Raw genomic sequence first — 72089 nt, 5'->3', positions numbered from 1 at the left:
TATTCGAATGAAAGGTTTATTATGATCAATTAATTTATACTTTTTACTAGATATTCGGATTCCAATTGCACGTCATATTATTAAATCTGTTTTCAATAAGACTCATTTAGTTTTGTCTTTCAATTACCACGTGATTAATTATATACATGGTCATTGTTAATGGCTTTCCACTAGTCAATAGGATTGATTATGATTAACGAACCTGAAACCTTAAGAATATTATTTTTTCTCACAATTGTTTATCAAACCAAATCAAAATTATTTGTTATTTTTAGTCATTAATTAAAACTTTAGTGAACAAAAAATTGACCACAAATTTCTCATGAAGACGACTTAAATTTCATATACTACGTATTTTTACACATATTTTTGACCGACCAAACGACATCGGTCACGTAATAATTTTATAAGTAGAATAATTATTATATAAACATAGTACAAAAGTTGTGATAATTACAACAGTGAATGCCTTTTTTTTTCTTTAATTTTATTCGCGTGCTTGGTATGATTTTTTGATTTGTATTTGATCCACTTTATAATCATATAAGATGTTAGGATGATCTAAACTCGTCCCAAATTTGATTCATTATCATCCCTACCTCTTGTTATACAATACTCTTGTGATTGCTCTCTTGAATGCACTAGGCTATATTAATGTCTATGTCTCTGTTACTCTAGATGAATGATCCTAAATACTTGAACATGGCTATGTATTGGACCACTTACCCAATTTATTATTTATGTGGGTGTCCTCATAATAAAGGTACTTAGTATTAAAGTAACTTATAACATTTTTGCTCTAAGGTTGCTCCCACTCATCTAACTTCTCATTCAGACCATGTTTACTCTCCGCTAATAATACAATCTTCTACGAAAAACATGGACTACCAAGATTCTAAAAATGCACGGATTGATCTATCTTGATGAGCTAACAATAGTTATAGTGCGGAATGCTATAATCAATTCAAAGTCCCAGACTATGTTTTGGTAGTTCGGAATCCCCAATTGCCAACATCTTGAAGTCTGCAACCAAAATTGCAAACTTCAACGAACCTAACAAAAGTTTCTTCCACGTCTCATTTTGTCATTCAAAAGCCTTGAAGTCTTCAATTCGAGTTTTCAAAATACCTACTTTCACTTGGATTACACTCATCCACCTAAGAGTAGTGTTGATTCTTCAAAATCCATACCTCTAAAAATATCAACACTCTCTCTCATCCAATTCATTCACTCTTTCCTCCACTCATCCTCTTTTCTTAGAAACTAAACTCTTAAAATGATTACTACTAGAGATGGTACTAAACTTTCGCCTTGCATTGATCACCCTACAACACAACTAAAAACAAACACACACACACATATTAATTATGAAAGGGAACATTTTTCTTTTTGACACAACCATTCACGATCTTTTGTGGTTATTTAAACAATACTTATAATTTAGTCTCATGTACACATGCATAATTTATTTATTTATAGTCTTAAAGTAGATTGCCCCCCCCCCCCCCACACATTTTTGAACGACAACAAACTTTTCATACGATCCCGGCCACATACACACATGTATTTAACATTCATATAGATGACATAATCGAAAAATTCTGCCATTCTCTTTTCTTCATTGTTTATTCATCAGTCAAGTCCATATACCTTATCGTTCTATAGTTTATTCCATATTCTATATGTTATGTCATGTATGATTAAACTTGGATTAACTAACAATATGGGTGTTGGAGGGTAGTCTTGGTTCACCCTCCTTCCTTTGTTTTGACAATTTGTATACTACAATTGGTGCATAATTATTAAATAATTAAAGATTGAGTGTGGTGTTTAGTTTTCCTCTTTAAAGATGTTAAAAGAATGAAGAATATCGTGCCATGAATTTACGTAATCAGTATTTAATAGAAAACAAAACTCGATACAATGGACGACTTTCCTCTTTTACAAAATTGACAGTACCGCTTTAATCTTAACCTTTTAAAGTAGTTTGATTAAATGCTTAGGTTGTTTCCCATCATCCTTAATAAAAAAAATTGCATAGTTGCATGTAATTTTTTTGTTATAGACTCATTTGAACTTATCACATGCTCGATGCTGAGTCACCGAATTAAGATGCATCTAGTAGTTTTCCAACATCTGACTTTGAAAATTCAACTAAAAATCATAACAATCATCAAATTAACTTTGGAATAATTTGACACAGCCAACGGCCAGACACACTATAAATTCACATTCACAATTCCAAAATCTAAATCAAACAAAACACCATGAAAACATACAGAATTCTCATAGCTTTCGGACTACTTTTTGCCTGCTTCCTCAACTCGGCTGCCCAGAACAGCTTTCTTCGCACATGTTACCCATGAAACTGGACGTAAGAACATTCTTCTTGTCTTTGTTAATTACGTTCATTATATATGAATTATAGATATAGAGGGGAAGGTTAACGTACAAATTAAATTTACGTGCTAATTGTGCGAATTAAGTAGTGTAATTATATATATGAGTAGCAGTAGTGGATCTTAAACATCTAGTACTATGGATGGGCCAAAATTCACGAGAGCCAAAAAGTTTTTTCCCCTACAGCCCTACTTCTATGTGTCGGGTCAACAATCCGGTTCGGGTTAGGTCAAACAATAAAACCTATATATTCAATCATTCAACTAAAATACTAATTCAGTAATTTAAATTTAACTTCAATCATTCAAATTACCATTCTTACACAAAATAAATCAATATTATAAAAAAAACAAGAAGAAAGGAGAAGGATGAGTACCTGAAAAAGAATCACAACTCAGCATGGGGACTTGTAAGTTCTTTGAACTCATCAATTACGGAGGTTGAATCAAAACTTTCAGCAAGTTCTTTTTCGATGTAAATCACCAAGTTATTCGCGTGATAATCATCGGGCATCTTATTGCGAAGACGAATCTTGAATATTTTCACTTTGTGATGAAACATTGTGACGTTTATTCTCCTCCTCTAGATTTTAATCAACCTTTCTTTTGAAAAAAAGAGTCAATCCTTTTCGACTTTACCATGATTTAACCTAACACATATCACCACAACAAAATTTAACAAATTAACCTAACATAGTAACATTTTATGAGTTATGACATATCAACACAGATTCACAGTCAACGTATCTCTCAAATTAACCGATGAATCCAAACCCCAACCTACAAAATTGAAATAACAAACACAAAAAAAAAAATAATGGTAAAATGCAATCGTGAACCTAGTCTGTTAAATTCTCCAATTGTGAATCGTCCCTGCAAATTGTCGAGTGCCTCCTCAACGCCGAACCTCAATTGCTAATCGAATTCAGGACTCTAAAAGAGCGCCCAATCTGTTTGTTAGATTAAGATCAAATGTTAGTGTTTAGTTGGGCTTGGCTAGTAGGTTGCTCAACAAAATAATTAGTTTTTAAGTTGTAACTGGGCTTTATTTTTAAACCTTTCGTGGTTGACTCGAACTCAAATAATGTGGATGGGAACTTAATAAATATAATTTTTTTGGGATATTTTCGGTAAAGTACACTACTAAACGAAAACGATGATGGGTCGCGGCCCGGTTTGGCCCAAAGAAAGGGCCACCCTGATGAGTAGTGTAATTTTGTAAGTAACTACATTATCTATGTTTTTATTACAATACATTATAAATACACTATCTTGTAATATAATTACATTCTATAATTCACACAATTAGAAAATACTTATTCCTTTGGCGTTAAAGGACGATTGCGGTTAGCAACAAACGTAAGAACTTGAAGGAACATCCAATAAATGTGAATGCTTTAACTTTTGTTGCTAACCACAATCGTCCATTAGGAACTTGAAGGAACTTTTAAAAATAACGTAATTTTAATAAAATTTTGTATGTTGATGTTAATTGAGTGTAGTTTTATCACTTTTTAGATCAATGTTAACGGTTACAATTATGAAAATTAGTTTTTACACATATCTATGTTTTTTTTACACATACGTAAATTTGTTATTATATAATTTTACACATGTATAAACTTGTGATTTATATATGTAATCAATTTTTTTTAAATATTATAAAACTAGTGTCAAATAATGTTAATATATATAAAAATTTCAAAAAATGTTTGGTTGGTATGAGTTCATAATAGTTCTTAACTATTTTTGAGTTGTGAAAAATGTTACCAACCCTATATATATATATATATATATATATATATATATATATAAATTTTTATATACGATATGTATGAATGAATGAATTTTAATCATCCTAAGTATATTGGCCAACAACTTTTTTTATTCATAATCCATTTAATATATTTGGTCTAAACTAAAAAAATAATAATCAAATAAACAAAAACAAATATATGACCGATTCGAAGCTCGCTCCTTAATTTTAATGCTACAATTTTGTTATGTTTATTGTTATAATGTTAATCGTCACTTAAAAATAATTAGCTTCTATATTTTGTAACTCGTTAGAGCATATGCCTCTTATTTATATTGGGCTTTCGGCTCGGCCAAAGTATTTAAATCCTCGGGGGGCCGGCCCTTATTAATTATTATCATCACCCAATAAGTGATAGTTTGGTTTAATAAAATTGCCAAACGTAAATTGGATAGAAGAGAGTTAATTATAAGTGATACACAACCCGTTAATTGAAAATAAGGAGGTGATCTATAATTCATCTGTTAACTTTTGTTTTTATATGTGAACAGATTTTTGTTACATCAATGAAATAAATGGTGCTATATATAATTACTATGACAATACATATACTCAATATCCATGCAACCCTAACAAACGTTACTATGGGAGAGGTCCACTCCAACTGACATGGAACTACAACTATGGGGCAGCCGGTAACAGTATTGGGTTTGATGGGCTCAACAATCCTGAAATTGTGGGTTCGAATTCTGGCATCTCTTTTCAGACCGCCTTTTGGTTTTGGATGAACAATGTCCACTCGGTCATACTTTCTGGTCAAGGGTTTGGAGCTACCATTCGAGCTATCAATGGAATAGAGTGTAATGGTGGCAGTCCGGACAAAGTAAGTGCTCGTGTCCAGTACTACACTCAATATTGCAGCTAATTTGGAGTTACACCGGGCGATAACCTTTATTGTTAGGCTACATCAAATATGTGATTCCGTCGTCATGTTCTTATAATTAAATCAACTATATTTTTATATTTTACGTGTAACATGTGGATCACTAAGATCTGTATGTGTACCTCTATGTGTTATCTGTTATGTATGACAACACCATTGTTTATAGAAATAAATGAAAATCATATGTAATTTCTTACTTTAAAAGTTTTATAATGATTTGTTTCTATATTTGACCAAGGTGATACTTCTTTTTAAGTTTTTAATTTAGGGGCTGTTGAGTGTTAATTAATGATTTTGTTAATTAATGATTTTATTAAGTGTGTTAGGTTTACCATAAAGTCATATATGAATCGGTCAACAAACCTCTCATCCATTAAGTTTTAAAATGATGATGAATGAAAATTTTACCCTTTAATTCCTTTACATGTGTTCATAACCCTCAGTCTCGAACTCGCTAACCTGCACCGTCTTTGAAACTGACGTGCATGAGGTTTTAAGTTTCTAGAATATTAGACAGCCTACGGATGTGTCCATTGATTCTGCTTTACTCTTCTTCTCCTCATTTTTATCTCCCCTCTTTCGTATATGATTTTCTCTTCTATGTTAATCTTTTCTCTTGAATAAATAGTCATTTGCCTCCCCGCTGTTTGGTCATTTTTGCTGATTCCATCCAATTTTATTTGTTTTTGCCGTTTCCGTCCATAGGGTTTCAAAATCGACCATTTTCCCAAAATAGCAAGATTTTGTAAACCATTAGGAAGGAAACAACAAAAAAAAGGACGAAAATGACAAAAGTGGCAAACCACATAGAGGGAAATGACAGGTAACTCTTTTTTCTTCTTCTAATGGTCACCATCTATTTACATGTTGACCCATACAGATCAAACAATCATATCAAACAAACGAACACGAGATTTTGGGTTGACAACCCTCGACTCTTTTCATATAATCAATCGAACTTAATGTCACACCTTCAATTTCCACCTGCAAGCTTTTACCGCGAGGCGTGTGACAAGCCAAGATCTTAGTCATTAGTTACACCAAACAACATCTAAGTTTATTTATTAACCATAAATTGCCCAAAATGGGAAAACATTTTTCAGAGTTAGCCATTTAAGTTGCGGAAGCATGACATGTGGGAATAAGTTCCCTAAACCAAAAGAAAGTGCTCAAGCGCAAAACAAGCGCATCCAAAAGTTAAAATACTTGAAAACCAAATATGTTATATTTAATGTTTATGCGAGACATGCATGAGACCTCCTATCCATGCACCAAGAGTTAGTGACCTGCGAAAGACATGCTAAAAGGGTCAACCCAAAGGTTGGTGAGTTCACATGTTTGTATCTAAAAACAAGTTTCTCAAACCCAATAGTACTACTTAATACATACAGTCGAGTTTAACGGTTTAATGTGTGTGAGGACTTTCAGATTAGATGCTCATTATGTATACATGCGATAATAACAATCCACAAGATCCAAAAAGTTTTGAGCATGCTTTATCCCCCAAAAGGAGTAAGTAAAATAGAGGGACCATGAAACGCACCTCGAAAGCGTTCTAAAAGAAAGTCAACTGCTAAAGCGAAAATCTCGTGCAAGTACCCTAAAGTATTACAAGTATGTGAGTAATGTGTAGTGGTTCATAGAACCCCTAATATCCAAACAACACCATTGTTTAATAATGTTTGACCAAGGTTAGACTTTTGTTGACTTTGACCAAGTTGACCCGATGACACGTTGGTAGAGGTGCACAAATCGGGTATTAGAAAAAACCGGGTTCGGGTATGGAATCGGGTTCATGTATGATTCGGTATTGAAAAATCAGGTATTAGCAATAATCGGGTCTGGTGTTGGCTTGAAAAATCATACCCTCTGTACCGGGTTCGGGTCGGGTATTGAACTGGGTCTTCAATACCCGGGTATTTGAATACCCTATTTTCCGGGTATTAAAAAAAATACCCATTTTCTACAACTTTCTTCTGTCAACGGGCCTGCTACATTTTTTTTATCATAAGTCCATTTTTTGCATGCATACATACTTCAAAGTTCATTCAAACATATATAAACAACTAAACAATGATACAAAAAACATATATTGTATGTGTTTTCAGTTGTTCTCTAAACAAGTATTTATATCATATATGTGCTTCAAAAAATATCCGTTGAAGAACGACTATAGATCTGTGGGCAGCCACACAAAAACATGTGCACAAACACTAATATCCGGGTATGCAAAAAACCCGGGTTTCGGGTATAACTAGAATTGGGTTTCGGGTATAGCTTAAACCGAGTTTCGGATATTATCGGGTTTTGATCGGGTACGGGTTCGGGTTTCAACATTGAAAGTCATACCCTATCCGTACCCTACAGGTAGGGTCGGGTTCAGGTTCGGGTATTTAAAACCCAGGTTTTAAAAAAATCGGTTTCGAGTTTTTTTTCGGGCCCGATTCCGGGTTCGGGTTATTTGTGCACCTCTACCCGTTGGTGACTTGTTACCAAATATATTACTTTAAAAGATGTATATGTCATTTTAATTAATTAGTTAAAGGATTATGCACGACATGTATACGAAGTCATATTACTTGTGCTAGTCATAGAACAAACGAGTGTTCACCTCTACCAAGTATCCCAAATCAGACCAATCTTGTAGACAACTAGTCTCTAAATGCCAAAACATTTACAAAACATCTAAGAAGTCAAATAGTGCACCATTGATCATAAATGTTATCATCAATAATGTTTAATCATTCTAAATTTTGCAAGGTAGATTTTGACTCTACAAAACCTATTTTTCTACCACATCAAATAGCCATTTAAATTATGAAATTTTGACCACAACAAACTAATGGTGCTGATCACACAAGCAAACAAGTTTTGGCTCTAATATTAAGCAAGTAATTAAACACATTTTAAACAATTAATAAAGACAAATCACCCCCGGGTTTCAAGTAAGAAAATATACAGTAATCACATGTTCACTTAGCAGATTAATTGGCAAAGATCAAATCAGAATGACTAACTAGGAAAACCTTAGGCTTCAATAATCGCTAACACACGACACTGGTAATCAAACGATCTGTAAGGCCCCGTTACCGGTGCCCTACTTTGGAAGTTGAATTTACTAATAAACACAGTTCTAAATATCAGAGTTAATTAAAACATTCGCGGAATATTAAAACTTTCATAAAACATTACATATTAATTTTATAATTCGTGTTAAATAAACATCTTGTCTTTCAAATCAAAACATTTAAACATAAAACATCTTGAGTCTTCAGATGCTAGACTCTTATTCTTCTGCCATGTGTCGCCGCTCAAGCCAGTTGTCTCATCCTACTCACATGCGTGCATACTAAAAGTCAGCTACGCTGAGTGAGTTCTAATTAATCAAGTAACATAGAATACATTCATGTTTACACTTACGCATCCATAGATACATAATACATAACCTGCTTACCTTTCTTTCATACTTACATTACCAAATACTTTCTTTCTTTTTACTCCTTTTCATTCATACTTTTACATTAGACCCTACTTTACATATTTCAACGTTTTAAAGAGCATTACGCCCTACTGCCTCGAGTATTATTAGGGCCCGGTTCCCTTTCTGCCTCAAGTATTATTAGGGCCTGGTTCCCTCTCTTCCTCGAGTATTATTAGGGCCCGGTTCCCTTTCTGCCTCGAGTATTGTTAGGGCCCGGTTCCCTTTCTTCTATACAACCATACCATACCTGTCTATACATTCATAATCATAACTTTTATACATACATACATATATAACAATCATATCTTTAACTACACTTGGGGGTACGTGCAATAGTCGATGGTTGTTCACACACCGTCAAGCATTTATTTATGCATAATCATACAAGGCATACACTTACAACTTAAGGTAAGGGTATTAACTAACCACATTGAGTATGCACACAGCCCCGAAAACATAACAAGGAATGGGGCTAGAAACTCACCTGGATCCTGTTTCACTCTCCGTTTATCGTTATCTCTTTCTTTAATTGAGCTCTGCTGGCTGTATAATAATTACACGTATCAATACTTGTCCTATTAATATTGCTCATATCTAAGCTAAAATGGCTAAGTCTAGTCTAATCTAATGATCTTGTTTTAGATTACATTTTACTTAGAATATTTTACCTTAACCCCAATGCATTTGTATTCTAATGATCACATTGTAAGCTAATGATCACATTGTAAGCTAATGATCATATTGTAATCTAATGACCACATTGTAAGCTAATGATCATTGTAATCTAATAAATCATTGTAATCTAATGAATCATTGTAAGTTAATGGATAGTTGTAAGCTAATGAATCATTGTAATCTAATGAGTCATTGTAAGCTAATGAATCATTGTAATCTAATGAAACATTGTAAGCTAATGAACCATAGTAATCTAATGAATCATTGTAAGCTAATGAAGCACTGTAATCTAATGAGTCATTACAAGCTAATGAATCATTGTAATCTAATGGATCATTGTAAGCTAATGAACCATTGTAATCTAGTGAATCATTGTAAACTAATAAGTCATCATAATCTAATGACTCATTGTAAGCTGATGAAGAATTGTAATCTAATGAGTCATTGTAAGCTAATGAATCATTATAATCTAATGAGTCATTGTAATCTAATGACTCATTGTAATCTAATGAATCATTGTAAGCTAATGAACCATTGTAATCTAATGAATGATTGTAAGCTAGTGAATCATTGTAATCTAATGATTCGTCGAAATCAAATGAATCACTGTAAGCTAAAGAATAATTATAAGCTAATGGATCATTGTAAGCTAATGAACCATTGTAATCTAATGAATCATTGTAAGCTAATGAAGCATTGTAATCTAATAAGTTGTTATAATCTAATGAATTATTGTAAGCTAATGAATCATTATAATCTAATGAACCATTGTAAGCTAATGGATCATTGTAAGCTAATGAACCATTGTAAGCTAATGAATCAGTGTAATCTAATGAATCATTGTAAGTTAATGAATCATTGTAAGCTAATGAAGAATTGCAATCTAATGAGTCATTGTAAGCTAATGAATCATTGTAATCTAATGAATCATTGTAAGCTAATGATTCGTTGTAAGCTAATGAATCGTTGTAATCTAATGAATCATTGTAAGCTAATGAACCATTGTAATCTAATGAATCCTTGTAAGATAATGAATCACTATAATCTAATGATTCATTGTAATCTAATGAATCTTTATATGCTAATGAATCATTGTAATCTAATGAGTCATTGTAATCTAATGAGTCATTGTATGCTAATGACTCATTGTAATATAATGAATCACTGTAAGCTAATGAACCATTGTAATCTAATGAATCACTGTAAGCTAATGAATCATTGTAATAAATTAACAATAACTTGTTTCTTGGTCAACCCAGTTCATCGGAAACATTCCCCTTTTGACCCGTTATGCAGCCCAACCACTCATTTTTCTATTTGCATCTTTTTGTTTTTTTTTTTTCCAAACACGAAAACAAATGTGACTTTTGGCTTGAACAGATAACAAAGAAGACGAAGATGAAGACGGACCGCTTGCTTTAGTGAGAATGACACAGACCGCACTGCAAGAGCATGGTAAAGATAGTAAAACCATGGTCAAAAAGGGAAGTGCAAAATCGGGTGTGGAGTTTTTTGCATCACGGGGTTTTCAAGGTCTTGACATCAACGCTAATAGTAATGCACCCGAGCCATTCATACTTGGAAGATCCGGTAAGGCTTCCGGTTACAACCATGAAACAAATGAGCGTTAGATCCTAATTAGTTGAGATTCTTCCAAGTTCAATATTTTTTTTATTTTTGTGGTCATTTATATTAAGTCAAACAAAAAAACTCTATATGTTGTAATTTAATTTTCCTTGGTAGTAAAAACCATATAAGATAGTGAAATTTTTTTGAGGGGACTAGAAATAATTTAATATTGTGATTGATTTGGAAATCCTTTTTGCATTCAGTGCTTTTCAATTTAGTTTTCTCTATTTGTTATATAGTTTTAGTTTTATATATTATTTGTTAGTAGTATTTGATATTTATAATCGATAAATGTTTTCTTTCTTTTGTAATTTTAGCCCCTTTATTGCAAGACAAAATAGCCCAACAAAAAGAAATTATATACTATCTCCGTCCCATTACAAGTGTCTATATTTCCTTTTTTGTTTATCCCATTACAAATGTCCACTTTTAAAATTTATTAACCAATTTCTAAATTTACCCTTAAACACACAACTAACATTAATAAACAATAATGATGGACCCACTTTCCAAGGGCATTATTTTCATTTAGTAAGAAAAAAAAAATAATCATGCAATCCATCTTAAACTTTGTGTTTTTCAAACCATGACACTTAGAGCAGTGGAAATGGGTCTCACGGTGCACCCGTGAAACACCATTTGGCGCCGTGAGAGCGCGAAACACCCCCCCTCCTTCCTCCTTGAAGGGGGCGCCAACCCCTCTCCGCCACTTCTTTCACGGCCAAAGTTGATGTTGATGTTGGTGAAGAGATGCATGTGGGCCCCATTCAACGGTAATATTTTTAAAAAATAGCCATTGGCTATTAAATAAGAAAAAAAAACTTTATCCATTTCCTTTTTTTATCTATAAATGTCTTCTCATTTTATAGAAACAAACATACAAAACTACTCTTTTCCTCTCTATAATCAATAAAAATTCCCTATTATTTTTTTAAAAATGTCATCACCATCTTATTCCTCTTCGTCTTCGAGCGAAGAAAAAAACGCTTCTATGTTTCGTGCTTTCGCAACGGGGTGTAATGAGTGGTGGCAACAACAAGAAGATTCGGGTTCGTCAATACGACACGAAACCCGACGTGAACATTTAAACCGTGACCGAGCGGCTGCGCACGAAGCACTACGAAACGACTATTTTAACACCCCGTGTGTTTACACGGCCTTAGAGTTTAAAACCCGTTTTCGAATGAGTCGTGAGTTGTTTTTAAGAATACTACACGACATCGAACGAGAAGTTCCTTGGTTTACCCAACGGGTTGATGCTAGAGGTCGAGTCGGTTTCTCCACCTTGCAAAAGTGTACCGCCGCGATTCGTTATATGGCGTATGGAACCGCTAGCGATATGTTCGGCGAATATTTGAAGATGTCGGGTCGACACATCAGGTCATGTGTCTACAAATTCTCTAAAGCTATTGTTTTGTTGTATCGTAGTAGATATTTACGTAAGCCTACGGCTAGTGAGGTTGAACAGTTACAGGCGAAGCATGCCGAAAAACACGGTTTTGTCGGCATGCTTGGTAACATCGACTGCACGCATTGGGATTGGAAAAATTGTCCTACTGCGTGGCATGGTCAGTTTGCACGAGGTGATCATCCATATCCTAGTATTATTCTAGAAGCGGTGGCGTCCCAAGACTTATGGTTTTGACATGCATTTTTTGGTGTTGCCGGCTCAAACAACGACATAAATGTACTTGATTAATCTCTCGTATTTGACGATTGGATCAACGAGACGGGCCCGGACTCCTCTTTTGAGCTTAGAGGGACGCTTTACAAGCGTGGGTATTACCTTGCCGATGGAATATATCCGGATTACTTGACAATTGTCAAGTCGCTTTCGCAACCCATCGGCGTTAAACGACAAACGTACAAAAATGCTCATGACGCGGCAAGAAAGGATATTGAACGAGCATTCGGGGTGTTGAAGTCTAAGTGGCACATTGTGGATCGTCCATCCAAGTGTTTTTCTCAAGTGAAAATGAGGAATATCATGTACGCTTGTGTTATTCTTCATAATATGATTTTAGAGGACAACGGGTTAGCGATTTGTCAACATAACCCAAATGAGGATGCGCCTATGTACGAAGAAATCAACGAAGACAAAAAACGAAGAAACCGTCAAGAAATTCGAAGCCGAGAGATTCATGACGCATTAACGGCGGACTTGATCGAATATATTCACGTTCGTTCAAGCAATTGGTAGTTTATTTATGTAACTTTTATTGATGCTTTTATTTTAAAATTATTGTAAGTTTTCTTGTAATGTTTTATTTATGTTTATTAGTCTTTTGAATGTATTGTAATTTTTATTAATCAATTAATTTTTATTAGTTAATATAAAAAACAAAAGATTAAAAAAATAATAATAAAATAATTGAGGTTTACATACTCTATTTCACACAGGGTATTTCCAGTAAAAAATGTGGATGTGAAATGAGTATATGAAAGCTGATGTGGCGCAGATGTAACAGAGAAAAAAAGTTTCACTAGCTTATTTCACCACACCTATTTCCATTGCTCTTATGATGAGAAGGAAGTAGTATTTAGCATTTACTTCTATTGCTTGGTACCATTATTTAATATATTTTTTCACTTTTATATTTATGATATAAATTTAAATTTGTTATTTATTCCTCACACAAGCATCCAAGATATTGTATATATTGTGGGCCACACATCTTTCCTTTTATATTAAACACAACCTTTACATAGTACTTCAACATTGTATTTAAAAGGTAAATCTAAGAAACAAGAGATTACAAGATCCAATTGTGCTTGAAATTACTGTTAAACCAAGAAACGAGAGATTGCAAGATCCAATAGTGCGTAAATTAACAGTTGACTGTTAAACCAAGAAACAAGAAATTACAAGATCTAATTGTGCGTAAATTAACAATTGACTGTTAAACCAAGAAACAAGAAATTACAAGATCTAATTGTGCATAAATTTGTTAAACCAAGAAACGAGAGATTATGAGATCCACTTGTGATTAAATTGTTAGGATACTACCATCGCCCGAGACACTTGGAAATTAGAATGGTCTGTTTTCTATTAATGACATTCTTATTATTATAATTATTATTATTATTATTATTATTATTATTATTATTATTATTATTATTATTATCGTACTCAGTATATCACATCAATAGCAAAACTATGGTAGAGTCTGAGGAGGTTAAGATGTAGACAAATTTATCTCTACTCTTTAGGAATAGAGAGGTTGTTTCTGGTAAGACCCATGGCTCGATAGTAGTTTTGCATTAAGTCTTGGACATAAGGCACATAATACTTAACCATCGGGACACCGCCGATTGGTGCATATACCCTGTTTTTCGGCTATCAACGCCACCACATGATGCCCGATTAACCTTCCGCCACTTTTAACGTTATTTTCACGAGATTAGTAAAATAACGTCAAAATTATTGCAATTTCACTTTTGCCCACTCGAGGTTTCATACATATATACATTATATCCGCGCACCGCAAGCACGGCGATATTATTATTATTATTATTAAAGTTTTGTTTCTTAAATTTTGTGTGCAGATAGCAGCATACATGTCTGCTTTATATTAGCATAATATGTTATTGTATTGCACCTGTGTTAAGTTACGGTATGTACTTGATTATGTGCAGCTAAAAGTCGACCACACATGCGAGATTTAAGCACATGTGATTAGTCTTAACCGAACCATCGGTTGATTGTTCAGTTAACTCTTTTATTCATTTTTAGTTTGGTTGATCAGTTATATGTTTGTGCCTACCACCGTGTATGCACATACATACGTTTAGACAAAAGGGCTATCAATACTATATTTTTAAAAAACTAAAACTAAAATATCTTATTTTTTGAATGACGGTATTTTATATTTGTATTGCACTTTTGATGGCGGTAATATATCTATGTTAACATGTGTAGCGTGTACGCAACAGTGTAGTTTATTATTTTAACTTTTTATTATATTTAGGGGTATTGGTTTTTAATACTTCCAAGTTTTGCCAATTGGTTAATAACACTCTCAAGTTTCATTTTGTCACCCATCACTCCCAACTTTAACCCTATTTGTTTTTATCACTCCCTCGCTAACGAATGACTAACGTCATTAGTGGAAACGATGATGTGGACGTTTATGTGGCTGAGTGGGCATGCTTATGTGTTACATGTGGGTCCCACAAGGCCATCTCATCTCCTTCTTCATCATATTAGCCCTAGTCACCTCCATCACCACCCACCAACCTCTACCTCCACCACCACTCGTCCTCCAACTCCTCCACCAACGACCTCCACCACGCAACCACGCACCAAATTACATTCAACTCCTCCGCCATTGATGCTCCTGGTGGTTAAGCAACCGGAGGTTCTAGGAATACTCCTTTAGTCACGGACGTGGTAGATTTGAGCCGATTTACATACCACATCTTAGATCCATATAAGAACCACCATTATCGTCATTAATCTAACCCGATTTACATACCTTCGCCTCTGAGATCGGAAAAACGGGTTGTTGCCAGCCACCATTGTACGGCCGTAGCCTCTACCCCGTCGGTGACTGCAAGAGCATTCCTAAAACCTCCATATGCTGGTTGCTTAACCAACAGGTTCATCAATGGTGGAGAAGTTGAATGTAATTTGGTGAGTGGTGAAGGATGGGTGGTGGTAAAGGTAGAGGTTGGTGGTTGGTGATAGAGATGGCTAGGGCTAATATGATGAAGGAGATGAGATGACCTTGTGGACCCACATGTAACACATAAGCATGTAACTCAGTTAAATAACGTCAACGTCATCATTTCCACTAACGACGTTAGTCGTTCGTTAGCAAGGGAGTGATAAAAACAAATAGGGTCAAAGTTGGGAGTGATGAGTGACAAAGTGAAAGTTGGGAGTGTTATTAACCAATTGATGAAACTTGAGAGTATTAAAAACCAATACCCCTTATATTTATTGCCACAATAAAACATATATTTCATTAAAAAAATAGTGCTTAAGGTACAAAGATACTTGGGCAACCAGTTGTACCGCTAGCCCTCTTTTATATAGCAAAACTGTGTCCCAACAACTAGTTTTATATTTAAATTGATATATTAATGATTCTCAACTTAAGTATGATGCTATAAGTCCCAACAATTAATCTTTAAAATCATTAATCTTATCCTGAACAAATAAAAAGTAATTCTTTTACATAGACAATAATTGGGTGCCTTGCAATCAAGGATATATTGTTTTCAATTATTTTCTTTGGTGGTCCTCTTAATGTGGGTTTCAACTCAAGTATGACACAATAACACCCATGAATTAATCTTTTAAAATCATGAAAAAGATAATTGTTTTCAATGTATACAACAATGCTGTATTTAACTTAATTTAGATTTAAAGCCTCAAAAAGGTATTAACTATTAAGATTGGTTTTAACTAAAATTTGAAACATGGAATGAAATTCGGTTAAAGTTCTAAAAAAATACGGAGTTATAAATAAAAATAGTTAAACAGTAAAACTAAATTGTTATGTTAAACCAAAAACCTAAGCATATTGGAACCGAAACCAATGTTTCTCATATTGGATAAATCTATATGTAATCTATTTCAGAAAGTAACCATAAACTAATAACCTGATGAGTTCCCTGATGAGTTCCCTGATAGTATATATATAGTGTTTGCTCCTACAAATATAAAGTGATGGTTTCAAAACAAGTAATAATTTGTAATATATGATTGAGGGGTAGCCCGCACTACCTTTTAGCTTTCTTTATGAAATACATTTTTAGTGTAAAAAAATGTTTTTTATTTTTTATTTTATGTATCAGCTACCCGTCACTTCTAGATCCGCTACTGCCGTAGAGCTCCTTAAACCGTCGTAAAAGGGAGACGATCGAGGAGAACGTGATGATGAGAGACGTTGACAGCGTTGACAGATCCATCTAAGTTAATTGGGGGTGGCGGCCATTATGACAAAGTCTAATGTGTTAGATGGAATTTTATGTTTATTGATTTATTCAACTTTTTGTAGATAGGAAGGAAAAGTCTTTCAGCATGATTACCAAAATAGGGGGCTAGACTATATTTGACATATACAATGCTACCTTAAAAAGTAAACGCTTGATTTACATTTATTGAAATATATAAATAATAAGTTATATTTTCTTTATAGAATTTTAAAAATTCTGAAACGATGTATGCATGTATAAAACTTCTCATGATTGCCCCGAGAACAATTACCATCTAAAACAGTCAAACTATTCATTATCGACAAATAATAATACCCTACGTAATAAGAAGTAGGTAAAAATATTGTAACTAGATGAGATTGACCTTTAATACGCCACAAATCATTTCTTCTATTGTCGTACATACATACTTACATCAAACATACACACATACATGACCGACTCAACTATTTTGAAGGCAAAGCGAGGAAAATAATCCAAACTCCAACTCCGGTAGTTATTAAATTGCAGGTTATTTTCTATTTATCTCTTGGCCTTTTGTAGTTTATCCTTTAAGTTTGTTAGAACTACAACTTTCCATTTAACAAAAACAAAGCCAAAAGTCCTGCTAACAAGAAGCTAGTAAAATCAGCAGCATAAAAAAAAACTTGTACAAAACAGACATTTCCCGCATGTTCCAACATATATCCAAACCTTTTAACCTATTCCTTTCATTCATACAAAAACTTAAAACTTTAATATCGCCAAGAGATATAGGCTTGACATTAGAGAAGATTAAAGTATGTTTGGTTGAAAGGAATGGAATGAAGGAGGAATGGAATGTGAGAAGAAATGGAATGAACAAAGGAATGAAATGGAGTATCACCAATCATTTGTCTTGTTTGGTTAACATATGAGAATGAAATGCATAATTACTTTATGTTATTTGATATCCGAAAATTTTTTTAGGAATGAAATAGAAATAATAAAAATATTCCTATCCCAAAATATATATATTTTCACAAAAAAAAAAAAAACTTAAATGGTGACGGTGGTGGTAGCTCTAGAGATGAAAATGGTGGTGGTGGCGGTGGCGGTCAGGCGACGGGGGTGGTGGTTGTGGTGGCATTAATAGTGATGGCGGTGGTAGGGTGGTGATGACGGTGGTGGTGGCCAGGCAGTGATAGTGGTGGTGGCGGTTATGGTCTGGTGGCGACGGTGACAATGGTTGCCGTGGTTATGGCGACGATGGTGGCGGTGGTAGCTTTGGTGGTAAGGTGGTGGTGGTGGAGGTGGTGATGGCGACGGTGGCGGTCAGGTGGTGGTGGCGGCGACGGTGGTGGTGGTGGTGGTCAGATGATGGTGGCGGTGGCGGTGGCGGTTAGATGATGGTGTTGTTGAGAAAGTAGGTTGAAGGAGGAATGGGATGAAAAAAAAGGGGGGTGAGAAGGAATGGTTTTGATGGAATGAGATTCCATCTGTAATGGACGATTCCAGTCTATTGTGCAACCAAACACCTCTTATTTCATTCCCACGTAATGAATCATTTCATTCCGTCTGTCATTACTGCATAACATACGCTACCTAAGTTGTTTAGAGCCTTCTAAATACACAAGCACGCATCCATTGTAATGGACTGAACATTCTTTGTCTTATACCTTTGTCAGGAACGTGTTTATGAATGTGAAAAATGTCATGAATTGAAAAGACAAAGATGGAAGAGATGTCACACCACGAACTAATGTTTTGCCAAACTAAGAAAGCTATGTAGCATGAAGGAAACACATGATCCGCACTCCACATATTCTCCTGAATTCATGTAACCACAAAACCTAAAGTTAACAATTACATCGAATAACCTAAACAATGTCATCAAAATTAGTATCTGATGACTAAACAAGTCTCGCCAAATCAAGTCTCACAAATAGACTAAATAGTTAATAGAAAGCGACTGATTAAAAAGTTTATTATAAAATCAATTCATGCAACAATCTAACAAATTTTAAATATTATCTTTAGGCTCCTTTTATAGTTTAGCTTTTTTTATAACTACAAAACCTAAAGTAAACAATTAAAATCAAATAACCTAAACAATGACATCAAAAATATTAGCATCTAATGACTAAACAAGTCTCACAAATAGACTACATAGTTAGTTGAAAGCGACTGAAAAATTTATTACAAAATCTATTCATGCAACAATCCAATATATATAAATCATCTAAAATGCTTAAAATCTTTACCAATAGTAAAACAAAAATTATTGTAATATATTTGTGATATTAGTCTATTATAACCAACATTAAATAACAAAAATATTTCAATCACCGAGTGTGTTTAATAGCATATAATGGCATTATACAATTAAATCATAAGGGTGCATTAAATTCATACTCAAAGTTTTGACAATACGGCCATAACTAGGTTAGGTTAATGATTTTAAAGAGCAACCAGGTAATAAAACCCTCCGCGCTGCGGAAGCGTGTCGGTATTAGTTAAGTTCGTTATAGTTATGACATCAATACAAAAAAAACTAAATATATATATGCCCAAAAACCGACACACTTACAACTAAAGATTAAAACAACATGAATTTGGGCGGTATCGGTTAGGTTTGTTATGCTACAGGCACTAAACCTAAAAAAAAAGTTAGTATGTGACCGGAATAGTAGCGGCATACGTATAACTTATGATAGTAAAAAAATAAAATATATAAATTCAGTTAATTATTACAACTTCAGTTCATCTAATTTCTTGTATAAGTTTTGGCATAAACTTTTAGCGTATAAAGTGTTGAATATCACGTGTCAATATTGTTCGTTAAACTTGACTTTTTAAATGTCAACTATAACAAAACATCGCCTTTTTCAAACTTTAATATTCAAAGACGAAAGACATTTGACAAAGTCAACGTCGACATATTTCAAACCATACGACATACGCCGCTTATACATATCCACACGTTTTAGTGTTCACAACACTATAAATGCACACCCACAATCCAACTAACTAAACCAAACAAACCACCATGAAAACAATCCAAATCCTCATCATCGCCGGAGTACTTTTCTCAGGAATCCTCAACTCCGCCGCCCAAAACTGCGGTTGCAGTCCGGACTTGTGTTGTAGCCGGTTCGGTTTTTGTGGCAGTGACGAGGCTTATTGTGGAGTCGGCTGCCAAGAAGGGCCGTGTTTCGCGGCTCCTCCCACGAATAATGCTGATGTTAGTAGCATCGTGACCGACGCATTCTTTAACGGGATTGTGGATCAATCAGAAGCCAGTTGTGAAGGGAGAGGGTTTTATTCGCGGGCCGCCTTCCTTGAAGCCCTCGGAAACTATCCTCAGTTTGGTAGGGTTGGTTCCGAAGATGATTCAAGGAGGGAGATTGCAGCTTTCTTTGCTCATGTTACACATGAAACTGGACGTAAGAACATTCATTCCTCTATATTAATTATTATGTTACATGTTACATAAGTTATTGTGTATAGCTAACATTTGAACAATATTACTACTTTTGAAATCATTTTTAACTTTGTATACTTATAAACAGATGTAGAGATCTCTTTAAACGTTTGTATATAATTATTTCATCTAACTAATGAAAGATCTATAACATACAAAAAAATATGTTATTACTAGAGTTTGTTACAATTTTTGGTAATTAACCATTTACAACATTAAAGTCGCTAACAAAAATAATAAATAGATTGTGTTATGTGTTCTATTATGAATTAACTATTTGTTTTGCATGTGACAGATTTTTGCTATATTAATGAAATAAACGGTGCCTCAAGGGATTACTGCGACGAAAATAATACTCAATATCCATGTAACCCTAGCAAGGGTTACTTTGGGAGAGGTCCGATCCAATTGTCATGGAATTACAACTACGGTCCAGCCGGAAGGAGCATCGGGTTTGATGGGCTCAACAATCCCGAAACTGTGGCCACAGATCCTGTGATCTCTTTTAGGACCGCATTGTGGTTTTGGATGAACAACGTCCACTCGATCATCGGTCAAGGGTTTGGAGCTACTATTCGAGCTATTAATGGAATGGAATGTGATGGTGGCAATCCAGCTACTGTAAGTGCTCGTGTCCAGTACTACACTCAATACTGTAACCAGCTCGGAGTTGCAACGGGTGATAACCTTCGGTGTTAGGCTATTTGTAATGTGGGATTCTATCCGTGTATAAACGGTGAAAAAAAATAAAATTCATATTTGTGTATCACACTGACTATCTTTGTTGTCATTTTATTGAAGTTTAATGGAATAAGATTTATATACATGCAAATACAGAGGCTACAAGAATTGAAACATCAAAAATACCAAAATCACGTGTTCACAGAGAATGAAGAAGGAAAACAAAGATAGACGGGGTAATTATGTTTCAGTAGTTTTTATTTGAACGGCCAACTAAGTAACGTTGGGTATTTCGTACGCGGCCCTCATTTGCCAAAGGTAGCCCAAGCCGGCCACTATTCCGGACGGACGAAGCCCCTAGCGGTCCACCCTATTGAGGGATTCACCGGATAAAACCCGACCCCCACGCCCGCCTAATGGCACGACAGCGAGGAGCCGGTAAAACCAGGTGAGATCAGGACTCGAACCCTGGCAAGCCAGAGTCATCCCTCATATCTCCCATATAAATTGGTGATAGTGAGGTTTGAACCCCCTACTTCTCACTAGTAAAGTGAGTGTTGTACCATTGAGTCACATCCAATTTATTATGTTTCAATAGTTACTCTGGTTATATATGATAAATACTCTAATTACACGAGATAATTGCTTTATAAATAAAACAAGACCATAAGGGCGTAAGGGTACACACGTTTTGTTTTGTTGTGTTTGAAGTTAGGCAAAGTAACAAAAATAAACGGATGATAAATTAAGGCATGGGATCCTCCCACACCACCATGGATCCTCATACACCATTTTTTGTCCTATACGGCTCGTATAGGGCTATACGGTCGTATAGGACCTTAATCGTGTCAGATTGTGTCTGAGGTTGTCGGCCATCGTTTATAGTGCCTCGTATAGGCCTATATGGGTCGTATAGGCCTATACGACCGTATAGGTACTTTTTTTTTAAAAAAAATTTGATGACCGTATAGGCCTATACGACCGTATAGGTACTTTTTTTTTATATGGGTCGTATAGGCCTATACGACCGTATAGGTACTTTTTTTTAAAAAAGAATTTGATGACCGTATAGGCCTATACGACCGTATAGGTACTTTTTTTTTAAAAAAAAATTGATGACCACATATACAATATATGTGATTTATACGAGTCGTATTTGGCTCGTTTATCTTAACGGGCTTAAATGTCGTTTTGATTAAAAGCCTTTACATTAAACCAAAAACATTTTTTTACTCCATTTTATTTAAGATGAATGGAGATATCATATGTAACTTTTAATTGTTTTCCTTTCTCTAAATTTTACATTTCACTAATTTATCTAAGGGTTGAAGAAAACACTTTGTTACTACCTGGATCAAATAAATTAAAACATAAGAATGCTAAATAATTTAAGATAAATAGAGATATCATTTGTAACTTTTAAATATGTGTGATAGAGTAATAATAGTGTCACCCAAAATACACATATAACTTCTAAACACATGGTCCACATAGATAAAAGTAACCAGTTCACCCAAAATACATCTAGTTTTAAACGTGGTCCACATACATAAAGTTCATAATAGTGCACATCAACACATAATGAAGATAACATAGCACTATACGACTTATATAGGCCCGTATAGTCGTTTTTCGGCAGCGATTAAGGCTGTATTAATGTTTCTGCAAATGTTTTCTATACGGTCGTATAGCCTATACGATCGTATATCTTTTATTTCTATATGGTCGTATAGCCCTATACGGCCGTATAGCTTTTATGGTTTTGTCAGAGGGCTATACGAGCCATTTAATGCCTATACGGCCGTATAGACCTATACGGTCGTATAGGCTGCAAAAAGCTGTTTTTTTGTCCCCTTGTCAGGCATGCGTATCCTATACGACCGTATAGGCCTATACGAGCCGTATAGGCATGTGGGGTGGTGTGGGAGGATCACATCCCTAAATTAATTTGGTCAGAAGAAACGTATGTCAAGCCAATGTGGGCCCAAGCTCACGTTTGGGCTGCCCACAACAATTCAACATTGATCGGAAGCAACAACACAGCCCACTGGAGATTGGGAAAAGGGGTTAGCTCGCTCGCTTAACAATAAAGATTGAAGATTTTATGATGATCATGAGTGGCTAAACCCCCATGATTTTATTCGAATGAAAGGTTTATTATGATCAATTAATTTATACTTTTTACTAGATATTCGGATTCCAATTGCACGTCATATTATTAAATCTGTTTTCAATAAGACTCATTTAGTTTTGTCTTTCAATTACCACGTGATTAATTATATACATGGTCATTGTTAATGGCTTTCCACTAGTCAATAGGATTGATTATGATTAACGAACCTGAAACCTGAAGAATATTATTTTTTCTCACAATTGTTTATCAAACCAAATCAAAATTATTTGTTATTTTTAGTCATTAATTAAAACTTTAGTGAACAAAAAATTGACCACAAATTTCTCATGAAGACGACTTAAATTTCATATACTACGTATTTTTACACATATTTTTGACCGACCAAACGACATCGGTCACGTAATAATTTTATAAGTAGAATAATTATTATATAAACATAGTACAAAAGTTGTGATAATTACAACAGTGAATGCCTTTTTTTTTTCTTTAATTTTATTCGCGTGCTTGGTATGATTTTTTGATTTGTATTTGATCCACTTTATAATCATATAAGATGTTAGGATGATCTAAACTCGTCCCAAATTTGATTCATTATCATCCCTACCTCTTGTTATACAATACTCTTGTGATTGCTCTCTTGAATGCAGTAGGCTATATTAATGTCTATGTCTATGTTACACTAGATGAATGATCCTAAATACTTGAACATGGCTATGTATTGGACCACTTACCCAATTTATTATTTATGTGGGTGTCCTCATAATAAAGGTACTTAGTATTAAAGTAACTTATAACATTTTTGCTCTAAGGTTGCTCCCACTCATCTAACTTCTCATTCAGACCATGTTTACTCTCCGCTAATAATACAATCTTCTACGAAAAACATGGACTACCAAGATTCTAAAAATGCACGGATTGATCTATCTTGATGAGCTAACAATAGTTATAGTGCGGAATGCTATAATCAATTCAAAGTCCCAGACTATGTTTTGGTAGTCCGGAATCCCCAATTGCCAACATCTTGAAGTCTGCAACCAAAATTGCAAACTTCAACGAACCTAACAAAAGTTTCTTCCACGTCTCATTTTGTCATTCAAAAGCCTTGAAGTCTTCAATTCGAGTTTTCAAAATACCTACTTTCACTTGGATTACACTCATCCACCTAAGAGTAGTGTTGATTCTTCAAAATCCATACCTCTAAAAATATCAACACTCTCTCTCATCCAATTCATTCACTCACTCTTTCCTCCACCCATCCTCTTTTCTTAGAAACTAAACTCTTAAAATGATTACTACTAGAGATGGTACTAAACTTTCGCCTTGCATTGATCACCCTACAACACAACTAAAAACAAACACACACACACATATTAATTATGAAAGGGAACATTTTTCTTTTTGACACAACCATTCACGATCTTTTGTGGTTATTTAAACAATACTTATAATTTTGTCTCATGTACACATGCATAATTTATTTATTTATAGTCTTAAAGTAGATTGCCCCCCCCCCCCCCACACACATTTTTGAACGACAACAAACTTTTCATACGATCCCGGCCACATACACACATGTATTTAACATTCATATAGATGGAATAATCGAAAAATTCTGCCATTCTCTTTTCTTCATTGTTTATTCATCAGTCAAGTCCATATACCTTATCGTTCTATAGTTTATTCCATATTCTATATGTTATGTCATGTATGATTAAACTTGGATTAACTAACAATATGGGTGTTGGAGGGTAGTCTTGGTTCACCCTCCTTCCTTTGTTTTGACAATTTGTATACTACAATTGGTGCATAATTATTAAATAATTAAAGATTGAGTGTGGTGTTTAGTTTTCCTCTTTAAAGATGTTAAAAGAATGAAGAATATCGTGCCATGAATTTACGTAATCAGTATTTAATAGAAAACAAAACTCGATACAATGGACGACTTTCCTCTTTTACAAAATTGACAGTACCGCTTTAATCTTAACCTTTTAAAGTAGTTTGATTAAATGCTTAGGTTGTTTCCCATCATCCTTAATAAAAAAAATTGCATAGTTGCATGTAATTTTTTTGTTATAGACTCATTTGAACTTATCACATGCTCGATGCTGAGTCACCGAATTAAGATGCATCTAGTAGTTTTCCAACATCTGACTTTGAAAATTCAACTAAAAATCATAACAATCATCAAATTAACTTTGGAATAATTTGACACAGCCAACGGCCAGACACACTATAAATTCACATTCACAATTCCAAAATCTAAATCAAACAAAACACCATGAAAACATACAGAATTCTCATAGCTTTCGGACTACTTTTTGCCTGCTTCCTCAACTCGGCTGCCCAGAACAGCTTTCTTCGCACATGTTACCCATGAAACTGGACGTAAGAACATTCTTCTTGTCTTTGTTAATTACGTTCATTATATATGAATTATAGATATAGAGGGGAAGGTTAACGTACAAATTAAATTTACGTGCTAATTGTGCGAATTAAGAAGTGTAATTATATATATGAGTAGCAGTAGTGGATCTTAAACATCTAGTACTATGGATGGGCCAAAATTCACGAGAGCCAAAAAGTTTTTTCCCCTACAGCCCTACTTCTATGTGTCGGGTCAACAATCCGGTTCGGGTTGGGTCAAACAATAAAACCTATATATTCAATCATTCAACTAAAATACTAATTCAGTAATTTAAATTTAACTTCAATCATTCAAATTACCATTCTTACACAAAATAAATCAATATTATAAAAAAAACAAGAAGAAAGGAGAAGGATGAGTACCTGAAAAAGAATCACAACTCAGCATGGGGACTTGTAAGTTCTTTGAACTCATCAATTACGGAGGTTGAATCAAAACTTTCAGCAAGTTCTTTTTCGATGTAAATCACCAAGTTATTCGCGTGATAATCATCGGGCATCTTATTGCGAAGACGAATCTTGAATATTTTCACTTTGTGATGAAACATTGTGACGTTTATTCTCCTCCTCTAGATTTTAATCAACCTTTCTTTTGAAAAAAAGAGTCAATCCTTTTCGACTTTACCATGATTTAACCTAACACATATCACCATAACAAAATTTAACAAATTAACCTAACATAGTAACATTTTATGAGTTATGACATATCAACACAGATTCATAGTCAACGTATCTCTCAAATTAACCGATGAATCCAAACCCCAACCTACAAAATTGAAATAACAAACACAAAAAAAAAAAAATGGTAAAATGCAATCGTGAACCTAGTCTGTTAAATTCTCCAATTGTGAATCGTCCCTGCAAATTGTCGAGTGCCTCCTCAACGCCGAACCTCAATTGCTAATCGAATTCAGGACTCTAAAAGAGCGCCCAATCTGTTTGTTAGATTAAGATCAAATGTTAGTGTTTAGTTGGGCTTGGCTAGTAGGTTGCTCAACAAAATAATTAGTTTTTAAGTTGTAACTGGGCTTTATTTTTAACCCTTTCGTGGTTGACTCGAACTCAAATAATGTGGATGGGAACTTAATAAATATAATTTTTTTGGGATATTTTCGGTAAAGTACACTACTAAACGAAAACGATGATGGGTCGCGGCCCGGTTTGGCCCAAAGAAAGGGCCACCCTGATGAGTAGTGTAATTTTGTAAGTAACTACATTATCTATGTTTTTATTACAATACATTATAAATAAACTATCTTGTAATATAATTACATTCTATAATTCACACAATTAGAAAATACATATTCCTTTGGCGTTAAAGGACGATTGCGGTTAGCAACAAACGTAAGAACTTGAAGGAACATCCAATAAATGTGAATGCTTTAACTTTTGTTGCTAACCACAATCGTCCATTAGGAACTTGAAGGAACTTTTAAAAATAACGTAATTTTAATAAAATTTTGTATGTTGATGTTAATTGAGTGTAGTTTTATCACTTTTTAGATCAATGTTAACGGTTACAATTATGAAAATTAGTTTTTACACATATCTATGTTTTTTTTACACATACGTAAATTTGTTATTATATAATTTTACACATGTATAAACTTGTGATTTATATATGTAATCAATTTTTTTTAAATATTATAAAACTAGTGTCAAATAATGTTAATATATATAAAAATTTCAAAAAATGTTTGGTTGGTATGAGTTCATAATAGTTCTTAACTATTTTTGAGTTGTGAAAAATGTTACCAACCCTATATATATATATATATATATATATAAATTTTTATATACGATATGTATGAATGAATGAATTTTAATCATCCTAAGTATATTGGCCAACAACTTTTTTTATTCATAATCCATTTAATATATTTGGTCTAAACTAAAAAAATAATAATCAAATAAACAAAAACAAATATATGACCGATTCGAAGCTCGCTCCTTAATTTTAATGCTACAATTTTGTTATGTTTATTGTTATAATGTTAATCGTCACTTAAAAATAATTAGCTTCTATATTTTGTAACTCGTTAGAGCATATGCCTCTTATTTATATTGGGCTTTCGGCTCGGCCAAAGTATTTAAATCCTCGGGGGGCCGGCCCTTATTAATTATTATCATCACCCAATAAGTGATAGTTTGGTTTAATAAAATTGCCAAACGTAAATTGGATAGAAGAGAGTTAATTATAAGTGATACACAACCCGTTAATTGAAAATAAGGAGGTGATCTATAATTCATCTGTTAACTTTTGTTTTTATATGTGAACAGATTTTTGTTACATCAATGAAATAAATGGTGCTATATATAATTACTATGACAATACATATACTCAATATCCATGCAACCCTAACAAACGTTACTATGGGAGAGGTCCACTCCAACTGACATGGAACTACAACTATGGGGCAGCCGGTAACAGTATTGGGTTTGATGGGCTCAACAATCCTGAAATTGTGGGTTCGAATTCTGGCATCTCTTTTCAGACCGCCTTATGGTTTTGGATGAACAATGTCCACTCGGTCATACTTTCTGGTCAAGGGTTTGGAGCTACCATTCGAGCTATCAATGGAATAGAGTGTAATGGTGGCAGTCCGGACAAAGTAAGTGCTCGTGTCCAGTACTACACTCAATATTGCAGCCAATTTGGAGTTACACCGGGCGATAACCTTTATTGTTAGGCTACATCAAATATGTGATTCCGTCGTCATGTTCTTATAATTAAATCAACTATATTTTTATATTTTACGTGTAACATGTGGATCACTAAGATCTGTATGTGTACCTCTATGTGTTATCTGTTATGTATGACAACACCATTGTTTATAGAAATAAATGAAAATCATATGTAATTTCTTACTTTAAAAGTTTTATAATGATTTGTTTCTATATTTGACCAAGGTGATACTTCTTTTTAAGTTTTTAATTTAGGGGCTGTTGAGTGTTAATTAATGATTTTGTTAATTAATGATTTTATTAAGTGTGTTAGGTTTACCATAAAGTCATATATGAATCGGTCAACAAACCTCTCATCCATTAAGTTTTAAAATGATGATGAATGAAAATTTTACCCTTTAATTCCTTTACATGTGTTCATAACCCTCAGTCTCGAACTCGCTAACCTGCACCGTCTTTGAAACTGACGTGCATGAGGTTTTAAGTTTCTAGAATATTAGACAGCCTACGGATGTGTCCATTGATTCTGCTTTACTCTTCTTCTCCTCATTTTTATCTCCCCTCTTTCGTATATGATTTTCTCTTCTATGTTAATCTTTTCTCTTGAATAAATAGTCATTTGCCTCCCCGCTGTTTGGTCATTTTTGCTGATTCCATCCAATTTTATTTGTTTTTGCCGTTTCCGTCCATAGGGTTTCAAAATCGACCATTTTCCCAAAATAGCAAGATTTTGTAAACCATTAGGAAGGAAACAACAAAAAAAAGGACGAAAATGACAAAAGTGGCAAACCACATAGAGGGAAATGACAGGTAACTCTTTTTTCTTCTTCTAATGGTCACCATCTATTTACATGTTGACCCATACAGATCAAACAATCATATCAAACAAACGAACACGAGATTTTGGGTTGACAACCCTCGACTCTTTTCATATAATCAATCGAACTTAATGTCACACCTTCAATTTCCACCTGCAAGCTTTTACCGCGAGGCGTGTGACAAGCCAAGATCTTAGTCATTAGTTACACCAAACAACATCTAAGTTTATTTATTAACCATAAATTGCCCAAAATGGGAAAACATTTTTCAGAGTTAGCCATTTAAGTTGCGGAAGCATGACATGTGGGAATAAGTTCCCTAAACCAAAAGAAAGTGCTCAAGCGCAAAACAAGCGCATCCAAAAGTTAAAATACTTGAAAAGCAAATATGTTATATTTAATGTTTATGCGAGACATGCATGAGACCTCCTATCCATGCACCAAGAGTTAGTGACCTGCGAAAGACATGCTAAAAGGGTCAACCCAAAGGTTGGTGAGTTCACATGTTTGTATCTAAAAACAAGTTTCTCAAACCCAATAGTACTACTTAATACATACAGTCGAGTTTAACGGTTTAATGTGTGTGAGGACTTTCAGATTAGATGCTCATTATGTGTACATGCGATAATAACAATCCACAAGATCCAAAAAGTTTTGAGCATGCTTTATCCCCCAAAAGGAGTAAGTAAAATAGAGGGACCATGAAACGCACCTCGAAAGCGTTCTAAAAGAAAGTCAACTGCTAAAGCGAAAATCTCGTGCAAGTACCCTAAAGTATTACAAGTATGTGAGTAATGTGTAGTGGTTCATAGAACCCCTAATATCCAAACAACACCATTGTTTAATAATGTTTGACCAAGGTTAGACTTTTGTTGACTTTGACCAAGTTGACCCGATGACACGTTGGTAGAGGTGCACAAATCGGGTATTAGAAAAAACCGGGTTCGGGTATGGAATCGGGTTCATGTATGATTCGGTATTGAAAAATCAGGTATTAGCAATAATCGGGTCTGGTGTTGGCTTGAAAAATCATACCCTCTGTACCGGGTTCGGGTCGGGTATTGAACTGGGTCTTCAATACCCGGGTATTTGAATACCCTATTTTCCGGGTATTAAAAAAAATACCCATTTTCTACAACTTTCTTCTGTCAACGGGCCTGCTACATTTTTTTTTATCATAAGTCCATTTTTTGCATGCATACATACTTCAAAGTTCATTCAAACATATATAAACAACTAAACAATGATACAAAAAACATATATTGTATGTGTTTTCAGTTGTTCTCTAAACAAGTATTTATATCATATATGTGCTTCAAAAAATATCCGTTGAAGAACGACTATAGATCTGTGGGCAGCCACACAAAAACATGTGCACAAACACTAATATCCGGGTATGCAAAAAACCCGGGTTTCGGGTATAACTAGAATTGGGTTTCGGGTATAGCTTAAACCGAGTTTCGGATATTATCGGGTACGGGTTCGGGTTTCAACATTGAAAGTCATACCCTATCCGTACCCTACAGGTAGGGTCGGGTTCAGGTTCGGGTATTTAAAACCCAGGTTTTAAAAAAATCGGTTTCGAGTTTTTTTTCGGGCCCGATTCCGGGTTCGGGTTATTTGTGCACCTCTACCCGTTGGTGACTTGTTACCAAATATATTACTTTAAAAGATGTATATGTCATTTTAATTAATTAGTTAAAGGATTATGCACGACATGTATACGAAGTCATATTACTTGTGCTAGTCATAGAACAAACGAGTGTTCACCTCTACCAAGTATCCCAAATCAGACCAATCTTGTAGACAACTAGTCTCTAAATGCCAAAACATTTACAAAACATCTAAGAAGTCAAATAGTGCACCATTGATCATAAATGTTATCATCAATAATGTTTAATCATTCTAAATTTTGCAAGGTAGATTTTGACTCTACAAAACCTATTTTTCTACCACATCAAATAGCCATTTAAATTATGAAATTTTGACCACAACAAACTAATTGTGCTGATCACACAAGCAAACAAGTTTTGGCTCTAATATTAAGCAAGTAATTAAACACATTTTAAACAATTAATAAAGACAAATCACCCCCGGGTTTCAAGTAAGAAAATATACAGTAATCACATGTTCACTTAGCAGATTAATTGGCAAAGATCAAATCAGAATGACTAACTAGGAAAACCTTAGGCTTCAATAATCGCTAACACACGACACTGGTAATCAAACGATCTGTAAGGCCCCGTTACCGGTGCCCTACTTTGGAAGTTGAATTTACTAATAAACACAGTTCTAAATATCAGAGTTAATTAAAACATTCGCGGAATATTAAAACTTTCATAAAACATTACATATAAATTTTATAATTCGTGTTAAATAAACATCTTGTCTTTCAAATCAAAACATTTAAACATAAAACATCTTGAGTCTTCAGATGCTAGACTCTTATTCTTCTGCCATGTGTCGCCGCTCAAGCCAGTTGTCTCATCCTACTCACATGCGTGCATACTAAAAGTCAGCTACGCTGAGTGAGTTCTAATTAATCAAGTAACATAGAATACATTCATGTTTACACTTACGCATCCATAGATACATAATACATAACCTGCTTACCTTTCTTTCATACTTACATTACCAAATACTTTCTTTCTTTTTACTCCTTTTCATTCATACTTTTACATTAGACCCTACTTTACATATTTCAACGTTTTAAAGAGCATTACGCCCTACTGCCTCGAGTATTATTAGGGCCCGGTTCCCTTTCTGCCTCAAGTATTATTAGGGCCTGGTTCCCTCTCTTCCTCGAGTATTATTAGGGCCCGGTTCCCTTTCTGCCTCGAGTATTGTTAGGGCCCGGTTCCCTTTCTTCTATACAACCATACCATACCTGTCTATACATTCATAATCATAACTTTTATACATACATACATACATATATAACAATCATATCTTTAACTACACTTGGGGGTACGTGCAATAGTCGATGGTTGTTCACACACCGTCAAGCATTTATTTATGCATAATCATACAAGGCATACACTTACAACTTAAGGTAAGGGTATTAACTAACCACATTGAGTATGCACACAGCCCCGAAAACATAACAAGGAATGGGGCTAGAAACTCACCTGGATCCTGTTTCACTCTCCGTTTATCGTTATCTCTTTCTTTAATTGAGCTCTGCTGGCTGTATAATAATTACACGTATCAATACTTGTCCTATTAATATTGCTCATATCTAAGCTAAAATGGCTAAGTCTAGTCTAATCTAATGATCTTGTTTTAGATTACATTTTACTTAGAATATTTTACCTTAACCCCAATGCATTTGTATTCTAATGATCACATTGTAAGCTAATGATCACATTGTAAGCTAATGATCATATTGTAATCTAATGACCACATTGTAAGCTAATGATCATTGTAATCTAATAAATCATTGTAATCTAATGAATCATTGTAAGTTAATGGATAGTTGTAAGCTAATGAATCATTGTAATCTAATGAGTCATTGTAAGCTAATGAATCATTGTAATCTAATGAAACATTGTAAGCTAATGAACCATAGTAATCTAATGAATCATTGTAAGCTAAAGAAGCACTGTAATCTAATGAGTCATTACAAGCTAATGAATCATTGTAATCTAATGGATCATTGTAAGCTAATGAACCATTGTAATCTAGTGAATCATTGTAAACTAATAAGTCATCATAATCTAATGACTCATTGTAAGCTGATGAAGAATTGTAATCTAATGAGTCATTGTAAGCTAATGAATCATTATAATCTAATGAGTCATTGTAATCTAATGACTCATTGTAATCTAATGAATCATTGTAAGCTAATGAACCATTGTAATCTAATGAATGATTGTAAGCTAGTGAATCATTGTAATCTAATGATTCGTCGAAATCAAATGAATCACTGTAAGCTAAAGAATAATTATAAGCTAATGGATCATTGTAAGCTAATGAACCATTGTAATCTAATGAATCATTGTAAGCTAATGAAGCATTGTAATCTAATAAGTTGTTATAATCTAATGAATTATTGTAAGCTAATGAATCATTATAATCTAATGAACCATTGTAAGCTAATGGATCATTGTAAGCTAATGAACCATTGTAAGCTAATGAATCAGTGTAATCTAATGAATCATTGTAAGTTAATGAATCATTGTAAGCTAATGAAGAATTGCAATCTAATGAGTCATTGTAAGCTAATGAATCATTGTAATCTAATGAATCATTGTAAGCTAATGATTCGTTGTAAGCTAATGAATCGTTGTAATCTAATGAATCATTGTAAGCTAATGAACCATTGTAATCTAATGAATCCTTGTAAGATAATGAATCACTATAATCTAATGATTCATTGTAATCTAATGAATCTTTATATGCTAATGAATCATTGTAATCTAATGAGTCATTGTAATCTAATGAGTCATTGTATGCTAATGAACCATTGTAATCTAATGAGTCATTGTAAGCTAATGACTCATTGTAATATAATGAATCACTGTAAGCTAATGAACCATTGTAATCTAATGAATCACTGTAAGCTAATGAATCATTGTAATAAATTAACAATAACTTGTTTCTTGGTCAACCCAGTTCATCGGAAACATTCCCCTTTTGACCCGTTATGCAGCCCAACCACTCATTTTTCTATTTGCATCTTTTTGTTTTTTTTTTCCAAACACGAAAACAAATGTGACTTTTGGCTTGAACAGATAACAAAGAAGACGAAGATGAAGACGGACCGCTTGCTTTAGTGAGAATGACACAGACCGCACTGCAAGAGCATGGTAAAGATAGTAAAACCATGGTCAAAAAGGGAAGTGCAAAATCGGGTGTGGAATTTTTTGCATCACGGGGTTTTCAAGGTCTTGACATCAACGCTAATAGTAATGCACCCGAGCCATTCATACTTGGAAGATCCGGTAAGGCTTCCGGTTACAACCATGAAACAAATGAGCGTTAGATCCTAATTAGTTGAGATTCTTCCAAGTTCAATATTTTTTTTATTTTTGTGGTCATTTATATTAAGTCAAACAAAAAAACTCTATATGTTGTAATTTAATTTTCCTTGGTAGTAAAAACCATATAAGATAGTGAAATTTTTTTGAGGGGACTAGAAATAATTTAATATTGTGATTGATTTGGAAATCCTTTTTGCATTCAGTGCTTTTCAATTTAGTTTTCTCTATTTGTTATATAGTTTTAGTTTTATATATTATTTGTTAGTAGTATTTGATATTTATAATCGATAAATGTTTTCTTTCTTTTGTAATTTTAGCCCCTTTATTGCAAGACAAAATAGCCCAACAAAAAGAAATTATATACTATCTCCGTCCCATTACAAGTGTCTATATTTCCTTTTTTGTTTATCCCATTACAAATGTCCACTTTTAAAATTTATTAACCAATTTCTAAATTTACCCTTAAACACACAAGTAACATTAATAAACAATAATGATGGACCCACTTTCCAAGGGCATTATTGTCATTTAGTAAGAAAAAAATAATAATCATGCAATCCATCTTAAACTTTGTGTTTTTCAAACCATGACACTTAGAGCAGTGGAAATGGGTCTCACGGTGCACCCGTGAAACACCATTTGGCGCCGTGAGAGCGCGAAACACCCCCCCCCCTCCTTCCTCCTTGAAGGGGGCGCCAACCCCTCTCCGCCACTTCTTTCACGGCCAAAGTTGATGTTGATGTTGGTGAAGAGATGCATGTGGGCCCCATTCAACGGTAATATTTTTAAAAAATAGCCATTGGCTATTAAATAAGAAAAAAAAACTTTATCCATTTCCTTTTTTTATCTATAAATGTCTTCTCATTTTATAGAAACAAACATACAAAACTACTCTTTTCCTCTCTATAATCAATAAAAATTCCCTATTATTTTTTTAAAAATGTCATCACCATCTTATTCCTCTTCGTCTTCGAGCGAAGAAAAAAACGCTTCTATGTTTCGTGTTTTCGCAACGGGGTGTAATGAGTGGTGGCAACAACAAGAAGATTCGGGTTCGTCAATACGACACGAAACCCGACGTGAACATTTAAACCGTGACAGAGCGGCTGCGCACGAAGCACTACGAAACGACTATTTTAACACCCCGTGTGTTTACACGGCCTTAGAGTTTAAAACCCGTTTTCGAATGAGTCGTGAGTTGTTTTTAAGAATACTACACGACATCGAACGAGAAGTTCCTTGGTTTACCCAACGGGTTGATGCTAGAGGTCGAGTCGGTTTCTCCACCTTGCAAAAGTGTACCGCCGCGATTCGTTATATGGCGTATGGAACCGCTAGCGATATGTTCGGCGAATATTTGAAGATGTCGGGTCGACACATCAGGTCATGTGTCTACAAATTCTCTAAAGCTATTGTTTTGTTGTATCGTAGTAGATATTTACGTAAGCCTATGGCTAGTGAGGTTGAACAGTTACAGGCGAAGCATGCCGAAAAACACGGTTTTGTCGGCATGCTTGGTAACATCGACTGCACGCATTGGGATTGGAAAAATTGTCCTACTGCGTGGCATGGTCAGTTTGCACGAGGTGATCATCCATATCCTAGTATTATTCTAGAAGCGGTGGCGTCCCAAGACTTATGGTTTTGACATGCATTTTTTGGTGTTGCCGGCTCAAACAACGACATAAATGTACTTGATTAATCTCTCGTATTTGACGATTGGATCAACGAGACGGGCCCGGACTCCTCTTTTGAGCTTAGAGGGACGCTTTACAAGCGTGGGTATTACCTTGCCGATGGAATATATCCGGATTACTTGACAATTGTCAAGTCGCTTTCGCAACCCATCGGCGTTAAACGACAAACGTACAAAAATGCTCATGACGCGGCAAGAAAGGATATTGAACGAGCATTCGGGGTGTTGAAGTCTAAGTGGCACATTGTGGATCGTCCATCCAAGTGTTTTTATCAAGTGAAAATGAGGAATATCATGTACGCTTGTGTTATTCTTCATAATATGATTTTAGAGGACAACGGGTTAGCGATTTGTCAACATAACCCAAATGAGGATGCGCCTATGTACGAAGAAATCAACGAAGACAAAAAACGAAGAAACCGTCAAGAAATTCGAAGCCGAGAGATTCATGACGCATTAACGGCGGACTTGATCGAATATATTCACGTTCGTTCAAGCAATCGGTAGTTTATTTATGTAACTTTTATTGATGCTTTTATTTTAAAATTATTGTAAGTTTTCTTGTAATGTTTTATTTATGTTTATTAGTCTTTTGAATGTATTGTAATTTTTATTAATCAATTAATTTTTATTAGTTAATATAAAAAACAAAAGATTAAAAAAATAATAATAAAATAATTGAGGTTTACATACTCTATTTCACACAGGGTATTTCCAGTAAAAAATGTGGATGTGAAATGAGTATATGAAAGCTGATGTGGCGCAGATGTAACAGAGAAAAAAAGTTTCACTAGCTTATTTCACCCCACCTATTTCCATTGCTCTTATGATGAGAAGGAAGTAGTATTTAGCATTTACTTCTATTGCTTGGTACCATTATTTAATATATTTTTTCACTTTTATATTTATGATATAAATTTAAATTTGTTATTTATTCCTCACACAAGCATCCAAGATATTGTATATATTGTGGGCCACACATCTTTCCTTTTATATTAAACACAACCTTTACATAGTACTTCAACATTGTATTTAAAAGGTAAATCTAAGAAACAAGAGATTACAAGATCCAATTGTGCTTGAAATTACTGTTAAACCAAGAAACGAGAGATTGCAAGATCCAATAGTGCGTAAATTAACAGTTGACTGTTAAACCAAGAAACAAGAAATTACAAGATCTAATTGTGCGTAAATTAACAATTGACTGTTAAACCAAGAAACAAGAAATTACAAGATCTAATTGTGCATAAATTTGTTAAACCAAGAAACGAGAGATTATGAGATCCACTTGTGATTAAATTGTTAGGATACTACCATCGCCCGAGACACTTGGAAATTAGAATGGTCTGTTTTCTATTAATGACATTCTTATTATTATTATTATTATTATTATTATTATTATTATTATTATTATTATTATTTTTATCGTACTCAGTATATCACATCAATAGCAAAACTATGGTAGAATCTGAGGAGGTTAAGATGTAGACAAATTTATCTCTACTCTTTAGGAATAGAGAGGTTGTTTCTGGTAAGACCCATGGCTCGATAGTAGTTTTGCATTAAGTCTTGGACATAAGGCACATAATACTTAACCATTGGGACACCGCCGATTGGTGCATATACCCTGTTTTTCGGCTATCAACGCCACCACATGATGCCCGATTAACCTTCCGCCACTTTTAACGTTATTTTAATGAGATTAGTAAAATAACGTCAAAATTATTGCAATTTCACTTTTGCCCACTCGAGGTTTCATACATATATACATTATATCCGCGCACCGCAAGCACGGCGATATTATTATTATTATTATTAAAGTTTTGTTTCTTAAATTTTGTGTGCAGATAGCAGCATACATGTCTGCTTTATATTAGCATAATATGTTATTGTATTGCACCTGTGTTAAGTTACGGTATGTACTTGATTATGTGCAGCTAAAAGTCGACCACACATGCGAGATTTAAGCACATGTGATTAGTCTTAACCGAACCATCGGTTGATTGTTCAGTTAACTCTTTTATTCATTTTTAGTTTGGTTGATCAGTTATATGTTTGTGCCTACCACCGTGTATGCACATACATACGTTTAGACAAAAGGGCTATCAATACTATATTTTTAAAAAACTAAAACTAAAATATCTTATTTTTTGAATGACGGTATTTTATATTTGTATTGCACTTTTGATGGCGGTAATATATCTATGTTAACATGTGTAGCGTGTACGCAACAGTGTAGTTTATTATTTTAACTTTTTATTATATTTAGGGGTATTGGTTTTTAATACTTCCAAGTTTTGCCAATTGGTTAATAACACTCTCAAATTTCATTTTGTCACCCATCACTCCCAACTTTAACCCTATTTGTTTTTATCACTCCCTCGCTAACGAATGACTAACGTCATTAGTGGAAACGATGATGTGGACGTTTATGTGGCTGAGTGGGCATGCTTATGTGTTACATGTGGGTCCCACAAGGCCATCTCATCTCCTTCTTCATCATATTAGCCCTAGTCACCTCCATCACCACCCACCAACCTCTACCTCCACCACCACTCGTCCTCCAACTCCTCCACCAACGACCTCCACCACGCAACCACGCACCAAATTACATTCAACTCCTCCGCCATTGATGCTCCTGGTGGTTAAGCAACCAGCATATGGAGGTTCTAGGAATACTCCTTTAGTCACGGACGTGGTAGATTTGAGCCGATTTACATACCACATCTTAGATCCATATAAGAACCACCATTATCGTCATTAATCTAACCCGATTTACATACCTTCGCCTCTGAGATCGGAAAAACGGGTTGTTGCCAGCCACCATTGTACGGCCGTAGCCTCTACCCCGTCGGTGACTGCAAGAGCATTCCTAAAACCTCCATATGCTGGTTGCTTAACCAACAGGTTCATCAATGGTGGAGAAGTTGAATGTAATTTGGTGAGTGGTGAAGGATGGGTGGTGGTGAAGGTAGAGGTTGGTGGTTGGTGATAGAGATGGCTAGGGCTAATATGATGAAGGAGATGAGATGACCTTGTGGACCCACATGTAACACATAAGCATGTAACTCAGTTAAATAACGTCAACGTCATCATTTCCACTAACGACGTTAGTCGTTCGTTAGCAAGGGAGTGATAAAAACAAATAGGGTCAAAGTTGGGAGTGATGAGTGACAAAGTGAAAGTTGGGAGTGTTATTAACCAATTGGTGAAACTTGAGAGTATTAAAAACCAATACCCCTTATATTTATTGCCACAATAAAACATATATTTCATTAAAAAAATAGTGCTTACGGTACAAAGATACTTGGGCAACCAGTTGTACCGCTAGCCCTCTTTTATATAGCAAAACTGTGTCCCAACAACTAGTTTTATATTTAAATTGATATATTAATGATTCTCAACTTAAGTATGATGCTATAAGTCCCAACAATTAATCTTTAAAATCATTAATCTTATCCTGAACAAATAAAAAGTAATTCTTTTACATAGACAATAATTGGGTGCCTTGCAATCAAGGATATATTGTTTTCAATTATTTTCTTTGGTGGTCCTCTTAATGTGGGTTTCAACTCAAGTATGACACAATAACACCCATGAATTAATCTTTTAAAATCATGAAAAAGATAATTGTTTTCAATGTATACAACAATGCTGTATTTAACTTAATTTAGATTTAAAGCCTCAAAAAGGTATTAACTATTAAGATTGGTTTTAACTAAAATTTGAAACATGGAATGAAATTCGGTTAAAGTTCTAAAAAAATACGGAGTTATAAATAAAAATAGTTAAACAGTAAAACTAAATTGTTATGTTAAACCAAAAACCTAAGCATATTGGAACCGAAACCAATGTTTCTCATATTGGATAAATCTATATGTAATCTATTTCAGAAAATAACCATAAACTAATAACCTGATGAGTTCCCTGATGACCTAGTAGTATATATATAGTGTTTGCTCCTACAAATATAAAGTGATGGTTTCAAAACAAGTAATAATTTGTAATATATGATTGAGGGGTAGCCCGCACTACCTTTTAGCTTTCTTTATGAAATACATTTTTAGTGTAAAAAAATGTTTTTTATTTTTTATTTTATGTATCAGCTACCCGTCACTTCTAGATCCGCTACTGCCGTAGAGCTCCTTAAACCGTCGTAAAAGGGAGACGATCGAGGAGAACGTGATGATGAGAGACGTTGACAGCGTTGACAGATCCATCTAAGTTAATTGGGGGTGGCGGCCATTATGACAAAGTCTAATGTGTTAGATGGAATTTTATGTTTATTGATTTATTCAACTTTTTGTAGATAGGAAGGAAAAGTCTTTCAGCATGATTACCAAAATAGGGGGCTAGACTATATTTGACATATACAATGCTACCTTAAAAAGTAAACGCTTGATTTACATTTATTGAAATATATAAATAATAAGTTATATTTTCTCTATAGAATTTTAAAAATTCTGAAACGATGTATGCATGTATAAAACTTCTCATGATTGCCCCGAGAACAATTACCATCTAAAACAGTCAAACTATTCATTATCGACAAATAATAATACCCTACGTAATAAGAAGTAGGTAAAAATATTGTAACTAGATGAGATTGACCTTTAATACGCCACAAATCATTTCTTCTATTGTCGTACATACATACTTACATCAAACATACACACATACATGACCGACTCAACTATTTTGAAGGCAAAGCGAGGAAAATAATCCAAACTCCAACTCCGGTAGTTATTAAATTGCAGGTTATTTTCTATTTATCTCTTGGCCTTTTGTAGTTTATCCTTTAAGTTTGTTAGAACTACAACTTTCCATTTAACAAAAACAAAGCCAAAAGTCCTGCTAACAAGAAGCTAGTAAAATCAGCAGCATAAAAAAAAACTTGTACAAAACAGACATTTCCCGCATGTTCCAACATATATCCAAACCTTTTAACCTATTCCTTTCATTCATACAAAAACTTAAAACTTTAATATCGCCAAGAGATATAGGCTTGACATTAGAGAAGATTAAAGTATGTTTGGTTGAAAGGAATGGAATGAAGGAGGAATGGAATGTGAGAAGAAATGGAATGAACAAAGGAATGAAATGGAGTATCACCAATCATTTGTCTTGTTTGGTTAACATATGAGAATGAAATGCATAATTACTTTATGTTATTTGATATCCGAAAATTTTTTTAGGAATGAAATAGAAATAATAAAAATATTCCTATCCCAAAATATATATATTTTCACAAAAAAAAAAAAAACTTAAATGGTGACGGTGGTGGTAGCTCTAGAGATGAAAATGGTGGTGGTGGCGGTGGCGGTCAGGCGACGGGGGTGGTGGTTGTGGTGGCATTAATAGTGATGGCGGTGGTAGGGTGGTGATGACGGTGGTGGTGGCCAGGCAGTGATAGTGGTGGTGGCGGTTATGGTCTGGTGGCGACGGTGACAATGGTTGCCGTGGTTATGGCGACGATGGTGGCGGTGGTAGCTTTGGTGGTAAGGTGGTGGTGGTGGAGGTGGTGATGGCGACGGTGGCGGTCAGGTGGTGGTGGCGGCGACGGTGGTGGTGGTGGTGGTCAGATGATGGTGGCGGTGGCGGTGGTTGTTAGATGATGGTGTTGTTGAGAAAGTAGGTTGAAGGAGGAATGGAATGAAAAAAAAGGAGGGTGAGAAGGAATGGTTTTGATGGAATGAGATTCCATCTGTAATGGACGATTCCAGTCTATTGTGCAACCAAACACCTCTTATTTCATTCCCACGTAATGAATCATTTCATTCCGTCTGTCATTACTGCATAACATACGCTACCTAAGTTGTTTAGAGCCTTCTAAATACACAAGCACGCATCCATTGTAATGGACTGAACATTCTTTGTCTTATACCTTTGTCAGGAACGTGTTTATGAATGTGAAAAATGTCATGAATTGAAAAGACAAAGATGGAAGAGATGTCACACCACGAACTAATGTTTTGCCAAACTAAGAAAGCTATGTAGCATGAAGGAAACACATGATCCGCACTCCACATATTCTCGTGAATTCATGTAACCACAAAACCTAAAGTTAACAATTACATCGAATAACCTAAACAATGTCATCAAAATTAGTATCTGATGACTAAACAAGTCTCGCCAAATCAAGTCTCACAAATAGACTAAATAGTTAATAGAAAGCGACTGATTAAAAAGTTTATTATAAAATCAATTCATGCAACAATCTAACAAATTTTAAATATTATCTTTAGGCTCCTTTTATAGTTTAGCTTTTTTTATAACTACAAAACCTAAAGTAAACAATTAAAATCAAATAACCTAAACAATGACATCAAAAATATTAGCATCTAATGACTAAACAAGTCTCACAAATAGACTACATAGTTAGTTGAAAGCGACTGAAAAATTTATTACAAAATCTATTCATGCAACAATCCAATATATATAAATCATCTAAAATGCTTAAAATCGTTACCAATAGTAAAACAAAAATTATTGTAATATATTTGTGATATTAGTCTATTATAACCAACATTAAATAACAAAAATATTTCAATCACCGAGTGTGTTTAATAGCATATAATGGCATTATACAATTAAATCATAAGGGTGCATTAAATTCATACTCAAAGTTTTGACAATACGGCCATAACTAGGTTAGGTTAATGATTTTAAAGAGCAACCAGGTAATAAAACCCTCCGCGCTGCGGAAGCGTGTCGGTATTAGTTAAGTTCGTTATAGTTATGACATCAATACAAAAAAAACTAAATATATATATGCCCAAAAACCGACACACTTACAACTAAAGATTAAAACAACATGAATTTGGGCGGTATCGGTTAGGTTTGTTATGCTACAGGCACTAAACCTAAAAAAAAAGTTAGTATGTGACCGGAATAGTAGCGGCATACGTATAACTTATGATAGTAAAAAAATAAAATATATAAATTCAGTTAATTATTACAACTTCAGTTCATCTAATTTCTTGTATAAGTTTTGGCATAAACTTTTAGCGTATAAAGTGTTGAATATCACGTGTCAATATTGTTCGTTAAACTTGACTTTTTAAATGTCAACTATAACAAAACATCGCCTTTTTCAAACTTTAATATTCAAAGACGAAAGACATTTGACAAAGTCAACGTCGACATATTTCAAACCATACGACATACGCCGCTTATACATATCCACACGTTTTAGTGTTCACAACACTATAAATGCACACCCACAATCCAACTAACTAAACCAAACAAACCACCATGAAAACAATCCAAATCCTCATCATCGCCGGAGTACTTTTCTCAGGAATCCTCAACTCCGCCGCCCAAAACTGCGGTTGCAGTCCGGACTTGTGTTGTAGCCGGTTCGGTTTTTGTGGCAGTGACGAGGCTTATTGTGGAGTCGGCTGCCAAGAAGGGCCGTGTTTCGCGGCTCCTCCCACGAATAATGCTGATGTTAGTAGCATCGTGACCGACGCATTCTTTAACGGGATTGTGGATCAATCAGAAGCCAGTTGTGAAGGGAGAGGGTTTTATTCGCGGGCCGCCTTCCTTGAAGCCCTCGGAAACTATCCTCAGTTTGGTAGGGTTGGTTCCGAAGATGATTCAAGGAGGGAGATTGCAGCTTTCTTTGCTCATGTTACACATGAAACTGGACGTAAGAACATTCATTCCTCTATATTAATTATTATGTTACATGTTACATAAGTTATTGTGTATAGCTAACATTTGAACAATATTACTACTTTTGAAATCATTTTTAACTTTGTATACTTATAAACAGATGTAGAGATCTCTTTAAACGTTTGTATATAATTATTTCATCTAACTAATGAAAGATCTATAACATACAAAAAAATATGTTATTACTAGAGTTTGTTACAATTTTTGGTAATTAACCATTTACAACATTAAAGTCGCTAACAAAAATAATAAATAGATTGTGTTATGTGTTCTATTATGAATTAACTATTTGTTTTGCATGTGACAGATTTTTGCTATATTAATGAAATAAACGGTGCCTCAAGGGATTACTGCGACGAAAATAATACTCAATATCCATGTAACCCTAGCAAGGGTTACTTTGGGAGAGGTCCGATCCAATTGTCATGGAATTACAACTACGGTCCAGCCGGAAGGAGCATCGGGTTTGATGGGCTCAACAATCCCGAAACTGTGGCCACAGATCCTGTGATCTCTTTTAGGACCGCATTGTGGTTTTGGATGAACAACGTCCACTCGATCATCGGTCAAGGGTTTGGAGCTACTATTCGAGCTATTAATGGAATGGAATGTGATGGTGGCAATCCAGCTACTGTAAGTGCTCGTGTCCAGTACTACACTCAATACTGTAACCAGCTCGGAGTTGCAACGGGTGATAACCTTCGGTGTTAGGCTATTTGTAATGTGGGATTCTATCCGTGTATAAACGGTGAAAAAAAATAAAATTCATATTTGTGTATCACACTGACTATCTTTGTTGTCATTTTATTGAAGTTTAATGGAATAAGATTTATATACATGCAAATACAGAGGCTACAAGAATTGAAACATCAAAAATACCAAAATCACGTGTTCACAGAGAATGAAGAAGGAAAACAAAGATAGACGGGGTAATTATGTTTCAGTAGTTTTTATTTGAACGGCCAACTAAGTAACGTTGGGTATTTCGTACGCGGCCCTCATTTGCCAAAGGTAGCCCAAGCCGGCCACTATTCCGGAAGGACGAAGCCCCTAGCGGTCCACCCTATTGAGGGATTCACCGGATAAAACCCGACCCCCACGCCCGCCTAATGGCACGACAGCGAGGAGCCGGTAAAACCAGGTGAGATCAGGACTCGAACCCTGGCAAGCCAGAGTCATCCCTCATATCTCCCATATAAATTGGTGATAGTGAGGTTTGAACCCCCTACTTCTCACTAGTAAAGTGAATGTTGTACCATTGAGTCACATCCAATTTATTATGTTTCAATAGTTACTCTGGTTATATATGATAAATACTCTAATTACACGAGATAATTGCTTTATAAATAAAACAAGACCATAAGGGCGTAAGGGTACACACGTTTTGTTTTGTTGTGTTTGAAGTTAGGCAAAGTAACAAAAATAAACGGAAGATAAATTAAGGCATGGGATCCTCCCACACCACCATGGATCCTCATACACCATTTTTTGTCCTATACGGCTCGTATAGGGCTATACGGTCGTATAGGACCTTAATCGTGTCAGATTGTGTCTGAGGTTGTCGGCCATCGTTTATAGTGCCTCGTATAGGCCTATATGGGTCGTATAGGCCTATACGACCGTATAGGTACTTTTTTTTTTAAAAAAAATTTGATGACCGTATAGGCCTATACGACCGTATAGGTACTTTTTTTTTATATGGGTCGTATAGGCCTATACGACCGTATAGGTACTTTTTTTTTAAAAAAAATTTGATGACCGTATAGGCCTATACGACCGTATAGGTACTTTTTTTTAAAAAAAAATTGATGACCACATATACAATATATGTGATTTATACGAGTCGTATTTGGCTCGTTTATCTTAACGGGCTTAAATGTCGTTTTGATTAAAAGCCTTTACATTAAACCAAAAACATTTTTTTACTCCATTTTATTTAAGATGAATGGAGATATCATATGTAACTTTTAATTGTTTTCCTTTCTCTAAATTTTACATTTCACTAATTTATCTAAGGGTTGAAGAAAACACTTTGTTACTACCTGGATCAAATAAATTAAAACATAAGAATGCTAAATAATTTAAGATAAATAGAGATATCATTTGTAACTTTTAAATATGTGTGATAGAGTAATAATAGTGTCACCCAAAATACACATATAACTTCTAAACACATGGTCCACATAGATAAAAGTAACCAGTTCACCCAAAATACATCTAGTTTTAAACGTGGTCCACATACATAAAGTTCATAATAGTGCACATCAACACATAATGAAGATAACATAGCACTATACGACTCATATAGGCCCGTATAGTCGTTTTTCGGCAGCGATTAAGGCTGTATTAATGTTTCTGCAAATGTTTTCTATACGGTCGTATAGCCTATACGATCGTATATCTTTTATTTCTATATGGTCGTATAGCCCTATACGGCCGTATAGCTTTTATGGTTTTGTCAGAGGGCTATACGAGCCATTTAATGCCTATACGGCCGTATAGACCTATACGGTCGTATAGGCTGCAAAAAGCTGTTTTTTTGTCCCCTTGTCAGGCATGCATATCCTATACGACCGTATAGGCCTATACGAGCCGTATAGGCATGTGGGGTGGTGTGGGAGGATCACATCCCTAAATTAATTTGGTCAGAAGAAACGTATGTCAAGCCAATGTGGGCCCAAGCTCACGTTTGGGCTGCCCACAACAATTCAACATTGATCGGAAGCAACAACACAGCCCACTGGAGATTGGGAAAAGGGGTTAGCTCGCTCGCTTAACAATAAAGATTGAAGATTTTATGATGATCATGAGTGGCTAAACCCCCATGATTTTATTCGAATGAAAGGTTTATTATGATCAATTAATTTATACTTTTTACTAGATATTCGGATTCCAATTGCACGTCATATTATTAAATCTGTTTTCAATAAGACTCATTTAGTTTTGTCTTTCAATTACCACGTGATTAATTATATACATGGTCATTGTTAATGGCTTTCCACTAGTCAATAGGATTGATTATGATTAACGAACCTGAAACCTGAAGAATATTATTTTTTCTCACAATTGTTTATCAAACCAAATCAAAATTATTTGTTATTTTTAGTCATTAATTAAAACTTTAGTGAACAAAAAATTGACCACAAATTTCTCATGAAGACGACTTAAATTTCATATACTACGTATTTTTACACATATTTTTGACCGACCAAACGACATCGGTCACGTAATAATTTTATAAGTAGAATAATTATTATATAAACATAGTACAAAAGTTGTGATAATTACAACAGTGAATGCCTTTTTTTTTCTTTAATTTTATTCGCGTGCTTGGTATGATTTTTTGATTTGTATTTGATCCACTTTATAATCATATAAGATGTTAGGATGATCTAAACTCGTCCCAAATTTGATTCATTATCATCCCTACCTCTTGTTATACAATACTCTTGTGATTGCTCTCTTGAATGCAGTAGGCTATATTAATGTCTATGTCTCTGTTACTCTAGATGAATGATCCTAAATACTTGAACATGGCTATGTATTGGACCACTTACCCAATTTATTATTTATGTGGGTGTCCTCATAATAAAGGTACTTAGTATTAAAGTAACTTATAACATTTTTGCTCTAAGGTTGCTCCCACTCATCTAACTTCTCATTCAGACCATGTTTACTCTCCGCTAATAATACAATCTTCTACAAAAAACATGGACTACCAAGATTCTAAAAATGCACGGATTGATCTATCTTGATGAGCTAACAATAGTTATAGTGCGGAATGCTATAATCAATTCAAAGTCCCAGACTATGTTTTGGTAGTCCGGAATCCCCAATTGCCAACATCTTGAAGTCTGCAACCAAAATTGCAAACTTCAACGAACCTAACAAAAGTTTCTTCCACGTCTCATTTTGTCATTCAAAAGCCTTGAAGTCTTCAATTCGAGTTTTCAAAATACCTACTTTCACTTGGATTACACTCATCCACCTAAGAGTAGTGTTGATTCTTCAAAATCCATACCTCTAAAAATATCAACACTCTCTCTCATCCAATTCATTCACTCTTTCCTCCACTCATCCTCTTTTCTTAGAAACTAAACTCTTAAAATGATTACTACTAGAGATGGTACTAAACTTTCGCCTTGCATTGATCACCCTACAACACAACTAAAAACAAACACACACACACATATTAATTATGAAAGGGAACATTTTTCTTTTTGACACAACCATTCACGATCTTTTGTGGTTATTTAAACAATACTTATAATTTTGTCTCATGTACACATGCATAATTTATTTATTTATAGTCTTAAAGTAGATTGCCCCCCCCCCCCCCCACACATTTTTGAACGACAACAAACTTTTCATACGATCCCGGCCACATACACACATGTATTTAACATTCATATAGATGGAATAATCGAAAAATTCTGCCATTCTCTTTTCTTCATTGTTTATTCATCAGTCAAGTCCATATACCTTATCGTTCTATAGTTTATTCCATATTCTATATGTTATGTCATGTATGATTAAACTTGGATTAACTAACAATATGGGTGTTGGAGGGTAGTCTTGGTTCACCCTCCTTCCTTTGTTTTGACAATTTGTATACTACAATTGGTGCATAATTATTAAATAATTAAAGATTGAGTGTGGTGTTTAGTTTTCCTCTTTAAAGATGTTAAAAGAATGAAGAATATCGTGCCATGAATTTACGTAATCAGTATTTAATAGAAAACAAAACTCGATACAATGGACGACTTTCCTCTTTTACAAAATTGACAGTACCGCTTTAATCTTAACCTTTTAAAGTAGTTTGATTAAATGCTTAGGTTGTTTCCCATCATCCTTAATAAAAAAAATTGCATAGTTGCATGTAATTTTTTTGTTATAGACTCATTTGAACTTATCACATGCTCGATGCTGAGTCACCGAATTAAGATGCATCTAGTAGTTTTCCAACATCTGACTTTGAAAATTCAACTAAAAATCATAACAATCATCAAATTAACTTTGGAATAATTTGACACAGCCAACGGCCAGACACACTATAAATTCACATTCACAATTCCAAAATCTAAATCAAACAAAACACCATGAAAACATACAGAATTCTCATAGCTTTCGGACTACTTTTTGCCTGCTTCCTCAACTCGGCTGCCCAGAACAGCTTTCTTCGCACATGTTACCCATGAAACTGGACGTAAGAACATTCTTCTTGTCTTTGTTAATTACGTTCATTATATATGAATTATAGATATAGAGGGGAAGGTTAACGTACAAATTAAATTTACGTGCTAATTGTGCGAATTAAGAAGTGTAATTATATATATGAGTAGCAGTAGTGGATCTTAAACATCTAGTACTATGGATGGGCCAAAATTCACGAGAGCCAAAAAGTTTTTTCCCCTACAGCCCTACTTCTATGTGTCGGGTCAACAATCCGGTTCGGGTTGGGTCAAACAATAAAACCTATATATTCAATCATTCAACTAAAATACTAATTCAGTAATTTAAATTTAACTTCAATCATTCAAATTACCATTCTTACACAAAATAAATCAATATTATAAAAAAAACAAGAAGAAAGGAGAAGGATGAGTACCTGAAAAAGAATCACAACTCAGCATGGGGACTTGTAAGTTCTTTGAACTCATCAATTACGGAGGTTGAATCAAAACTTTCAGCAAGTTCTTTTTCGATGTAAATCACCAAGTTATTCGCGTGATAATCATCGGGCATCTTATTGCGAAGACGAATCTTGAATATTTTCACTTTGTGATGAAACATTGTGACGTTTATTCTCCTCCTCTAGATTTTAATCAACCTTTCTTTTGAAAAAAAGAGTCAATCCTTTTCGACTTTACCATGATTTAACCTAACACATATCACCACAACAAAATTTAACAAATTAACCTAACATAGTAACATTTTATGAGTTATGACATATCAACACAGATTCACAGTCAACGTATCTCTCAAATTAACCGATGAATCCAAACCCCAACCTACAAAATTGAAATAACAAACACAAAAAAAAAAAATAATGGTAAAATGCAATCGTGAACCTAGTCTGTTAAATTCTCCAATTGTGAATCGTCCCTGCAAATTGTCGAGTGCCTCCTCAACGCCGAACCTCAATTGCTAATCGAATTCAGGACTCTAAAAGAGCGCCCAATCTGTTTGTTAGATTAAGATCAAATGTTAGTGTTTAGTTGGGCTTGGCTAGTAGGTTGCTCAACAAAATAATTAGTTTTTAAGTTGTAACTGGGCTTTATTTTTAAACCTTTCGTGGTTGACTCGAACTCAAATAATGTGGATGGGAACTTAATAAATATAATTTTTTTGGGATATTTTCGGTAAAGTACACTACTAAACGAAAACGATGATGGGTCGCGGCCCGGTTTGGCCCAAAGAAAGGGCCACCCTGATGAGTAGTGTAATTTTGTAAGTAACTACATTATCTATGTTTTTATTACAATACATTATAAATACACTATCTTGTAATATAATTACATTCTATAATTCACACAATTAGAAAATACATATTCCTTTGGCGTTAAAGGACGATTGCGGTTAGCAACAAACGTAAGAACTTGAAGGAACATCCAATAAATGTGAATGCTTTAACTTTTGTTGCTAACCACAATCGTCCATTAGGAACTTGAAGGAACTTTTAAAAATAACGTAATTTTAATAAAATTTTGTATGTTGATGTTAATTGAGTGTAGTTTTATCACTTTTTAGATCAATGTTAACGGTTACAATTATGAAAATTAGTTTTTACACATATCTATGTTTTTTTTACACATACGTAAATTTGTTATTATATAATTTTACACATGTATAAACTTGTGATTTATATATGTAATCAATTTTTTTTAAATATTATAAAACTAGTGTCAAATAATGTTAATATATATAAAAATTTCAAAAAATGTTTGGTTGGTATGAGTTCATAATAGTTCTTAACTATTTTTGAGTTGTGAAAAATGTTACCAACCATATATATATATATATATATATATATATATATATATATATATAAATTTTTATATACGATATGTATGAATGTATGAATTTTAATCATCCTAAGTATATTGGCCAACAACTTTTTTTATTCATAATCCATTTAATATATTTGGTCTAAACTAAAAAAATAATAATCAAATAAACAAAAACAAATATATGACAGATTCGAAGCTCGCTCCTTAATTTTAATGCTACAATTTTGTTATGTTTATTGTTATAATGTTAATCGTCACTTAAAAATAATTAGCTTCTATATTTTGTAACTCGTTAGAGCATATGCCTCTTATTTATATTGGGCTTTCGGCTCGGCCAAAGTATTTAAATCCTCGGGGGGCCGGCCCTTATTAATTATTATCATCACCCAATAAGTGATAGTTTGGTTTAATAAAATTGCCAAACGTAAATTGGATAGAAGAGAGTTAATTATAAGTGATACACAACCCGTTAATTGAAAATAAGGAGGTGATCTATAATTCATCTCTTAACTTTTGTTTTTATATGTGAACAGATTTTTGTTACATCAATGAAATAAATGGTGCTATATATAATTACTATGACAATACATATACTCAATATCCATGCAACCCTAACAAACGTTACTATGGGAGAGGTCCACTCCAACTGACATGGAACTACAACTATGGGGCAGCCGGTAACAGTATTGGGTTTGATGGGCTCAACAATCCTGAAATTGTGGGTTCGAATTCTGGCATCTCTTTTCAGACCGCCTTATGGTTTTGGATGAACAATGTCCACTCGGTCATACTTTCTGGTCAAGGGTTTGGAGCTACCATTCGAGCTATCAATGGAATAGAGTGTAATGGTGGCAGTCCGGACAAAGTAAGTGCTCGTGTCCAGTACTACACTCAATATTGCAGCCAATTTGGAGTTACACCGGGCGATAACCTTTATTGTTAGGCTACATCAAATATGTGATTCCGTCGTCATGTTCTTATAATTAAATCAACTATATTTTTATATTTTACGTGTAACATGTGGATCACTAAGATCTGTATGTGTACCTCTATGTGTTATCTGTTATGTATGACAACACCATTGTTTATAGAAATAAATGAAAATCATATGTAATTTCTTACTTTAAAAGTTTTATAATGATTTGTTTCTATATTTGACCAAGGTGATACTTCTTTTTAAGTTTTTAATTTAGGGGCTGTTGAGTGTTAATTAATGATTTTGCTAATTAATGATTTTATTAAGTGTGTTAGGTTTACCATAAAGTCATATATGAATCGGTCAACAAACCTCTCATCCATTAAGTTTTAAAATGATGATGAATGAAAATTTTACCCTTTAATTCCTTTACATGTGTTCATAACCCTCAGTCTCGAACTCGCTAACCTGCACCGTCTTTGAAATTGACGTGCATGAGGTTTTAAGTTTCTAGAATATTAGACAGCCTACGGATGTGTCCATTGATTCTGCTTTACTCTTCTTCTCCTCATTTTTATCTCCCCTCTTTCGTATATGATTTTCTCTTCTATGTTAATCTTTTCTCTTGAATAAATAGTCATTTGCCTCCCCGCTGTTTGGTCATTTTTGCTGATTCCATCCAATTTTATTTGTTTTTGCCGTTTCCGTCCATAGGGTTTCAAAATCGACCATTTTCCCAAAATAGCAAGATTTTGTAAACCATTAGGAAGGAAACAACAAAAAAAAGGACGAAAATGACAAAAGTGGCAAACCACATAGAGGGAAATGACAGGTAACTCTTTTTTCTTCTTCTAATGGTCACCATCTATTTACATGTTGACCCATACAGATCAAACAATCATATCAAACAAACGAACACGAGATTTTGGGTTGACAACCCTCGACTCTTTTCATATAATCAATCGAACTTAATGTCACACCTTCAATTTCCACCTGCAAGCTTTTACCGCGAGGCGTGTGACAAGCCAAGATCTTAGTCATTAGTTACACCAAACAACATCTAAGTTTATTTATTAACCATAAATTGCCCAAAATGGGAAAACATTTTTCAGAGTTAGCCATTTAAGTTGCGGAAGCATGACATGTGGGAATAAGTTCCCTAAACCAAAAGAAAGTGCTCAAGCGCAAAACAAGCGCATCCAAAAGTTAAAATACTTGAAAAGCAAATATGTTATATTTAATGTTTATGCGAGACATGCATGAGACCTCCTATCCATGCACCAAGAGTTAGTGACCTGCGAAAGACATGCTAAAAGGGTCAACCCAAAGGTTGGTGAGTTCACATGTTTGTATCTAAAAACAAGTTTCTCAAACCCAATAGTACTACTTAATACATACAGTCGAGTTTAACGGTTTAATGTGTGTGAGGACTTTCAGATTAGATGCTCATTATGTGTACATGCGATAATAACAATCCACAAGATCCAAAAAGTTTTGAGCATGCTTTATCCCCCAAAAGGAGTAAGTAAAATAGAGGGACCATGAAACGCACCTCGAAAGCGTTCTAAAAGAAAGTCAACTGCTAAAGCGAAAATCTCGTGCAAGTACCCTAAAGTATTACAAGTATGTGAGTAATGTGTAGTGGTTCATAGAACCCCTAATATCCAAACAACACCATTGTTTAATAATGTTTGACCAAGGTTAGACTTTTGTTGACTTTGACCAAGTTGACCCGATGACACGTTGGTAGAGGTGCACAAATCGGGTATTAGAAAAAACCGGGTTCGGGTATGGAATCGGGTTCATGTATGATTCGGTATTGAAAAATCAGGTATTAGCAATAATCGGGTCTGGTGTTGGCTTGAAAAATCATACCCTCTGTACCGGGTTCGGGTCGGGTACTGAACTGGGTCTTCAATACCCGGGTATTTGAATACCCTATTTTCCGGGTATTAAAAAAAATACCCATTTTCTACAACTTTCTTCTGTCAACGGGCCTGCTACATTTTTTTTTATCATAAGTCCATTTTTTGCATGCATACATACTTCAAAGTTCATTCAAACATATATAAACAACTAAACAATGATACAAAAAACATATATTGTATGTGTTTTCAGTTGTTCTCTAAACAAGTATTTATATCATATATGTGCTTCAAAAAATATCCGTTGAAGAACGACTATAGATCTGTGGGCAGCCACACAAAAACATGTGCACAAACACTAATATCCGGGTATGCAAAAAACCCGGGTTTCGGGTATAACTAGAATTGGGTTTCGGGTATAGCTTAAACCGAGTTTCGGATATTATCGGGTACGGGTTCGGGTTTCAACATTGAAAGTCATACCCTATCCGTACCCTACAGGTAGGGTCGGGTTCAGGTTCGGGTATTTAAAACCCAGGTTTTAAAAAAATCGGTTTCGAGTTTTTTTTCGGGCCCGATTCCGGGTTCGGGTTATTTGTGCACCTCTACCCGTTGGTGACTTGTTACCAAATATATTACTTTAAAAGATGTATATGTCATTTTAATTAATTAGTTAAAGGATTATGCACGACATGTATACGAAGTCATATTACTTGTGCTAGTCATAGAACAAACGAGTGTTCACCTCTACCAAGTATCCCAAATCAGACCAATCTTGTAGACAACTAGTCTCTAAATGCCAAAACATTTACAAAACATCTAAGAAGTCAAATAGTGCACCATTGATCATAAATGTTATCATCAATAATGTTTAATCATTCTAAATTTTGCAAGGTAGATTTTGACTCTACAAAACCTATTTTTCTACCACATCAAATAGCCATTTAAATTATGAAATTTTGACCACAACAAACTAATGGTGCTGATCACACAAGCAAACAAGTTTTGGCTCTAATATTAAGCAAGTAATTAAACACATTTTAAACAATTAATAAAGACAAATCACCCCCGGGTTTCAAGTAAGAAAATATACAGTAATCACATGTTCACTTAGCAGATTAATTGGCAAAGATCAAATCAGAATGACTAACTAGGAAAACCTTAGGCTTCAATAATCGCTAACACACGACACTGGTAATCAAACGATCTGTAAGGCCCCGTTACCGGTGCCCTACTTTGGAAGTTGAATTTACTAATAAACACAGTTCTAAATATCAGAGTTAATTAAAACATTCGCGGAATATTAAAACTTTCATAAAACATTACATATAAATTTTATAATTCGTGTTAAATAAACATCTTGTCTTTCAAATCAAAACATTTAAACATAAAACATCTTGAGTCTTCAGATGCTAGACTCTTATTCTTCTGCCATGTGTCGCCGCTCAAGCCAGTTGTCTCATCCTACTCACATGCGTGCATACTAAAAGTCAGCTACGCTGAGTGAGTTCTAATTAATCAAGTAACATAGAATACATTCATGTTTACACTTACGCATCCATAGATACATAATACATAACCTGCTTACCTTTCTTTCATACTTACATTACCAAATACTTTCTTTCTTTTTACTCCTTTTCATTCATACTTTTACATTAGACCCTACTTTACATATTTCAACGTTTTAAAGAGCATTACGCCCTACTGCCTCGAGTATTATTAGGGCCCGGTTCCCTTTCTGCCTCAAGTATTATTAGGGCCTGGTTCCCTCTCTTCCTCGAGTATTATTAGGGCCCGGTTCCCTTTCTGCCTCGAGTATTGTTAGGGCCCGGTTCCCTTTCTTCTATACAACCATACCATACCTGTCTATACATTCATAATCATAACTTTTATACATACATACATACATATATAACAATCATATCTTTAACTACACTTGGGGGTACGTGCAATAGTCGATGGTTGTTCACACACCGTCAAGCATTTATTTATGCATAATCATACAAGGCATACACTTACAACTTAAGGTAAGGGTATTAACTAACCACATTGAGTATGCACACAGCCCCGAAAACATAACAAGGAATGGGGCTAGAAACTCACCTGGATCCTGTTTCACTCTCCGTTTATCGTTATCTCTTTCTTTAATTGAGCTCTGCTGGCTGTATAATAATTACACGTATCAATACTTGTCCTATTAATATTGCTCATATCTAAGCTAAAATGGCTAAGTCTAGTCTAATCTAATGATCTTGTTTTAGATTACATTTTACTTAGAATATTTTACCTTAACCCCAATGCATTTGTATTCTAATGATCACATTGTAAGCTAATGATCACATTGTAAGCTAATGATCATATTGTAATCTAATGACCACATTGTAAGCTAATGATCATTGTAATCTAATAAATCATTGTAATCTAATGAATCATTGTAAGTTAATGGATAGTTGTAAGCTAATGAATCATTGTAATCTAATGAGTCATTGTAAGCTAATGAATCATTGTAATCTAATGAAACATTGTAAGCTAATGAACCATAGTAATCTAATGAATCATTGTAAGCTAAAGAAGCACTGTAATCTAATGAGTCATTACAAGCTAATGAATCATTGTAATCTAATGGATCATTGTAAGCTAATGAACCATTGTAATCTAGTGAATCATTGTAAACTAATAAGTCATCAAAATCTAATGACTCATTGTAAGCTGATGAAGAATTGTAATCTAATGAGTCATTGTAAGCTAATGAATCATTATAATCTAATGAGTCATTGTAATCTAATGACTCATTGTAATCTAATGAATCATTGTAAGCTAATGAACCATTGTAATCTAATGAATGATTGTAAGCTAGTGAATCATTGTAATCTAATGATTCGTCGAAATCAAATGAATCACTGTAAGCTAAAGAATAATTATAAGCTAATGGATCATTGTAAGCTAATGAACCATTGTAATCTAATGAATCATTGTAAGCTAATGAAGCATTGTAATCTAATAAGTTGTTATAATCTAATGAATTATTGTAAGCTAATGAATCATTATAATCTAATGAACCATTGTAAGCTAATGGATCATTGTAAGCTAATGAACCATTGTAAGCTAATGAATCAGTGTAATCTAATGAATCATTGTAAGTTAATGAATCATTGTAAGCTAATGAAGAATTGCAATCTAATGAGTCATTGTAAGCTAATGAATCATTGTAATCTAATGAATCATTGTAAGCTAATGATTCGTTGTAAGCTAATGAATCGTTGTAATCTAATGAATCATTGTAAGCTAATGAACCATTGTAATCTAATGAATCCTTGTAAGATAATGAATCACTATAATCTAATGATTCATTGTAATCTAATGAATCTTTATATGCTAATGAATCATTGTAATCTAATGAGTCATTGTAATCTAATGAGTCATTGTATGCTAATGAACCATTGTAATCTAATGAGTCATTGTAAGCTAATGACTCATTGTAATATAATGAATCACTGTAAGCTAATGAACCATTGTAATCTAATGAATCACTGTAAGCTAATGAATCATTGTAATAAATTAACAATAACTTGTTTCTTGGTCAACCCAGTTCATCGGAAACATTCCCCTTTTGACCCGTTATGCAGCCCAACCACTCATTTTTCTATTTGCATCTTTTTGTTTTTTTTTTTCCAAACACGAAAACAAATGTGACTTTTGGCTTGAACAGATAACAAAGAAGACGAAGATGAAGACGGACCGCTTGCTTTAGTGAGAATGACACAAACCGCACTGCAAGAGCATGGTAAAGATAGTAAAACCATGGTCAAAAAGGGAAGTGCAAAATCGGGTGTGGAGTTTTTTGCATCACGGGGTTTTCAAGGTCTTGACATCAACGCTAATAGTAATGCACCCGAGCCATTCATACTTGGAAGATCCGGTAAGGCTTCCGGTTACAACCATGAAACAAATGAGCGTTAGATCCTAATTAGTTGAGATTCTTCCAAGTTCAATATTTTTTTTATTTTTGTGGTCATTTATATTAAGTCAAACAAAAAAACTCTATATGTTGTAATTTAATTTTCCTTGGTAGTAAAAACCATATAAGATAGTGAAATTTTTTTGAGGGGACTAGAAATAATTTAATATTGTGATTGATTTGGAAATCCTTTTTGCATTCAGTGCTTTTCAATTTAGTTTTCTCTATTTGTTATATAGTTTTAGTTTTATATATTATTTGTTAGTAGTATTTGATATTTATAATCGATAAATGTTTTCTTTCTTTTGTAATTTTAGCCCCTTTATTGCAAGACAAAATAGCCCAACAAAAAGAAATTATATACTATCTCCGTCCCCTTACAAGTGTCTATATTTCCTTTTTTGTTTATCCCATTACAAATGTCCAATTTTAAAATTTATTAACCAATTTCTAAATTTACCCTTAAACACACAACTAACATTAATAAACAATAATGATGGACCCACTTTCCAAGGGCATTATTGTCATTTAGTAAGAAAAAAAAAATAATCATGCAATCCATCTTAAACTTTGTGTTTTTCAAACCATGACACTTAGAGCAGTGGAAATGGGTCTCACGGTGCACCCGTGAAACACCATTTGGCGCCGTGAGAGCGCGAAACACCCCCCCCTCCTTCCTCCTTGAAGGGGGCGCCAACCCCTCTCCGCCACTTCTTTCACGGCCAAAGTTGATGTTGATGTTGGTGAAGAGATGCATGTGGGCCCCATTCAACGGTAATATTTTTAAAAAATAGCCATTGGCTATTAAATAAGAAAAAAAAACTTTATCCATTTCCTTTTTTTATCTATAAATGTCTTCTCATTTTATAGAAACAAACATACAAAACTACTCTTTTCCTCTCTATAATCAATAAAAATTCCCTATTATTTTTTTAAAAATGTCATCACCATCTTATTCCTCTTCGTCTTCGAGCGAAGAAAAAAACGCTTCTATGTTTCGTGTTTTCGCAACGGGGTGTAATGAGTGGTGGCAACAACAAGAAGATTCGGGTTCGTCAATACGACACGAAACCCGACGTGAACATTTAAACCGTGACAGAGCGGCTGCGCACGAAGCACTACGAAACGACTATTTTAACACCCCGTGTGTTTACACGGCCTTAGAGTTTAAAACCCGTTTTCGAATGAGTCGTGAGTTGTTTTTAAGAATACTACACGACATCGAACGAGAAGTTCCTTGGTTTACCCAACGGGTTGATGCTAGAGGTCGAGTCGGTTTCTCCACCTTGCAAAAGTGTACCGCCGCGATTCGTTATATGGCGTATGGAACCGCTAGCGATATGTTCGGCGAATATTTGAAGATGTCGGGTCGACACATCAGGTCATGTGTCTACAAATTCTCTAAAGCTATTGTTTTGTTGTATCGTAGTAGATATTTACGTAAGCCTATGGCTAGTGAGGTTGAACAGTTACAGGCGAAGCATGCCGAAAAACACGGTTTTGTCGGCATGCTTGGTAACATCGACTGCACGCATTGGGATTGGAAAAATTGTCCTACTGTGTGGCATGGTCAGTTTGCACGAGGTGATCATCCATATCCTAGTATTATTCTAGAAGCGGTGGCGTCCCAAGACTTATGGTTTTGACATGCATTTTTTGGTGTTGCCGGCTCAAACAACGACATAAATGTACTTGATTAATCTCTCGTATTTGACGATTGGATCAACGAGACGGGCCCGGACTCCTCTTTTGAGCTTAGAGGGACGCTTTACAAGCGTGGGTATTACCTTGCCGATGGAATATATCCGGATTACTTGACAATTGTCAAGTCGCTTTCGCAACCCATCGGCGTTAAACGACAAACGTACAAAAATGCTCATGACGCGGCAAGAAAGGATATTGAACGAGCATTCGGGGTGTTGAAGTCTAAGTGGCACATTGTGGATCGTCCATCCAAGTGTTTTTCTCAAGTGAAAATGAGGAATATCATGTACGCTTGTGTTATTCTTCATAATATGATTTTAGAGGACAACGGGTTAGCGATTTGTCAACATAACCCAAATGAGGATGCGCCTATGTACGAAGAAATCAACGAAGACAAAAAACGAAGAAACCGTCAAGAAATTCGAAGCCGAGAGATTCATGACGCATTAACGGCGGACTTGATCGAATATATTCACGTTCGTTCAAGCAATCGGTAGTTTATTTATGTAACTTTTATTGATGCTTTTATTTTAAAATTATTGTAAGTTTTCTTGTAATGTTTTATTTATGTTTATTAGTCTTTTGAATGTATTGTAATTTTTATTAATCAATTAATTTTTATTAGTTAATATAAAAAACAAAAGATTAAAAAAATAATAATAAAATAATTGAGGTTTACATACTCTATTTCACACAGGGTATTTCCAGTAAAAAATGTGGATGTGAAATGAGTATATGAAAGCTGATGTGGCGCAGATGTAACAGAGAAAAAAAGTTTCACTAGCTTATTTCACCCCACCTATTTCCATTGCTCTTATGATGAGAAGGAAGTAGTATTTAGCATTTACTTCTATTGCTTGGTACCATTATTTAATATATTTTTTCACTTTTATATTTATGATATAAATTTAAATTTGTTATTTATTCCTCACACAAGCATCCAAGATATTGTATATATTGTGGGCCACACATCTTTCCTTTTATATTAAACACAACCTTTACATAGTACTTCAACATTGTATTTAAAAGGTAAATCTAAGAAACAAGAGATTACAAGATCCAATTGTGCTTGAAATTACTGTTAAACCAAGAAACGAGAGATTGCAAGATCCAATAGTGCGTAAATTAACAGTTGACTGTTAAACCAAGAAACAAGAAATTACAAGATCTAATTGTGCGTAAATTAACAATTGACTGTTAAACCAAGAAACAAGAAATTACAAGATCTAATTGTGCATAAATTTGTTAAACCAAGAAACGAGAGATTATGAGATCCACTTGTGATTAAATTGTTAGGATACTACCATCGCCCGAGACACTTGGAAATTAGAATGGTCTATTTTCTATTAATGACATTCTTATTATTATTATTATTATTATTATTATTATTATTATTATTATTATTTTTATCGTACTCAGTATATCACATCAATAGCAAAACTATGGTAGAGTCTGAGGAGGTTAAGATGTAGACAAATTTATCTCTACTCTTTAGGAATAGAGAGGTTGTTTCTGGTAAGACCCATGGCTCGATAGTAGTTTTGCATTAAGTCTTGGACATAAGGCACATAATACTTAACCATTGGGACACCGCCGATTGGTGCATATACCCTGTTTTTCGGCTATCAACGCCACCACATGATGCCCGATTAACCTTCCGCCACTTTTAACGTTATTTTAACGAGATTAGTAAAATAACGTCAAAATTATTGCAATTTCACTTTTGCCCACTCGAGGTTTCATACATATATACATTATATCCGCGCACCGCAAGCACGGCGATATTATTATTATTATTATTAAAGTTTTGTTTCTTAAATTTTGTGTGCAGATAGCAGCATACATGTCTGCTTTATATTAGCATAATATGTTATTGTATTGCACCTGTGTTAAGTTACGGTATGTACTTGATTATGTGCAGCTAAAAGTCGACCACACATGCGAGATTTAAGCACATGTGATTAGTCTTAACCGAACCATTGGTTGATTGTTCAGTTAACTCTTTTATTCATTTTTAGTTTGGTTGATCAGTTATATGTTTGTGCCTACCACCGTGTATGCACATACATACGTTTAGACAAAAGGGCTATCAATACTATATTTTTAAAAAACTAAAACTAAAATATCTTATTTTTTGAATGACGGTATTTTATATTTGTATTGCACTTTTGATGGCGGTAATATATCTATGTTAACATGTGTAGCGTGTACGCAACAGTGTAGTTTATTATTTTAACTTTTTATTATATTTAGGGGTATTGGTTTTTAATACTTCCAAGTTTTGCCAATTGGTTAATAACACTCTCAAATTTCATTTTGTCACCCATCACTCCCAACTTTAACCCTATTTGTTTTTATCACTCCCTCGCTAACGAATGACTAACGTCATTAGTGGAAACGATGATGTGGACGTTTATGTGGCTGAGTGGGCATGCTTATGTGTTACATGTGGGTCCCACAAGGCCATCTCATCTCCTTCTTCATCATATTAGCCCTAGTCACCTCCATCACCACCCACCAACCTCTACCTCCACCACCACTCGTCCTCCAACTCCTCCACCAACGACCTCCACCACGCAACCACGCACCAAATTACATTCAACTCCTCCGCCATTGATGCTCCTGGTGGTTAAGCAACCAGCATATGGAGGTTCTAGGAATACTCCTTTAGTCACGGACGTGGTAGATTTGAGCCGATTTACATACCACATCTTAGATCCATATAAGAACCACCATTATCGTCATTAATCTAACCCGATTTACATACCTTCGCCTCTGAGATCGGAAAAACGGGTTGTTGCCAGCCACCATTGTACGGCCGTAGCCTCTACCCCGTCGGTGACTGCAAGAGCATTCCTAAAACCTCCATATGCTGGTTGCTTAACCAACAGGTTCATCAATGGTGGAGAAGTTGAATGTAATTTGGTGAGTGGTGAAGGATGGGTGGTGGTGAAGGTAGAGGTTGGTGGTTGGTGATAGAGATGGCTAGGGCTAATATGATGAAGGAGATGAGATGACCTTGTGGACCCACATGTAACACATAAGCATGTAACTCAGTTAAATAACGTCAACGTCATCATTTCCACTAACGACGTTAGTCGTTCGTTAGCAAGGGAGTGATAAAAACAAATAGGGTCAAAGTTGGGAGTGATGAGTGACAAAGTGAAAGTTGGGAGTGTTATTAACCAATTGGTGAAACTTGAGAGTATTAAAAACCAATACCCCTTATATTTATTGCCACAATAAAACATATATTTCATTAAAAAAATAGTGCTTACGGTACAAAGATACTTGGGCAACCAGTTGTACCGCTAGCCCTCTTTTATATAGCAAAACTGTGTCCCAACAACTAGTTTTATATTTAAATTGATATATTAATGATTCTCAACTTAAGTATGATGCTATAAGTCCCAACAATTAATCTTTAAAATCATTAATCTTATCCTGAACAAATAAAAAGTAATTCTTTTACATAGACAATAATTGGGTGCCTTGCAATCAAGGATATATTGTTTTCAATTATTTTCTTTGGTGGTCCTCTTAATGTGGGTTTCAACTCAAGTATGACACAATAACACCCATGAATTAATCTTTTAAAATCATGAAAAAGATAATTGTTTTCAATGTATACAACAATGCTGTATTTAACTTAATTTAGATTTAAAGCCTCAAAAAGGTATTAACTATTAAGATTGGTTTTAACTAAAATTTGAAACATGGAATGAAATTCGGTTAAAGTTCTAAAAAAATACGGAGTTATAAATAAAAATAGTTAAACAGTAAAACTAAATTGTTATGTTAAACCAAAAACCTAAGCATATTGGAACCGAAACCAATGTTTCTCATATTGGATAAATCTATATGTAATCTATTTCAGAAAATAACCATAAACTAATAACCTGATGAGTTCCCTGATGACCTAGTAGTATATATATAGTGTTTGCTCCTACAAATATAAAGTGATGGTTTCAAAACAAGTAATAATTTGTAATATATGATTGAGGGGTAGCCCGCACTACCTTTTAGCTTTCTTTATGAAATACATTTTTAGTGTAAAAAAATGTTTTTTATTTTTTATTTTATGTATCAGCTACCCGTCACTTCTAGATCCGCTACTGCCGTAGAGCTCCTTAAACCGTCGTAAAAGGGAGACGATCGAGGAGAACGTGATGATGAGAGACGTTGACAGCGTTGACAGATCCATCTAAGTTAATTGGGGGTGGCGGCCATTATGACAAAGTCTAATGTGTTAGATGGAATTTTATGTTTATTGATTTATTCAACTTTTTGTAGATAGGAAGGAAAAGTCTTTCAGCATGATTACCAAAATAGGGGGCTAGACTATATTTGACATATACAATGCTACCTTAAAAAGTAAACGCTTGATTTACATTTATTGAAATATATAAATAATAAGTTATATTTTCTCTATAGAATTTTAAAAATTCTGAAACGATGTATGCATGTATAAAACTTCTCATGATTGCCCCGAGAACAATTACCATCTAAAACAGTCAAACTATTCATTATCGACAAATAATAATACCCTACGTAATAAGAAGTAGGTAAAAATATTGTAACTAGATGAGATTGACCTTTAATACGCCACAAATCATTTCTTCTATTGTCGTACATACATACTTACATCAAACATACACACATACATGACCGACTCAACTATTTTGAAGGCAAAGCGAGGAAAATAATCCAAACTCCAACTCCGGTAGTTATTAAATTGCAGGTTATTTTCTATTTATCTCTTGGCCTTTTGTAGTTTATCCTTTAAGTTTGTTAGAACTACAACTTTCCATTTAACAAAAACAAAGCCAAAAGTCCTGCTAACAAGAAGCTAGTAAAATCAGCAGCATAAAAAAAAACTTGTACAAAACAGACATTTCCCGCATGTTCCAACATATATCCAAACCTTTTAACCTATTCCTTTCATTCATACAAAAACTTAAAACTTTAATATCGCCAAGAGATATAGGCTTGACATTAGAGAAGATTAAAGTATGTTTGGTTGAAAGGAATGGAATGAAGGAGGAATGGAATGTGAGAAGAAATGGAATGAACAAAGGAATGAAATGGAGTATCACCAATCATTTGTCTTGTTTGGTTAACATATGAGAATGAAATGCATAATTACTTTATGTTATTTGATATCCGAAAATTTTTTTAGGAATGAAATAGAAATAATAAAAATATTCCTATCCCAAAATATATATATTTTCACAAAAAAAAAAAAAACTTAAATGGTGACGGTGGTGGTAGCTCTAGAGATGAAAATGGTGGTGGTGGCGGTGGCGGTCAGGCGACGGGGGTGGTGGTTGTGGTGGCATTAATAGTGATGGCGGTGGTAGGGTGGTGATGACGGTGGTGGTGGCCAGGCAGTGATAGTGGTGGTGGCGGTTATGGTCTGGTGGCGACGGTGACAATGGTTGCCGTGGTTATGGCGACGATGGTGGCGGTGGTAGCTTTGGTGGTAAGGTGGTGGTGGTGGAGGTGGTGATGGCGACGGTGGCGGTCAGGTGGTGGTGGCGGCGACGGTGGTGGTGGTGGTGGTCAGATGATGGTGGCGGTGGCGGTGGTTGTTAGATGATGGTGTTGTTGAGAAAGTAGGTTGAAGGAGGAATGGAATGAAAAAAAAGGAGGGTGAGAAGGAATGGTTTTGATGGAATGAGATTCCATCTGTAATGGACGATTCCAGTCTATTGTGCAACCAAACACCTCTTATTTCATTCCCACGTAATGAATCATTTCATTCCGTCTGTCATTACTGCATAACATACGCTACCTAAGTTGTTTAGAGCCTTCTAAATACACAAGCACGCATCCATTGTAATGGACTGAACATTCTTTGTCTTATACCTTTGTCAGGAACGTGTTTATGAATGTGAAAAATGTCATGAATTGAAAAGACAAAGATGGAAGAGATGTCACACCACGAACTAATGTTTTGCCAAACTAAGAAAGCTATGTAGCATGAAGGAAACACATGATCCGCACTCCACATATTCTCGTGAATTCATGTAACCACAAAACCTAAAGTTAACAATTACATCGAATAACCTAAACAATGTCATCAAAATTAGTATCTGATGACTAAACAAGTCTCGCCAAATCAAGTCTCACAAATAGACTAAATAGTTAATAGAAAGCGACTGATTAAAAAGTTTATTATAAAATCAATTCATGCAACAATCTAACAAATTTTAAATATTATCTTTAGGCTCCTTTTATAGTTTAGCTTTTTTTATAACTACAAAACCTAAAGTAAACAATTAAAATCAAATAACCTAAACAATGACATCAAAAATATTAGCATCTAATGACTAAACAAGTCTCACAAATAGACTACATAGTTAGTTGAAAGCGACTGAAAAATTTATTACAAAATCTATTCATGCAACAATCCAATATATATAAATCATCTAAAATGCTTAAAATCTTTACCAATAGTAAAACAAAAATTATTGTAATATATTTGTGATATTAGTCTATTATAACCAACATTAAATAACAAAAATATTTCAATCACCGAGTGTGTTTAATAGCATATAATGGCATTATACAATTAAATCATAAGGGTGCATTAAATTCATACTCAAAGTTTTGACAATACGGCCATAACTAGGTTAGGTTAATGATTTTAAAGAGCAACCAGGTAATAAAACCCTCCGCGCTGCGGAAGCGTGTCGGTATTAGTTAAGTTCGTTATAGTTATGACATCAATACAAAAAAAACTAAATATATATATGCCCAAAAACCGACACACTTACAACTAAAGATTAAAACAACATGAATTTGGGCGGTATCGGTTAGGTTTGTTATGCTACAGGCACTAAACCTAAAAAAAAAGTTAGTATGTGACCGGAATAGTAGCGGCATACGTATAACTTATGATAGTAAAAAAATAAAATATATAAATTCAGTTAATTATTACAACTTCAGTTCATCTAATTTCTTGTATAAGTTTTGGCATAAACTTTTAGCGTATAAAGTGTTGAATATCACGTGTCAATATTGTTCGTTAAACTTGACTTTTTAAATGTCAACTATAACAAAACATCGCCTTTTTCAAACTTTAATATTCAAAGACGAAAGACATTTGACAAAGTCAACGTCGACATATTTCAAACCATACGACATACGCCGCTTATACATATCCACACGTTTTAGTGTTCACAACACTATAAATGCACACCCACAATCCAACTAACTAAACCAAACAAACCACCATGAAAACAATCCAAATCCTCATCATCGCCGGAGTACTTTTCTCAGGAATCCTCAACTCCGCCGCCCAAAACTGCGGTTGCAGTCCGGACTTGTGTTGTAGCCGGTTCGGTTTTTGTGGCAGTGACGAGGCTTATTGTGGAGTCGGCTGCCAAGAAGGGCCGTGTTTCGCGGCTCCTCCCACGAATAATGCTGATGTTAGTAGCATCGTGACCGACGCATTCTTTAACGGGATTGTGGATCAATCAGAAGCCAGTTGTGAAGGGAGAGGGTTTTATTCGCGGGCCGCCTTCCTTGAAGCCCTCGGAAACTATCCTCAGTTTGGTAGGGTTGGTTCCGAAGATGATTCAAGGAGGGAGATTGCAGCTTTCTTTGCTCATGTTACACATGAAACTGGACGTAAGAACATTCATTCCTCTATATTAATTATTATGTTACATGTTACATAAGTTATTGTGTATAGCTAACATTTGAACAATATTACTACTTTTGAAATCATTTTTAACTTTGTATACTTATAAACAGATGTAGAGATCTCTTTAAACGTTTGTATATAATTATTTCATCTAACTAATGAAAGATCTATAACATACAAAAAAATATGTTATTACTAGAGTTTGTTACAATTTTTGGTAATTAACCATTTACAACATTAAAGTCGCTAACAAAAATAATAAATAGATTGTGTTATGTGTTCTATTATGAATTAACTATTTGTTTTGCATGTGACAGATTTTTGCTATATTAATGAAATAAACGGTGCCTCAAGGGATTACTGCGACGAAAATAATACTCAATATCCATGTAACCCTAGCAAGGGTTACTTTGGGAGAGGTCCGATCCAATTGTCATGGAATTACAACTACGGTCCAGCCGGAAGGAGCATCGGGTTTGATGGGCTCAACAATCCCGAAACTGTGGCCACAGATCCTGTGATCTCTTTTAGGACCGCATTGTGGTTTTGGATGAACAACGTCCACTCGATCATCGGTCAAGGGTTTGGAGCTACTATTCGAGCTATTAATGGAATGGAATGTGATGGTGGCAATCCAGCTACTGTAAGTGCTCGTGTCCAGTACTACACTCAATACTGTAACCAGCTCGGAGTTGCAACGGGTGATAACCTTCGGTGTTAGGCTATTTGTAATGTGGGATTCTATCCGTGTATAAACGGTGAAAAAAAATAAAATTCATATTTGTGTATCACACTGACTATCTTTGTTGTCATTTTATTGAAGTTTAATGGAATAAGATTTATATACATGCAAATACAGAGGCTACAAGAATTGAAACATCAAAAATACCAAAATCACGTGTTCACAGAGAATGAAGAAGGAAAACAAAGATAGACGGGGTAATTATGTTTCAGTAGTTTTTATTTGAACGGCCAACTAAGTAACGTTGGGTATTTCGTACGCGGCCCTCATTTGCCAAAGGTAGCCCAAGCCGGCCACTATTCCGGAAGGACGAAGCCCCTAGCGGTCCACCCTATTGAGGGATTCACCGGATAAAACCCGACCCCCACGCCCGCCTAATGGCACGACAGCGAGGAGCCGGTAAAACCAGGTGAGATCAGGACTCGAACCCTGGCAAGCCAGAGTCATCCCTCATATCTCCCATATAAATTGGTGATAGTGAGGTTTGAACCCCCTACTTCTCACTAGTAAAGTGAATGTTGTACCATTGAGTCACATCCAATTTATTATGTTTCAATAGTTACTCTGGTTATATATGATAAATACTCTAATTACACGAGATAATTGCTTTATAAATAAAACAAGACCATAAGGGCGTAAGGGTACACACGTTTTGTTTTGTTGTGTTTGAAGTTAGGCAAAGTAACAAAAATAAACGGATGATAAATTAAGGCATGGGATCCTCCCACACCACCATGGATCCTCATACACCATTTTTTGTCCTATACGGCTCGTATAGGGCTATACGGTCGTATAGGACCTTAATCGTGTCAGATTGTGTCTGAGGTTGTCGGCCATCGTTTATAGTGCCTCGTATAGGCCTATATGGGTCGTATAGGCCTATACGACCGTATAGGTACTTTTTTTTAAAAAAAAAATTTGATGACCGTATAGGCCTATACGACCGTATAGGTACTTTTTTTTTATATGGGTCGTATAGGCCTATACGACCGTATAGGTACTTTTTTTTTAAAAAAAATTTGATGACCGTATAGGCCTATACGACCGTATAGGTACTTTTTTTTTAAAAAAAAATTGATGACCACATATACAATATATGTGATTTATACGAGTCGTATTTGGCTCGTTTATCTTAACGGGCTTAAATGTCGTTTTGATTAAAAGCCTTTACATTAAACCAAAAACATTTTTTTACTCCATTTTATTTAAGATGAATGGAGATATCATATGTAACTTTTAATTGTTTTCCTTTCTCTAAATTTTACATTTCACTAATTTATCTAAGGGTTGAAGAAAACACTTTGTTACTACCTGGATCAAATAAATTAAAACATAAGAATGCTAAATAATTTAAGATAAATAGAGATATCATTTGTAACTTTTAAATATGTGTGATAGAGTAATAATAGTGTCACCCAAAATACACATATAACTTCTAAACACATGGTCCACATAGATAAAAGTAACCAGTTCACCCAAAATACATCTAGTTTTAAACGTGGTCCACATACATAAAGTTCATAATAGTGCACATCAACACATAATGAAGATAACATAGCACTATACGACTCATATAGGCCCGTATAGTCGTTTTTCGGCAGCGATTAAGGCTGTATTAATGTTTCTGCAAATGTTTTCTATACGGTCGTATAGCCTATACGATCGTATATCTTTTATTTCTATATGGTCGTATAGCCCTATACGGCCGTATAGCTTTTATGGTTTTGTCAGAGGGCTATACGAGCCATTTAATGCCTATACGGCCGTATAGACCTATACGGTCGTATAGGCTGCAAAAAGCTGTTTTTTTGTCCCCTTGTCAGGCATGCGTATCCTATACGACCGTATAGGCCTATACGAGCCGTATAGGCATGTGGGGTGGTGTGGGAGGATCACATCCCTAAATTAATTTGGTCAGAAGAAACGTATGTCAAGCCAATGTGGGCCCAAGCTCACGTTTGGGCTGCCCACAACAATTCAACATTGATCGGAAGCAACAACACAGCCCACTGGAGATTGGGAAAAGGGGTTAGCTCGCTCGCTTAACAATAAAGATTGAAGATTTTATGATGATCATGAGTGGCTAAACCCCCATGATTTTATTCGAATGAAAGGTTTATTATGATCAATTAATTTATACTTTTTACTAGATATTCGGATTCCAATTGCACGTCATATTATTAAATCTGTTTTCAATAAGACTCATTTAGTTTTGTCTTTCAATTACCACGTGATTAATTATATACATGGTCATTGTTAATGGCTTTCCACTAGTCAATAGGATTGATTATGATTAACGAACCTGAAACCTGAAGAATATTATTTTTTCTCACAATTGTTTATCAAACCAAATCAAAATTATTTGTTATTTTTAGTCATTAATTAAAACTTTAGTGAACAAAAAATTGACCACAAATTTCTCATGAAGACGACTTAAATTTCATATACTACGTATTTTTACACATATTTTTGACCGACCAAACGACATCGGTCACGTAATAATTTTATAAGTAGAATAATTATTATATAAACATAGTACAAAAGTTGTGATAATTACAACAGTGAATGCCTTTTTTTTTCTTTAATTTTATTCGCGTGCTTGGTATGATTTTTTGATTTGTATTTGATCCACTTTATAATCATATAAGATGTTAGGATGATCTAAACTCGTCCCAAATTTGATTCATTATCATCCCTACCTCTTGTTATACAATACTCTTGTGATTGCTCTCTTGAATGCAGTAGGCTATATTAATGTCTATGTCTCTGTTACTCTAGATGAATGATCCTAAATACTTGAACATGGCTATGTATTGGACCACTTACCCAATTTATTATTTATGTGGGTGTCCTCATAATAAAGGTACTTAGTATTAAAGTAACTTATAACATTTTTGCTCTAAGGTTGCTCCCACTCATCTAACTTCTCATTCAGACCATGTTTACTCTCCGCTAATAATACAATCTTCTACGAAAAACATGGACTACCAAGATTCTAAAAATGCACGGATTGATCTATCTTGATGAGCTAACAATAGTTATAGTGCGGAATGCTATAATCAATTCAAAGTCCCAGACTATGTTTTGGTAGTCCGGAATCCCCAATTGCCAACATCTTGAAGTCTGCAACCAAAATTGCAAACTTCAACGAACCTAACAAAAGTTTCTTCCACGTCTCATTTTGTCATTCAAAAGCCTTGAAGTCTTCAATTCGAGTTTTCAAAATACCTACTTTCACTTGGATTACACTCATCCACCTAAGAGTAGTGTTGATTCTTCAAAATCCATACCTCTAAAAATATCAACACTCTCTCTCATCCAATTCATTCACTCTTTCCTCCACTCATCCTCTTTTCTTAGAAACTAAACTCTTAAAATGATTACTACTAGAGATGGTACTAAACTTTCGCCTTGCATTGATCACCCTACAACACAACTAAAAACAAACACACACACACATATTAATTATGAAAGGGAACATTTTTCTTTTTGACACAACCATTCACGATCTTTTGTGGTTATTTAAACAATACTTATAATTTTGTCTCATGTACACATGCATAATTTATTTATTTATAGTCTTAAAGTAGATTGCCCCCCCCCCCCCCACACATTTTTGAACGACAACAAACTTTTCATACGATCCCGGCCACATACACACATGTATTTAACATTCATATAGATGGAATAATCGAAAAATTCTGCCATTCTCTTTTCTTCATTGTTTATTCATCAGTCAAGTCCATATACCTTATCGTTCTATAGTTTATTCCATATTCTATATGTTATGTCATGTATGATTAAACTTGGATTAACTAACAATATGGGTGTTGGAGGGTAGTCTTGGTTCACCCTCCTTCCTTTGTTTTGACAATTTGTATACTACAATTGGTGCATAATTATTAAATAATTAAAGATTGAGTGTGGTGTTTAGTTTTCCTCTTTAAAGATGTTAAAAGAATGAAGAATATCGTGCCATGAATTTACGTAATCAGTATTTAATAGAAAACAAAACTCGATACAATGGACGACTTTCCTCTTTTACAAAATTGACAGTACCGCTTTAATCTTAACCTTTTAAAGTAGTTTGATTAAATGCTTAGGTTGTTTCCCATCATCCTTAATAAAAAAAATTGCATAGTTGCATGTAATTTTTTTGTTATAGACTCATTTGAACTTATCACATGCTCGATGCTGAGTCACCGAATTAAGATGCATCTAGTAGTTTTCCAACATCTGACTTTGAAAATTCAACTAAAAATCATAACAATCATCAAATTAACTTTGGAATAATTTGACACAGCCAACGGCCAGACACACTATAAATTCACATTCACAATTCCAAAATCTAAATCAAACAAAACACCATGAAAACATACAGAATTCTCATAGCTTTCGGACTACTTTTTGCCTGCTTCCTCAACTCGGCTGCCCAGAACAGCTTTCTTCGCACATGTTACCCATGAAACTGGACGTAAGAACATTCTTCTTGTCTTTGTTAATTACGTTCATTATATATGAATTATAGATATAGAGGGGAAGGTTAACTTACAAATTAAATTTACGTGCTAATTGTGCGAATTAAGAAGTGTAATTATATATATGAGTAGCAGTAGTGGATCTTAAACATCTAGTACTATGGATGGGCCAAAATTCACGAGAGCCAAAAAGTTTTCTCCCCTACAGCCCTACTTCTATGTGTCGGGTCAACAATCCGGTTCGGGTTGGGTCAAACAATAAAACCTATATATTCAATCATTCAACTAAAATACTAATTCAGTAATTTAAATTTAACTTCAATCATTCAAATTACCATTCTTACACAAAATAAATCAATATTATAAAAAAAACAAGAAGAAAGGAGAAGGATGAGTACCT

General features: G+C 34.5%; 4 protein-coding genes across 4 annotated transcripts; all 4 read left to right on the top strand.

Moving 5' to 3' along the window:
- The first annotated feature begins 19758 nt into the window (after nucleotides 1-19758).
- LOC143624689 (endochitinase EP3-like) lies at nucleotides 19759-21092 on the top strand. Its single transcript, XM_077095254.1, has 2 exons — nucleotides 19759-20230; nucleotides 20564-21092. The coding sequence occupies exons 1-2, from the start codon at nucleotides 19834-19836 to the stop codon at nucleotides 20965-20967; spliced, it is 801 nt and encodes a 266-aa protein (XP_076951369.1). The 5' UTR covers nucleotides 19759-19833; the 3' UTR covers nucleotides 20968-21092.
- A 13840-nt stretch (nucleotides 21093-34932) lies between these two features.
- LOC143624702 (uncharacterized) lies at nucleotides 34933-36195 on the top strand. Its single transcript, XM_077095268.1, has 2 exons — nucleotides 34933-35613; nucleotides 35725-36195. Exons 1-2 carry the CDS (start codon nucleotides 34933-34935, stop codon nucleotides 36193-36195), a joined length of 1152 nt encoding a protein of 383 aa, XP_076951383.1.
- A 6672-nt stretch (nucleotides 36196-42867) lies between these two features.
- Nucleotides 42868-44201, top strand: LOC143624688 (endochitinase EP3-like). Its single transcript, XM_077095253.1, has 2 exons — nucleotides 42868-43339; nucleotides 43673-44201. The coding sequence occupies exons 1-2, from the start codon at nucleotides 42943-42945 to the stop codon at nucleotides 44074-44076; spliced, it is 801 nt and encodes a 266-aa protein (XP_076951368.1). The 5' UTR covers nucleotides 42868-42942; the 3' UTR covers nucleotides 44077-44201.
- Nucleotides 44202-65981: 21780 nt separating this feature from the next.
- LOC143624686 (endochitinase EP3-like) lies at nucleotides 65982-67315 on the top strand. Its single transcript, XM_077095252.1, has 2 exons — nucleotides 65982-66453; nucleotides 66787-67315. Exons 1-2 carry the CDS (start codon nucleotides 66057-66059, stop codon nucleotides 67188-67190), a joined length of 801 nt encoding a protein of 266 aa, XP_076951367.1. The 5' UTR covers nucleotides 65982-66056; the 3' UTR covers nucleotides 67191-67315.
- Nucleotides 67316-72089: the final 4774 nt, after the last annotated feature.

Source organism: Bidens hawaiensis, unplaced genomic scaffold (genome assembly GCF_021521415.1).
Source record: "Bidens hawaiensis isolate Kalapana, Puna unplaced genomic scaffold, B.hawaiensis_p1.1 tig00003956_1, whole genome shotgun sequence".
In the NCBI taxonomy this organism is placed as follows: domain Eukaryota; kingdom Viridiplantae; phylum Streptophyta; class Magnoliopsida; order Asterales; family Asteraceae; genus Bidens; species Bidens hawaiensis.
The sequence above is the reverse complement of the archived record's forward strand: the minus strand, read 5'-3'. Positions and strand labels throughout refer to the sequence as shown.

Bases quoted from the DNA above. Each gene is read 5' to 3' on its own strand.
- LOC143624689 (XM_077095254.1), top strand. From the start codon at position 19,834: ATGAAAACAATCCAAATCCTCATCATCGCCGGAGTACTTTTCTCAGGA. The intron at 20,231-20,563 runs GTAAGAACATTC...TGCATGTGACAG, and splicing joins TGTTACACATGAAACTGGAC to ATTTTTGCTATATTAATGAA.
- LOC143624702 (XM_077095268.1), top strand. From the start codon at position 34,933: ATGTCATCACCATCTTATTCCTCTTCGTCTTCGAGCGAAGAAAAAAAC. The intron at 35,614-35,724 runs GTGGCGTCCCAA...TGGATCAACGAG, and splicing joins CTAGTATTATTCTAGAAGCG to ACGGGCCCGGACTCCTCTTT.
- LOC143624688 (XM_077095253.1), top strand. From the start codon at position 42,943: ATGAAAACAATCCAAATCCTCATCATCGCCGGAGTACTTTTCTCAGGA. The intron at 43,340-43,672 runs GTAAGAACATTC...TGCATGTGACAG, and splicing joins TGTTACACATGAAACTGGAC to ATTTTTGCTATATTAATGAA.
- LOC143624686 (XM_077095252.1), top strand. From the start codon at position 66,057: ATGAAAACAATCCAAATCCTCATCATCGCCGGAGTACTTTTCTCAGGA. The intron at 66,454-66,786 runs GTAAGAACATTC...TGCATGTGACAG, and splicing joins TGTTACACATGAAACTGGAC to ATTTTTGCTATATTAATGAA.